The 72,089-nt window shown below is 35.8% G+C and overlaps 1 protein-coding gene across 1 annotated transcript; it reads right to left on the reverse strand.

Annotated features, from left to right (window-relative positions):
• Positions 1-8,416: 8,416 nt before the first annotated feature.
• LOC110095625 (serine/threonine protein phosphatase 2A 55 kDa regulatory subunit B beta isoform-like) lies at positions 8,417-60,218 on the reverse strand. The gene is made up of 7 exons (XM_020821274.2): positions 59,864-60,218; positions 56,325-56,428; positions 56,148-56,243; positions 55,947-56,066; positions 43,017-43,220; positions 13,843-13,934; positions 8,417-8,698 (listed from the first exon to the last, which is right to left on the reverse strand). Exons 1-7 carry the CDS (start codon positions 59,982-59,984, stop codon positions 8,695-8,697), a joined length of 741 nt encoding a protein of 246 aa, XP_020676933.2. The 5' UTR covers positions 59,985-60,218; the 3' UTR covers positions 8,417-8,694.
• Between the last annotated feature and the right edge of the window lie 11,871 nt (positions 60,219-72,089).

A 72,089-nucleotide genomic window follows, 5' to 3' on the forward strand; every position in this document is an offset into this window, starting at 1 on the left:
TTTACTCAGATGGTTGTTCAACTGTCTCTATAAAAAATATTCAAGAAGTGCAACAATCATATATATAGTATTTAAATTGGATTAATTAAATCAAGTATGGTAAGAAATCTGAATTGGAACTATTTGATTATGGAGTCATCTTCTATAAGGATAGGTTGTAGGTTCCTAGTTCTAGAGATCAAAGATAAGAGAATTTTACATCAAGCACACTGTTCAGGTTATACTATTCATCTGAGGAGTAACAAAATATATAGTGATCTAGAATATATATTCTAGTGGCTAGAATTAAATAAAGTAATGATAAATTTTATTTTAAAGTGTGAAGCTTATTAATTTGTGAAAACTAAACTTAGTGACTGGGAGGTCTTCTATAACCATTACCTATCCTAGAGTGAAAATGGGAAGAAGTGATGGTGGATTTTACTATAGGATTCCCTAAATCATGACAAGAACATGATGTTATCTAGGTTGTGGTAGAACATCTGATAAATTTTATAATTTTCTTCAAATTCAAAAAGCTAGTTTAGTGGAGATATTGGCATAGTTATATGTGCGAGGGATTGTCTCAAAAGTGATAATCTATTATATTGGTGATAGATTTATCTCTAAGTTGTGAAAAGACATTCAATAGACCTAAGCACTAAACTATATTTTTATAAGACTTTTTATCTTTACAGTGACAGACGGTCTAAGAATATTATTCAAATATTAAAGATCTTCGGAGGTTATGTGTTGAGGACTTTGGTGATAGCTCGAAGGATCACATTTCTTTGATTGAATTTGTTAACAATAATAATTTTTATTCAAGCATAGGTATAGCCCTTTATGAAGCTTTGTGTGATAGGAAGTGTAGAACCCCAGTGACTTGTATAGGAGTGGGTGAAAGGAGTTAAAGTGGGATAGCTTTAGTTGATATTGCTACTAAAAATATCTGTCTGATCAAAGATAGATTAAAAGTGATGCAAGATTGATAAAAAATGTATTATGATGTAAAGTATAACATTAAAAATGTATTATGATGTAAAGTATAACATTATATATATATATATATATATATATATATATGAAGATCAAACAAATAAAATGAATAAACATGTTTAGAAAGGAAAGAAAGGTGAGTCTAATGTATATTGGATGATTTGAAATAATTTAAAGGATCTGAAAGTCTGCTTATCGGTTATAATTGCTAGTGCATATGTTTGATATTCATAATATATTCCATGCGTCATTTATAAGGAAATGTTATTTGATTATGAGGGTCATGTATTAGTATATGAGATTAAGGTACCTCTGAATCTAAGTTACAAAGAGGAACCAACAAAAATTGAACATATAATGTTAGAAAATTAAAGAATAAATAAATTCTAATGGTCAAGGTGCAATGGAAGAACATGATAAAATGAGAAGCCACTTGGTAGAAGAAGTATAAGATACGATAATTGTACCCTAATTTATTTTTGTGACCTGACTCTTAAAATATAGATGATGATATTTTTCTTAGGAGGGAAGAATTATAATATCCAGTGAAGAAGTATGCGGTTGTACCTATTCTAACATAGCCTGGTAAGGTAACCCACTGAAATTTTTATATTTGCACCTCTTGCATATGTTTTTGAGTTTTTTATATATATATGAATGTCTAAATCTATTTTGATGTGAGTCCCAAGGGTCGATGTGCATAAATGAAAATTTTAAATTTTTTCTATGAGAGCACCACTACGCCTGAGTGGCTGAACTACAACATATACCCCGCCAATTTTTGCTAAAAGGGTTGAATGTTGCGGTGCTTGGGGTCGATGTTGTGGTGTCATGCTTTCTAGTGGAGAACTATGCAGTGCTATAGGGTCAAACATCATGACTTCTTGTTCAAATTTTACAAAAATATCAATTTTTGTGTGCTAGAAACAAAAACAGAGAGGGCTAGAGTAAGAAAGTTCAATTTTGGGGACTCTGATCCATTTTTTATTGTTGGCTTAGTTTTAAAAGTTGTTTGAATCAAGGTAGGTTATATTCATCCTTTCTTAGTTAAAAAAAGATGAAAGTTTTAGGTTTTTTCTAATTTAATTTATAATTTGTAGCCTAAACCTGAGAATAATTTAGTACTTGCAAAACTTTTATTGTGTAATTTGTTGTATGTTGTAGATACAAATATTCTACATATTTAGTTTTTTTTTTTGAAAAACTTTGTCTGATAAATTAAAAAGTGTACTATTTTTATCTAATTAGAAAATAATATGATCTCAAAAATTAATATTGTACTGCAACTAAAGCTTCAAAACAGTGTTATGAACAATTCTTAGTAATTTGATAAAATTTTGAAACTGTAAAATTTTTCTTTGATAATTGAATATGTTGGATACAAGTAAAGCATTATGTGAACTAGAAAATTTTATTTATTTATATTTCAATTATTATAATACATTGATATATACACTTATATGTTTAAATGTGTGATTCTATTAAGTTCTAATGTTGGTGAAAGTTCTATTGCAAGGGATGCATAGGGAGTTATAAGGTCAAAATTTTTGAATATCTAGTATGTGTTAAGCATTTGGAGTCATAAGAGTTTCTTTTTTCTTATATGCTAAGATAGGGAGTCATAAAGGGCATTAATTGTGATATTTCTGGTGTGAGGTATAAGAGCCTGAGAAATATTTGTCATGTTCCACTTTATCTACATTGTTATTTAAATTTTTGATACCTAAAAGCATTATTCTATTCAAAACAATGAATTTATACTAACCATTTAAAAAGTTTAATTAAGTGCATAATGAATTATTTGTTAAAAATTTAGATTAGTGGGTGAGGCCTATTGAGCTATGTTAGCTCACTCATAATATTCATTTTTTTAAGGTTAAGGAAAGGTGAAAGTGACAATTAAGTGACTCTAGTACCAGGTTATCAACTATCTGAGTCTATAAAGGTATTTTTTATTTTTGTTTTTCTATATTTATGACTTTTCTTTAGTTGCTCTATTTCAGTCTATAGCTATATACTATAGTGTGTAGTTGTTATTTATATATTTTGTTGATGAATGAAAAAGAAATTGGACGAGTTTACTTTTCTGCTTACTTGAAGTTAATTAGAAGCTTTGTGATCTATTAAACTCAAATAAATCAAAAAAGTCCCAAAAACTCTAATCTTAAACTCAATATGTGAACATTCAATATGATATGACATGTCTTGTCTGTGGGTTATATTAGGTTGGATTGTAATACTACCTCTCTCAATCAAGAATGTCTTTAATATATAAATGGCCATAAAAAAAGGGAATGTCAAAATTTGATAAGAAATTTGTTCTGAGTCACATGGAAGCAATCATGGTGACACCAAACCGGGTTAGCACAATGGAATTCTTCTTCATCAGAATTGGGTAGCTCTAACTGACGTCATAGTTTATAATTAAGATTTTGTATTTTCAAAGGTGGTACTTGGACATCATTGCGTTGTATGAACACCCATAGAAACTATAGAAGTTGTTAGTATGGTCACCATCATTGGACATCAATGAATTGGGTTTATATCTCCATTTGCTCAAATGAGCGGTTCTTTTCATAGAACTTCAACTAAAAGCATCATAAACTTGGCTGAATGTTATACTAGTTTGCATAAGACATTTACTTGGGCTACACATAAAGCTTCTATCCTCTAATCCTCGTCGAGAGTTATGACATGGTTTCCTTTGAAAGTTTGTGAAGGTTGTTAAACCTTTATGAACTTGCCCGAGGATAACCAAGAGGGCGTGAATTAGTTATTTAAAAATTTTCTTAATGGAAAAAGAAAATTTTTTGAAATCTTTTTGGATATTTTTAAACAAATGATTTAAGCGGAAGCAACACTGATTTCTCAATAACAAAAATCAGAGGTTTTAACCTCAGAACAAATTACAGAATAATATAACAATTAAATACATAAAAGTAAATAAAAGAGCACACCATATTTATAGTGGTTCAGTCAACTTGACCTAAGTCCACTCCCTAGAAACCTTCGCTCTAGGTATTGTACTAAAAGTAGTGTATGTCTTTTTGACCCCATAACAAGGTGGAGAAGCCCTTATAAAATCATTCCCTTGACCTGGTGAGGTAGAGTGCCTTTAATCCTTTTACGCCCTCCTAGAGTAGGTAGAGAATCTAGAAATCCTTTTACTCCCTCCTAGAGTAGGCAGAGAACCTTGGAATCTTTTTCACCCTCTTGGTGAAGGCATAAAACTTAAATTTGATGCTGATGAAGATCTCCCCAATAGCCACCAAGGAACCAGAATATCAACTTGAAGAAGATGGTGAAAATCTTACTTAGAGCAACCTTTTTGAATCCCTCATAACTTCCCCTCACAAGGGTCTCTCTCTTTCTCTCTCTCTCTCTCTCCCAATCTCTCTCCCTCTTCCTTCTCTAAGCTCTCTCTTAGAGCAACTCCATATCAAAAGATTGTCTCAAGGCATAATACAAGAGCTTAAATAGAGAGCCTTAAAAGAAGCCCTAATTTATAATTCTACTCTTCTAATCGTCTAGTATGATCCTTAGATCATCTTGTATGATTAGTATGAAATAGCCATTTCAGCTAGTACGATCAGCATTGCCCTGTATGATCAGCTCAAGTATTTATACATATTGTTCAGTATAATTCTATGATCATCCGAGATGATTAGTTGAAGATATTGTATTAACTATCCATCATATTATAAGATGATAGGTGACAATTTAAATATCGTCTTTCACATCCCTCGGGACATCTAGTATGATCACTTGTATATATAGATGAAAATTATGGTTTTCACATTGGATGATAGGGGATCATTCCATGATATTTAAAATATTGTCCAATACGATCATTGTAGATCATCCTATATGATATGATTGAGCAATCTACTCATAATTATTCCCCTAATCATAGGATTAATTTAGGCATGATTATCATAAATCATACAATATGATGCATATAGTCCTATATGATTTAAACATAATTCAAAGTTTAAAATGTTGAGTCTAGAAATTAGGTTGTTAAGCCTAAGTGAATGTCCTAAGGCTACCAAGAGGGGGGTAAATTGATAGTTTAAAAAACAAAGTTAAAATTTAAGACCCCTTTTTGAAAATTATTGAACCGAAATAAAATCTCTTTTAAATTTTGTAGAAAAAGGTTTTTCAACCACAGAGTTTTTAAAACTGAAATAGAAAGTGCGGAAATGTAAAAAAAAAATAGTAAAGTAGATGACACCAGATTTATAGTGGTTCGGTCTATAACCAGACCTACATCCACTCCCCAGAGGCACCCTCTGAGTATTGCACTAATACCAATAGTGACTCTCCTTTTGCACCCACAGCAAGGCGGAGAAACCTTTACAACACACTCTTTTCACCACTCCCCAGTGCGGTAGAGAACCGTCCATCCTTTTACACAATCCCCAGTGTTGGCAGAGAACCGTCCATCCTTTCACATAATCCCCAGTGTTGGCAGAGAACCGTCCGTCCTTTCACACTCTCCTAGTGTGGGCAGAAAACCCTTCCGTCCTTTCACACTCTCCTAGTGTGGGCAGAGAACCCTTCGGCTGTTCACACTCTCCAACTGTCGGCAGAGAACCGGACCTCTTTGACAGATCTTCTCACAAGAATCTAGAAGGAAGAAAGAAAAAGAGTGAAGAAATCCAATTTCACAAGTAGAGACTCTTACCTTAGCAATCCAAGTGAAGCCTTCTCGCTCCAATGGTAGGAATCCTCCTTTGAATGCTCTCTTCCACTCTCTCCTTGGCTATTCTCTCAAGAGGCACGAAGATCAAATGACAAAAAGATTGGGTGGCAGTCTAATTTGGACTATTTATACAAAAGATAAGAAAAACCGCCCAAAAACTGCAAGTATTCAATTCTGTACGCAGTGGATCGTCCTGTACGATCGTGGATCGTCCTGGACGATTTTACTTAAACGATCTGAAACGACCCAATTTGTATATGTGTACGAACTGACTTCGTACAGCTGATCGTCCTGTACGAACTTGGTTCGTCCAGTACGAACGGTTATTACAAGGTCGGTTCTAGAAACTGCTGAAAACTGTTCTAAGTCGGTTTATCGTTTGAACGAAAATGTGATCGTCTGGACGAAAATTTTCCAGAGAGCAGATCGTCCTGGACGATTATTTATTTCGTCTGGACGAAAATCTTCCAGAGCACTGGTCGCCTCGTACGATGGTAAAATTCGTCTGGACGAAAATTTTGCAGTGAACCCATCGCCTGGGACGATGATTTGTTTTCGTTCGGACGAAAAAATTTCCAGAGAGCTGATCGTCCTGTACGATATTTATTTTCGTCTGGACGAAAATTTTCCAGAGCACTGGTCGCCTCGTACGATGGTAAAATTCGTCTGGACGAAAAGTTTACAGTGAACCCATCGCCTGGGACGATAATAAATTTCGTCCTGGACGAATAGGACTTAGAAAAATTTTTCAAAGCAAGTTCCTATTCGTTCCAAGTGCTCTATAGGAGATAACTGACAGATCGTCCAGTACGATAAATATCGTCCTGTACGATCAGTATAGAATTTCAAGATCTCCTTATTTGTGTGTGTGAGATTTTATTCACTCAATTACAATCACTCCCTTTCAAAATTAATTCAAAGAAAAGACAAACATCAATTAAACAAAATATCTCATGTTGAATTTGAATTGAAGTTTTCGTAGTCTGGAGTCTGATTTTCCTGAAATGTTAGTACACACAAGAGCAAGTGCAAATCTTCTGAAATTGTTAGGAGATAACTATACATTTGAACAATAATGTTTGGAATCATCAAAACTACATAAGTTGCATAAATATAACTCATTCAAATAGCAACTATTCAAACAATAAGAAGGAACGTAGTCGACAGGCGACGGAGGTCGGAAGGATCGTTGTCTAGCGATAGAGGCTAAAAAGATCATAGTAGGTGGGAGATGGAGAATAGAAGGACCTCTGACCGACAGAAGTCCAACATCGGGCAGAAATCTGATGCAGGCAGAAGTCTTGTATCGGGTAGAAGTCTGACGAAAGTTTGGTGACTGGTAAAAGTCTAATGAGGGTAAACGTCTGGCGTCAGGTAGAAGTCTGGCAACGGACAGATGTCCAGTGCCAAATAGAAGTCCGACGACTGGTAAAAGTCCAGAGACGGGTGGAAGTCCGACTTCAGGTCGAAGTCCAACAATGGAAAAAACTCTGGCGACGGGCAGAAATTCGATGTCGGGTACAAGTACAAAAATGGACAAAAATCTGACGATGGGTGAAAGTTTTGTGTCGGGTAGAAGTCCGACAAAAGTGCTGCGTTGGGCAGATATCTGGAGACGGGCAAAAGTTTTTCATCAAGTAGAATTCTAATGAAAGTTCAGCGACGGGTAGAAGTTCAGAGATGATTTGATGTCCGGTGATGGGCGGATGTCCAGCGTTAGGTCAAAATCCAACGACAAGTTGAAGTCCGTCGTTTGGTGGAATTCCGGTGATGGATAAAAGTCTAGTGACTGGTGAAAGTTCGTCGTCGAGTAGAAATATGGCGACGGATGGAAGTTTGACTTTAGGTAAAAATCTAGCGACCGACCAAAGACTGGAGTTAGTTGGTGGCTGGGAGAAAATCCGGCGTCAGTTGGTGGTCAGGAAAAAAATTGACTTTCATCAGTAGATGGGTGAAAGTTTAGTGTCAGTAGATGGCCAGGTTGAAGTCTAGTGGTGATCGAGGAGGAGTCTGGTGGAAATAAGACTCTTCCTTCTCTTCCCTCTCTTCTTGCTTGGGTCCCTTCTTTCCTCCCCCTTGCTTGGGTCCCCTTCTCATGAGAAATAAAGTGTTGATTTATAGTTTTCTGGGAGTGGCATGACCAGTAAATAGGAGGAAAATCAATTGTAAATTGGGAGTTATTTGAATAGACAGCCGATGTTGAATCCCTCTTTCATGGACCGTTTACCAGACATTTGACTGTCTTAATTTGAATTAAGACGATCGTCCTGGCCGATACATGTATCGTCTAGGCCGATCTCAATGACGGCTGCTTTAATGAGGATGCCCTAATAAGGGTTTCTGATTTTTGACATATCATCCCGGCCGATTTTACCAAAAATAGAAATCTTATAGGGAACAACAGGAAATCTTCCAAGTTTCAAATCATCAGATCCCACACCAAATACAACAGACTCAAGAAAGGAAAAAAATTACAAACTGACACAGACCTAGTCTACCCAATCTTGAGCTGGTTCCAAATTGCAGTTTGATCGTGTGGACCTGAAACGTTAGCACATAAGGCAATCGTAGAGAAATAAGGAATGTTTGCTATCATCAAAATCATAAACCATAGATCCGCAACATTAATAGTAAGCAAATAAACAATAACAGTGCTTGATGCATGTCACGACCTGGCCCGGCTAGCCCGAAAATAACGGGGCGGGAACAGTCAGCCGTACGGATAACACATAATACATAAACAAATTCATTTAAAACTTTAATGTCAGTACATAAACATCATCCAATTATATGAAAGAGCCACTAATAACATCAAACTGAAGTGTATCAAACTGTTTCTTCCAACACAACAACTAAAACATAAAATCACAAATTACATAAACTCCAATAATTGTTCATACACAAGTACATACTACTGAACTCAAACTCAAACTCAACAGAAAACATCAAAAGAACCTTTCTTCATGAGGTCCTCTACGACGGTATGTGTACGGTCGTCTCGTAGCCATCACTTATCTCTTCAAAAACATTTTCAAACGTAGAATGAGCCAACGCTCAGCAGGTGAAAAACATTTATCTCAAATTTATGAAATATTTTTTTCTTAACTTATTATTAAGCATGAAATGGAAAAAGGATCAGTATAAACATTGATGTCTGCATTTATAAAATAGTTTCAATAATCGTTCTTAAGATATTTTTCTTATTTCATAACATTCTTTCTTTTTTTTCTTTTTCCATAAAATTTCCTTTTCCTTAAATCATTTCATTAAATGCATAACTTTCAAAGTCATAATATGATAATCACCCATCCCAGAAGTGCCTGATTTTATACTGATCAGGTACACAGTCAAATTTTGACTATTTCCTTTACCATTGGCTCTACGAGCCTCCTTTACCATTAGCTCTACGAGCCTCCTTTACCATTTTTGACACTTCTAGATCAACATGCACATGCACTTTAATATAATACTTTCATCAAAGGGTTTGAAAATTAATCAATGCCTCACATGATTTTCACTAATTTATCGAGTAAAAGAAAACTTGCATCTCTTATGTCTTAAATCATTTACTTAATGTGAATATTTTAAATAAAATATCATGAATATAAGCAAATATTGAAAAACTAAGGTCATAATAACAAATTCAAGAGCATAAGTTTGTAACATTTTAAAAGTGCAAAACTATTTAATTAAAATTTCATAAGTTCAATTTAAATGCAATTCATCTATATTGCAAGCAGCGAATAAACACCACAACGTTGTACGACGCTGTCTAACCACTTGCATTTACCTTAATCCACACCTAAAAGACAGTTACAATTAAACTAAGCCTACTTCGTAATTATTTTCAATAATTAACATAATTAATTTATATTTTCGGAATTATTTAAAATCTAAAATTTTGAAATCCCTAAATTATGAATTTGCATCATGACATTAAACTAAACTTTTTCCTAAACCATAATTAATAATTAGGTTAATTATTTTCAGATTAAATATTTTAAGAAATTATGAAAAAAAAAATATTTTCATTAAAAACTCATTTTTTATGTTTTAAAAACATTTTAAATACTCTTAGGAATAACTTTTCTTAACACTGACGTTGCCAGGTCCCAAGTCCTGGATGAGAAAAGTGGAGGGTTGCGTTAGGTGCTCGACAGCCAGCATAAAACTTGTCGAACAATAATGACATGAATCCTTTAAGAAATTGTGTTAATGCTAGGGCGTCCCCTGGAAGCGACGCGCTGTCAGTGACAAGTGTGCAAGGGCAGCTGCACCGGCGCCCGGGTGTAGTGTTAAATAGGCAAGGGTTCCCACATCAAGGACGGATGTGGGCAAAGAAGCTAATCCATGAAACTAAAATTAGGATAAGAACTTGGAATATAGGTTCCCTTACAGGAAAATTAATGGAATTAATAGATATTATGATTCATAAGAAGTTAAATATTTTGTGCATTCAGGAAACTAAATGGGTTGGAGAGAAGGCTAAGGAAATTGATAGTTTAGGATTTAAACTTTGGTATTCGGGTATGAGTCGTACTAGAAATGGTGTAGGTGTTATTATAGATAAGAGTTTAAAGGATAATGTTATAAAAATTAATAGGATTGGAAATAGAATTATAGCTTTAAAGATTGTTGTCGATGATAAGATTGTTGATATTATAAGTGTTTATGCTCCTCAAGTAGGCTTGGATATGAGTTCTAAATTAAATTTTTGGAATGACTTAGAAGAATTAATACAAAAAATACCTCTTGAAGAAAGAGTTTTTATTGGAGGAGATTTAAATGGACATGTTGGTAGAGAGGTAGATGATTTTAAAAGCATTCATGGTGGCCATGGATTTAGAACGAAGAATGAAGGTGGCAAGACCATATTGGATTTTTGTTTAGCTTATGATTTTTCAATTGCTAATAGTTTATTTAAGAAAAGGAATGAGCATCTCATCACTTATAAAAATGGATATAGTACAACCCAAATTGACTATTATCTTATTAGAAAATTAAATCGTTTAGATTGTAAAGATTGTAAAGTTATTAAGAGTGAAAATTTAGGTATCCAACATCGATTATTAGTTTTGGACTTTAAGATAAATGGATATATAATAAAAAATAAAGTAAAACGATTTTCTAGGATTAAATGGGGGCATTTAAAGAATATTAACAAATATATTTTTGAGAATAAGATTTTAGATCTTAAGATTTTGTCTGTGCATGAGGATGCTAATGCTATATGGGAAAAAGTGGCTAGTGATATTAAGAATATTGCAAAAGATGTCCTTGGAGTATCAAAAGGAAAAGCTCTTAATAGTAAAAAATAGTTTGTGGTGGAATCCAAATGTGTAAGAAAAGATTAAAAATAAGAAATTTTGTTATAAAAATTGGTTTAATTTTAAAAATTCTGATAATTGAGAAATATATAAAATGGCTCGTAAGGATGCTAAGAAAGCAATATGCGATGCAAAAATATTAGCTTTTAGTGATTTATATAATACATTAGATACTAAAGATGGAGAAAGATATATGTATAAGTTAGCCAAACAAATAGATAGTAGTAAGGATTTAGTTCAAGTGAAGTATATTAAGCATGAAGATCAAAAAATACTTTTCTTAGAAGATGATATTCAACAAAGGTGGATGAGATATTTTACTAAACTTTTTAATGAAGATTGTGAAAATAAGATTGACTATAGCGATCTTAGTACCCTAAATTAAAATAAAGATTTCTTTTTTTATCGCCGTATTAGTAAAATTGAAGTTAGAGATGCTTTAAAAAAAATGAAGAGTGAAAAAGCTGTTGGACCTGATGATATTTCAATAGAGGTGTGGAAATGCTTAGGAGATGAAGGAATTTCATGGCTTACTAAACTTTTTAATACTATTTTGAAGACTAAAAAGATGCCAGATGAGTGGAGAATGAGTGTGTTAATTCCTATTTTTAAGAATAAAGGTGATGCACAAGATTGTGAGAATTATAGAGGTATTAAGTTAATGTGTCATACTTTAAAACTATCGGAACGAGTTATGGAGCATAGGCTGCGGCATGATATTGATGTTTCTCAAAATCAATTTGGATTCATGCCGAGTAGGTCGACTATGGAAGCCATACATTTATTAAGAGGTTTGATGGAGAAATATAGAGAAAATAAGAAGGATCTGCATATGATATTTATTTATTTAGAAAAAGCATATGATAAAGTTCCAAGAGAAGTGCTATGGAGAGTTCTTGAAAAGAAAGGTGTCGATAATGTTTATATTCAAATCATTAAAGATATATATGCAAAAGCTATGACTTGTGTTCAAACACAAGGTGGATTGACCAAGTATTTCCCTATTTCGGTTGGGTTACATCAAGGATCAGCCTTAAGCCCATATCTTTTTGCTTTAGTCATGGATGTTCTCACTATACATTTGCAAGAGGATGTACCTTGGTGTATGCTTTTTGCTGATGATATTCTTCTTGTTGATAAGACTAGAGAGGGAGTTTAAGGTAAACTTGAATTATGGAGGTCAACCTTAGAGTCTAAAGGTTTTCGCTTGAGTAGATCTAAAACGGAATATATGGAGTGTAATTTTAATGGTAATAGACCTAGTGAGGGAATTGTGACTTTGGGCGATCAAGTCATTAATAAGAGTATACGTTTTAGATATCTTGAATCTATTGTTCAGAGTGATGGTGAAATAGATGGGGATATTATCAGCAGAATTCAAGTTGGATGGTTGAAGTGGAGGAATGCATCGGACTTGTTATGTGATAGAAATGTACCCCTCAAACTTAAGGGAAAATTCTATAAGATGGTAGTGAGGCCTGCAATGCTTTATGGTGCCGAATGTTGGTCATTAAAAGAGAAGCATAATACTAAGTTAAGTGTGGCAGAGATGAGGATGCTAGGTGGATGAGTGGCTTTACCCTTAGAGATAGGATACGAAATGAGCATATACGTGAAAGGGTTGGAGTAGCTCCAGTAGAAGATAAGATTAGAGAGAGTCGTCTTAGATGGTTTGGTCACATAAAACGGCGGCCTTCCTATGACCCGGTTAGGAGAGTAAAGGTATTAGATTTGACTTATGTTAAGAAAGGTAGGGGTAGACCTAAAAAGACTTGGTTAGAAAATATTAGGAATGACCTTTCTTTATTAGATCTAAACGAGAATTTGACTTTTAATATGACAAAATGGAGAAAAAGGATTACCCCACGTAGTGAGATAAAGGCTTGATGTTGTTGTTGTTGTTAGATTTAAGTAAATCAAATACAAAGCAATTACATTGGGTATTCAGAATATCCCAGAATATCTATTTTTAACATGTTTGGAATTTACTCAAATTGGGAGAATTTCAATTCCAGGGAAAATCACGGACTGGATCAGTTTAACAAAATTTGTTAAACTCAATCTCGTAATGAAATGGAGAAGAGCACAAAAGAGATGATCACAGCATATTAAAAAATGCAGCATAAACAAATGAGCAAAAGACTTGGACGCATGAACTTGCAGAGGACCTGAAACATGCGCTTGGTTGCAGCAGAATACAAAAGATCCTAGCTACCAAAAATCACAAGAGGAGACCACTGAATAGAAGCGGCATAAGCCATTGAATAGTGAGTTGGAATTGGTTAATAGGAACTTTGAAAGGAACAGATTATGAAAAAAAATTTGAAGCAGGAAAAGAGTAGCATCTCTGCATCACATTGCATATACTATATAGCTTCTAGAAATAATAGGAGTTTGGCATTTTACCATAGTCTACTTCATAAAATTAGATTCTCCGTATGAAACATTGTAGACAATATTCAGGTGATATTTTAGTGGATGCTAAAAAACTACACAATACTCCTTGAAGATTTCTTTAATATCATCACCACTCTCATAGCATGTAATTGTGTACCCGCAGACTGAACCTTTAATTAAATTCATTCATAAAAGTCCATTGAGATAAAACATTTAGCTGCTCACCTTTAAGTTGAACCATCAACAGATGGCTAACATGGAACTAGATATAGCACACGATTTTAGTATAGAGAAAAACAATGCTGATACGAGATTCCCAATTGTTCCAAAAAAGATTAAAAAACATGTAAAAAAACTTTAACTGAAAAATCACAACTAACATGGCAGATATAATATGGAAAATATAGCATCTAAGTCATAACAGCACAGACAAACCTGTTATTTGAAATAGAATTTATGTGATAATCATGAGCATGAGCATATACTCTTCGACACCTTGCAACAAGGCTCATTTCTTGGCCGGTAACCTGCAGAAATACGGATTAAGCTCACATTCCTAGCAAAGATAACGCAAGCTGGGGAAATGTTTCACAATAAATGCAAATAAAAGAAATAAAATGGTGTGAGGGTTCATGCTGACAACATGCATTAGGTTTTTGGCTGCATAAATCTTAAGTTATTAATAATACTCCACAGCACATTTAATTAGTTATTTTGTTCTTAAGTTCCCACAATGAGGCATGGCAGTGATACATGGATGTCCTGGAAATATATCAGTGATCTGGTGTTGTCAAAAAATAGCTTTTGATTTGGAGTGGTTTGATGAGAGACCACAAGTTTTATTTTCGCCGCAAAACATCTACGCATGATGAAGTGCAAAGATGCGCACCGCCAAAAAGTATTTCAATACAATAAAACGCATAAATCGTTGCACTTTGCATACTCTGTGCTTCAGTGTACGGAGCATATTTGATGCTCACAACTCATAAGCACAAGTTGGTTGTGGAGTAATTTTATTAATATCGGCACAACAAATCAAGATACAAGTTGATCTACTATTCGAGAGATAGATAACTCTCCACAAATCCTAAGCGCCGCTAGAAACAACACCAAAGAAAATTACTGCAAAACACAAAATCACCTAATGAAAATAAAAGAACCTAATTAGTCTTAAATAAACATTCCTAATTCTCTCCCAAATTTGAATTCAAATCAACCTCTTTCCCTAAATAAACCTTCATACGTAAGAACCGGAATTTCAGGTACAGTTTAATAATAAAGTATTATAAAAATTAATGTGTTAGTTTAAATAATTATTTGATTAATTTAACTAAAAATCTGAATGGATGTGTGTAATGGAAGCTTTTGGAAAATGTATTATGATAAGAGGGCGGTTAGAGACTTTTTGGGGCCCACATTTGGATAAATCATATTCTTCTTCTCCTATTCTTGTGTTTGCTGGGCAAGGAGGCGGAGAGCAGAAAGAGTACGCTAGGGGCATTGCTGGAGATCAGAGAAAACTGCATGCAACAGAGAAATAGTAGTGGACTTGGGCGGCTAGTACAGGAAATGAAATTGAACCGTTGCCAAGGAGGGTGTGCGGCTGGAAGGAGTTGGCTAGGGCAGATTTCCTTCAGCATTACAAGAGCAAATAAGGAGGCATTCAGCACAATATTAAAGTGAAGGTTCGGTTGCTGGAAGAAAGGAATTCAACATTATTACTTGGAAGAGATATTGGTAGAAACAGATTCAGATTCTTTGGTTATAGGGAAGTGCTTATGGGAAGATACATTTAGGGAACAATAGGGTTATGAAGAGTTTGGAAGAAGGATCTAAAAGAAGAATAGATCTAGTTAGAGAAAAGGAATTTTGGAAAGGACTTATAATGCAGAGAGGAGAATCTGAAATTGTTTATCAAAGGAGAAAGTTGCGGGGTGTAGGTTTGGAGGAAACTTTTCGTCAAAAATGTAAGTAATGCCAAATTAATGTTTAAAGAAAGTTATGTGTTATGATGAATTTATTTTCTTTAAAATGTTTTTTCTAAGCTTTTGAATATGATCTACTACTTATACCTTTTACTATCATATAAGTTTACATAAGGTTTGGTTACATCATTCAAATGGTTATATGTAAGAATGCTTGGAAGAATGTAAAGTTCTTTGAAAATTTATGCATATTACTTATACACAAGATATGTCATGAATGATAACGAAGACTGATATGATATGAATTATGAAAGAATGTTGAATATTAAATTAATGTAAAGTTTGGCAATGAATAATGTATGTCTTATTATTGTAGTTGGGATAAAAGGATTCCCATATCAGAACTACATGATAAGTGGGGCAAAAGGGACCCCAAAGAATTATGAAACATGCATAGCAGATGGGGGAAAAAGGACCCCAAAAGAGGCATAAGGGACCTCTATGAAATTCAATGGCGATAATGCCAGGTTTACCTGGGCTCCATTGAATAATATTATGAAAATATAGCCAAATCTTTCACATAAAATTTATATTCAACAAAGATTCCAAAGATAGCAAAGCATACTATTGATCATGACTTGTAATGTTTCAATAATAATTTCAATGTTGTAATTATTCATGTTATACTATTTTAATTGCTAATTAATTCAGCATTACTTGATGGCTTCCATTTCTCATTCAAATTCTGTTATAAGTGAACGCCTCTTAGACTCGAATCTCTCGTCACATGATTGCAGTTGTTCTTGAATCTTTAAAAGCTCAAACTGTAGAGGACCTGAATAATCTTCATGATGAGGCATCTATTTTGTTGTTAGAAGATTGTCCACTGGATTACTTGGCTGTTTTTGATTTTCCATATTTAAACACTTAAAACAAAGACTCAAAAAGAGAAACCTAAGCAGACACAAACCTAGGCTCTGATGCCAAATTGATGCAAGCAAAAAATTAGGAAATCCCCTAATTTTTTTGCAAGCAAAATATTAAACTTCCTAGGATAATAAAAGAGACACAAATATACCCAAAAGGATACAAAATACAACAAATAAACCTAAACAACTTCACTTTTATAAAATAAAAGAGGACTTACAAACTTTGACGCTTACAAATGACTCAAACAAATTTATATAATAAAAAACCTAAACTTGCATTTTTCCATCGCTTTGAGAAGAAGGATATAAGTGGAAGGGAATTTGCGGATAGAAGAAGTAGATTAGAAGCCGAGACGAAGATAGGAGGATAAGCTCGTAAGCATTCCCAAGAAGAAGAGGAAGAAAATGAACAAGCTCTCAAGCTCTTCCAAGAAAAACCCTCCGATTTTGCTGTCCAAAAATCACAGTATAACAACCCCTTTTTTCACAAAAACACTACATTTTTATAGGAGAGAAAGGGGAGACAAACAGCCACATATTCCTTAATTAAACCAATTAATTAAGGGGAAGAGGAATGCCAAAAGACACCACAAACAGCCCCCAAAATCTGTACAGAAAACAGGCCAAAAGACACCACAAAACAGCCCACAGCCCACAAATTCTGCACAGAAAACAGGAATTTAAGGGGAAGAAGAAGGGCCAAAAGACACCACAAAAGCCCACATAATCAGCACAGAAAATAGGGAGAAAAAGCCACGGGAAACCCAGCCAACAAGCCACGGGAAAGCAACCAGAGAGGGACCCGAGGAGCCAACACAGGAAACAGGGCAAGGAATTCACGGGAAACAACCAGGGAGAAATCCCAAGAGCCAGCCAGCTTTTATTCTCAAATAAGAAACCAAAGATACACAAGAAGGGGGAGAGACTGCTTTTAAAAAAATTGTATTTATTTAGATTTGAATAAAATGCTTACACGCAGACTTCAAAAATGTGTTTGACACTGACCAATAAAGTATTTTAAACGATCAATAATTCACTGAGAATTGATTGATTTTTTACTCGAATTTAACTTTGATTAAAGCTAATGAGCATACCTAAATTGAATCAAGCTAAACTTTAGCTAGAATTGGCTCAGCTTGAGATCTAATTTGATCAGTTCAACATCAAATCAAGGTGTATGATTTGCTTGCATTTCACGCTTCAAACCTACAAACCATATTTGTCATTCAGGAAAAATGAGTGAAATGAATTTACCCTCATATCAATGATATGCAAGTACATGCATGCTTATTTAGCCAACTATTCATACAATGATAACACACCCAAGCAAATCGAACATTCTCATGCTCACGTGTTACACAAACCTATTATTATACCTGTTTGCTTACTTAGAATACCACAAATAAAATTTGAAATTTATAAATATCTTTTTTAAAAATTGTAAATAGAAGTGTAGTTAATGTGTGTAATAATGTCGCCAGGTTTTTTCTCTTTTATTGAAAATTGAATACAGAAGATGCCATGTGTTAACATCTAGTCTAAAACCTTTCAACTTTATGTAAATATCTAAGAGAATAGGAATACATGAGTTGTAGGTAATGTGATGAAGCGGAGGAGTGCAAAAAGTGTAGGGAGGTGCGCATAAGAGATAGAGAGGCAAAGTGGCTTTACTAGAGAAGACTTGGGTTTCTTTTGCATTCACGCAAGGCAGTAGATTACACTTGGAGCTCTTGGCACTAGTGTTAGACTCCTACTCAATGCTCTTTTAATGATAGATGAGTTGAAGACTTGAAGTTGATGGCGGCAAAATATGCCTTTTACATTGATACTTAAGGTATTTAAAGAGGCTACTAGAACTTCAGGACATGAAGATGATGTTAAATTTTGAAGATTTGGATGTTTCTCCTCCCAAAAAGACATTGCTCATTCCACCATATTGTCAATAACAAATTGGTAAGAGCCCAACAATACTGCCATTTCATTGGCAACGTGGTACTAGTTATTTGGCTGAAAGGGTAGAATAATTGCTGACTGTTTGATTGTGGAAGGAATAGCTGTCAAGCTTTGTCTCTATAAAGGTGCAACAGAAGAGGCTGCACGCCAATCATTGGACAGTTGTCAATGATCTTGTATTTCCTAGCTCACGAACTGAAAGAATTATTGGAGGGATGCCATCACATAGTTCACTAGCTTTAAAAAGGCTATCAAAAGCTAGTTGAGTACAATCCAAATGTGGTCATCACAAGATAGCTGAGTGTAATCTGCTAGAAGGAAGTTAGGAGCACGCTCCTAGCCCCACATTCTCAAGCACCAACTGTGGAAGAGAATTGATCTCTGCACCCCCATCAATTTATCACTAAGGGGTGTCAAGCTAAAACTTATAAGGTTGACTAATGAGGCAGAGGCCTTTTGTAACTGTTCTGTTTGATGTACTCTACGGTTAACATGCGAACTCGGCTGAACAGATCTTGAATTAGAGGGGATAAATCTAGGCCCGCGATGTTTATAACTCATGGTTTTAAAAAGCATTTGAGGCATACGCCTTGAGACGCGCATCAATTCGAGGACGGCTTGGACGCCTCAAGGCTTAAGCCTCGTCGATTCAGACGAGGGTTTAGATTTTCTTTCTTGATGTAATCCCCGAAATGCTCAAAATAAATGTAAGCATACACTTTTAGTTTCGGATATTTTATCTATTATATGAATAACTGATTACTATCTCGGTTAAAATTAACTAGAAAAAAAAAAGAAATCTTGTTAATCATATTTTAAAGAAATGCTATAATTTTATTTCAACATTTCTATTTCATTATTTTATTCTTATTGCACCCACAGCACTTAACTTTGCATGCATTGGACTGACTAAGAAGGTGGGAAATCATGTGGCTGGGAAATGATAGAAGGCTATTAGTGGAGCCTTAGTGCATAATATTGTATTAAGGCAATTCCTAAAGCATGAAACCTCAGCCCCTTTGTTCATTTCTCCCCTCCCCATTCATGTGTGAGAGGCAGCTGTTGTGCAGGCCTTGGATTAGCTGAGGGTTAAAGGAGCTGGATTGTTGGGTGGAGCTAAATTCTGCAATGTGTTGCTTGAATTTGGAACTAGGGAAGGAAAATAGCTGAAGGACTGTTGTGATTGATATGGAACGGCTGTAATTTGATGTAATAACTGGAAAGCAGTTGAATGGTGCAGTTTTCCTTCATTCCTCTCAATCATAAGTACCAAAGAAAGCAAAAGAAAGAAGTTTGATTGAATGAAGAAGAGCGCAATTGAAGTGGTATACAAAAGGAGAAAGAATCGGAATACTTTAGGTGAACAAGTTTATCCTAATTTAGGTGAACAAGTTTATCCCACTGTTCTGAAAGACGAGGTGAGATACCAAAACGAGACTATAAGAATTAGTAAATATTATATTATTACACTTCATCTTTATTATGTTTATGACCGCATTTATTTCAGTTTACCTTAGTTTGTTTTGTAAGAACATGGACGAACATGTATGAAATTGTTTATGCAGAGAGTAATCTTTATCAATGTTAAAGATTTCATAAACATAAAATAATAAATGCTTATAAACTAATGAATGACTAAAGGGCAACAAAAGAGTAGCTAAAGCGCAGCAAAAGGGCAGCTGAAACGCCGCAAAAGGGCAACTAAAGGGCAACTAAATGGCAGCTAAATGACAGCTAAAGCGCAGTTAAAGGGCAGTTAAAGAGCAACTAAAAGGCAGCTAAAGGGCAGTTAAAGCGTAGCTATGTCATCAAAGTATAAGTCATTAGGGCTAAAAAGGATGACTATAGGAAAAATGAAATAAGTTATATATGGGGATAGGCCCGCACAAGTAAAGGCGAAAGACCCACCAAGGTAAGCCTATACTCTCAATTCTAGAAGTTGGGAAAATTGAACTCAACCCTGAATGAGAGAACAATTTTCATTCTAAAAATTGGGAAGTTGTACCCAACCTTGAATTTGAACGATGAAAATTTGCAAAAGCTTATAGTCATCATATGACTTGTTTAAATGTGTTGAATAGTTTTGACGAGATGTTATTACTAATTTTTATACATTAATTGTGTATTTCATTGAGCTTAGCTCATCAGCAGTGGTTGTACTGCTGGTAAGGGAAAGGAGCTTGCAGGGCAATAGGCGGGAGGGAAGTGTCCATTCCTTTTGGTGTAAATATGTTTTGGTGTACAAAGAGATCTTAAACGAGATCTAAATGTGTTGACCTGTATACGACAGCCGAAATGAAATAAAAAAAAAAATTCGCGTACCTATTCGGACGTGCGGCCACGATCATAGCACTCGTCGACGTAGCCTCACGCACGTCCTCCGCACGACCCCGCTGCCTCGTTAAAAAACGGAAGAAATGAGAGAGCTCGGGCTCTCTCACTCTTGCTGCCTCCCCCCTTCTCTTTCTCTCATTCTTGCTCTCCCTCTGTCTCTCTCGCTCTCTCTTCCTCCAGACGGATCGGAAGTTACAGCAGTTTGATCGGAAGCAACGAGTGGAGCTCGCTAGCCGCAAGGGAAACTTTCTCCCTCTCCGCCTCGATCCTCGAGCCGACACCGCCGACATTCCCCGACGACTTCCTCAAGGTATAAGTTCCTAACTTAAATCCCGTCCTCGACGTGCTCGATGCACTGGTGGACCTCTTATACGCACTCTTGTAACACGGTGGGGGGAAATCCAGTGCAACAGGTGCGACGAGGCGAGTAAGCCCTATACGCGCTCTTGTTGCGTGGTGGAGACGGTCCTCAACCTCGACGTCGGCGCCAACGACTGCTACGCAAAGGTATGATGTTCCAAATCCCATTCTCGGCGTATGCGGCGGACCGGAGAATCACCTATACGCGCTCTTGTGGCACGGTAGGAGGGAGTCCGGTGCGACGCATACGGCGATATGGGTAAGCCCTATACACGCTCTTATAACGTGGTGGGGAGGGTCACTACTGTTCTGGTACGGGTACTGCAAAAGGCCCCATACACGCTCTTGTAGTATGGTGGGATGAAATTTGTATGGCCGCGGTGTCTAAGGACACCTACCATACACGCTCGAGTAGCGTGGTGGGAAGGCCCAGCTCCCCTACATTTCCCCCAAACGGGGGATATGCCGGAGTGCTGCCGAAATTTTCACTGAAGTGCACAAGACCTGAACAACAAGAAGACATCATTTGAGCAGCAATACGAAGGACAACAGAGGACTCGTACTTGAACTGAAAGCATAGAACATGGATCAAATGAACAGTGGACTTGTGGACCTAAATCTGAACAAAATTTAAATGATTTTTAAATGTCAAACCCAAATGAAATAAAATCAAACTAGAACCAAATCAGATCAAATTGAGTATTCAATTGAACTTGCAAAGACTGCAAAAGACCCTGGACAATCACTTGATCTTGCACTCTGAACTCAAAACTAGAACAAGTTGTGGACAACAAGAACTTATGCATTTGGACTTGAACTGTACAAAGCCAAATGAAATTTGGATTTGCAAGCATTAGATTCAAATATTGATGAACTCAACATGACAGTAGAAGACTTGAATGAATGTGGAAGACTCATACTGGTGTTTGAATTCAAGTCTGAATGAAACTGAACTCGAACTCGAACATATGTAAAGAACTTAAGCTTAAATCATATATAAGGAGATTTGAACAATAAAGACCCTGAATTTTCAAGCACAACAAAGGATTCAAGGAGCTTGAGATTGAGTAGGATGCAAAGAGCTGAACTCATAACAACATACAAGACTCAAGCATGAATTGAACCTTGAACTCGAATCTGATGGAACACATAAGACTAGGCTTTGGATGAATGAACAAACCGAGTCTAAATGCACAGTTCTCTAAGCTAACAACAAGTTGCAAGTGGAAGATGGAATCCCGATGCACGCGAAAGATGAATGTAACGAACTCCTACAACAATCCCCACATATGACTGTTGATTGAAGATGGCAACACTGTCAATCGATAATGATGATTTAGTCTCCTACAAACAAGTACAAACAAGACCCACCTGAGATTCGTGAAAGGTGGATATGATACTTGTGCAAATGACTCTCCTACGAACACCTCCGGGAGGTCGTAGAAAATACAACGGGTCCCCGTAAATATGTACAAGCCACTTGTGGATAACAACAGTGGATATATTGTAGGTACAACGAACCACTGTGGGCACAAGTACAGATATCACCTACGACAGCGGTGATTAAGAGATTCTTGAGTACGTCGAGCACGAAGATAGCATGATGTACGAAAAAGGACTTCTCCTGGCAAAATGAAATAAGGGATTTGAACAAATTAGAACTAAACTTCCTGCTATTCCAAAACATCTTATTAGTCCTATATTTATAAAGAAAATAGTTCTGGCATCTACAAACATTGGAAATAATAACTCTACTACACTAAAGACCCCGAAAGGGATTCTTCTCAAGGCAGTGGTCACGAACCACAAGAAAGATCTCCTTGGTAAATGAAAAAAGGGGAGCCAACAACAAGATAATGAGATGCCTCAGAACATCCAGATAACATCGCCACCGGATCCGCAACATTAGTACTAACGGACATAAGGCGTGTATAAGCTCTCAAATGAAATGTTATGTACTTAAATGGTGATTACTTGCACAACTACGATTATTTTAAAGTACCCCTGCACGTGCACTATAAATTGTATACACATAGGTACACTAAAAGGGGAAAATATCATCAAAACCCACATGAGCCCTTGCGAGCATGTTATAGATACACACGTGACGCCTAGGGATGCTGCGTGGGTTGACAAATGAATTTAAGTTCGAATCCGATCCTTCTATATGAATCATTAGAAGTTGACAGGGTTCGAACCTTCAAACAAAATACACGGTTATAGCGACCGGTGTATTTGTTTAAATACATTCATGTTAGGCCTTAAAGGCCTTTAACAAAGAAAATTCACTAATAAATGCACAAGGCCTACGAAACCCAATCCTCCAAGGCAGATAAATAGGAGTAGACAGGATTTGAATCATCAAATAAATATATGGTCATGAATTTGATCGGAATATTTATTTTATATGTTCATATCAGGCCTTAAAGGCCTTTCAGGCCTTAAAGGCCTTTATCAAAGAAAATTCACAAAACAAAAGCATGAAGCCTACAAAACCCGATCCCCTATCAACAAGTTGATAGGATCGACAAGGTTCAATCGAATGGAAATGACCCCAAACACCCCGATGATGGCCGTGTTGAATGATGATCTCAACCGGAGGGGTTAATTTCAAGCATTTTCAAATGCCTCCCACAAGTCCGCTCAAAATCCAAAAATTTTAAAGATCATCCATAATCCAGAAATCCAAAGATATTTAAAACTAAAATAAATCCATCAATAACTTAAAGCAAAAACCATCCACCCTCCGCAACAGTTTGTTGTGGTGGACAAATTAAAAACTACTTCAGCTCACAAAGAGCCAAATTCCTAGTTGAAAATATCACAAGGATCCATTCTCAAACAATCTCCTGCCAGTAAGGACGTGGTACGTGTCCTCTAACCGGCAGTTTTGCCGCCAAATGGCACCGCATGTTAAACGGTTATGACCCGGGGCCCTCTGAACCGAGTGGTTTTGCCGCCAAAAAGCACCACAGATAGCGGTTATGGCCAGCACCAATACGCTCCTTATTGGCATCAAATCCTTGAGATATGAATCAATAGGATATAATTGATATGACACAAAGCCCTCTGTTAGCTAAGGTGGATTCAAATTTGTCCCCTTAGACAAATATCCATCACAGGTCTACAAGGTCCCATTGGACGAAGCAACCCATGGCTGCCGACAAGGATCCTTCTGTCAAGTTGGGTCGACTACCTCCTCTGACTAAGTAGACTAGGGACCACGATGGCCCGGGATGACGAAATCATGAGATCCAGATCGGGCCCATCATCCATTCCCCCATCATCCGCTTTAAGTGCGAGATGGTGCAATTTCTATTTTAAATATCAAACTTTCCAAACCTTTTTCAAATTCCCAAAGCCAAATCCAATTCTCAAATTCCAAACTCATTGCTGCTACTATATGATAGATAACATATATCTGATTGACGACTAGCCTTAATCGAAAGTCTCTCTCGTGATCAGGAGAGGTAATTAACTATAGGAGCTTGCGCCTATAGGAAACCAGAACTCAAATCACAAAGTCCTCACAAAATGAGGGCGAAATCTCTGGTTAGTGTCTTATCTACAAACTCATCTGCCTTCCAAAATTTACCTCGGAACTTAGTTCGTTAAAACTCCCTCGCCGAATAAATAGAAAAGCGGGCGGAGGCCGGGGCTGAATTTTCGGAGCCCACAGATTTCTGGCGACTCCACTGGGGAATGATTTCCCTTTCCATCTCTGGCTAGTCATTTATATATTACAGTAGCAGCAATCAAATCCATATGATTTAAAATTTTAAATTCCCTAAAACTAATCTTTTAAGTAAGATTTATTGGAAATTCAATCAGCAGGGTTTTAATTCTATGCTAATTTTCTTGCTTTTGTTATTTGTTCTGCGTTATTTCTATTTTGTGAAAGTGTGGGGTGATGTATCAAATTCTGATCATTAACTCCTGCCTTTCATTTGTGCAGAATGGAAATGCATGACACCCCGATGACCGTCCAACTGGGACGAGGAGCCAGAATTCAACTGGCAAATGCTGTCATAGAGACTGTAAATACTGGAGCCACCATCCACTTTGGTGGGCTCGAATTCTCAGCAGCTACTGTAAGGGCTGCAGCCGTCCCTGTGTACAGCGTAAACTCTGAAGAACCTTCTGGAAGGTCCTATTCTGCAAGGACTGCTGCTAGAGGTGCTACTCAAGGAAGAGTTTCTGTCTTTGAAAGATTATCCCAGTCTGAGACCCTTATTGCAAAGAGGATTATTGATGGAAGAAAAATTTTCGTGGTGACTGCAAACACCACAACCCTGCCCAGAGAACCTGTTGCACCTGGGAGGTATGACATTGAGGCTTCCTCATCTGGAGGAAGGCTCAATAGAAGGCAGAGGAGGAAGAGAAATGCAGAGCTACGTGCTTAGCAGTTACCCATACCAGTCCATCCATCCAACTTGTCAGCACAAGAACCAGAAGTCAATATTCCCACTCAAAATAAGTTCTCCAACCTGAAGTGGGTAAAAAGAAAGAGCTCTTCTGGTGAGCTCAAGAAATCTTTCTGGGAGCGTCGACCTGAAGCTCCAACCCCTCAGAAGATAAGAGAGCCCGAACGTCTATCTGCCCGGGTACACCGTGTACTGAAGACAGTCAAGGAGAAAGGCTTAATGAAAAAGAAGTTCAAGAGGCCGCTGATTGTTGAGGCCCGAAGAACTCCTCCAAGAGATAGATTACCATCTGCTGTGATAGTTAAAAGAAGGGATTACCGACAACAAGCGCCACGCGGTGAGCATCGGGGCGTGACACCTGAACCATATGTTCGGGGATCCGCCGCCGAAAGGTCCGGGTGGAAAGGCAAACAAGTTTGGAGGCCGAAGCCTCGAAAAGAAAAGTTCTTTTAAGAAAGAGATAAGTCAAGCGTGACATCCGGAACAGTCTACCGGAGATCCGCCCCTGCTAATAGAACTCATCAGAGATGGGTCTAAAAGAATGCCCATAATGACAATTCTAGTGACGGACAACAACCTGGAGAGTCTTCCAGGAGACCCCGTCATTCTCCTACTTCAACCAAAGAGGAAGTTTATTTCGATCGTAGTCCACGGATCGAAGAAGTAATCATTTCAAGCCAAGAAACTGAAATTCAGTGGCAACATCGCTCAGAAATTTGAGTACAAGAAGAAGATGAAGAAGACTATGATGATGAAGATACTATGGGGATCGAGGTGGTTCATATGGTGAGCCATATCGATGTTGAAGAAGATGATGGTGATGAAGATGACCAGCAATCACAGCCATGCGTACATGTTTATCGACGTCGCCATAGGGCTCAATCCATTGCCAGCCGAAGTACTCGCTCCTCAAAAGAAGGAGAGGACGAAGAAGAGGTCGGAGAAAACCCCTTCGCTGGCGAAGACATCAAGCTCGCTGAAATGAGGAATCATATGAGGCGACAGATGCGAAAGAAAGATAGAAAAATCTCTCAACTAAACGATAAAATGACTGAGATGATGACTCAGATGACCGCGATGATGGAGATGATGCAGAAGACGACTTCTGTGGGTCCTGCACAGGCTCAGCCCATCAATCAAGCTGCTAATCCTCAAAATCTCCAAGCACCGCAAGCCTCAGGAGTGAAAGGTGCACCTGAAGGTGGCGATAAGAATGATGATCCAACCCACCAGCATACTCCGCAAAACGTGGCAGATACCTCTGAACCTGCAACTGCTGCGCAGTTAGAAGGCTTAATCAGTGAAAAAATTAAAGTCATTATAGCTGCTGAACAAGCAGAGAAGTTGGTAGGTAAAGGTCGCCCGTACCCAGTAGAGTACGACCAGGTGTCATATCCAAAAGAATATTCTATGCCAAAATTTAACATTTTTTATGAAAATAAAAATCCAAGACAGCGCCTAGCGCAGTTTAAAGCTACCTGTGGGAATACAGGAGGTAATGATACTTTGTTATTCCGACAATTCGTCAACAGCTTGAGTGGAACTGCTTTCGAATGGTACCCCGAGCTGCCGAATGATTCTTTAAAGACCTTCGCGGAGTTGGAGGCCTTGTTCGTAAAAAGATTTGCCAGTGCAACGGAAAAGACTACTATCGCTGACCTAGCCCTAAATAAAAGGAGGAAGGATGAGTCAGTAACAAAATACATAACACGCAGGCGCAATCTCAGCATGAAGTGCGAGCAGCAACTAGAGGAAGAACATGCAGTTCAACTACTGATGGGAAACATTGATGACAAAATGCAACCCTTCTTATGCATGACTTCAATCACGACCTTCCAAGATCTGTTGGATAGGGTGACAAGTTTAAAAAGTTAAACTTGTCAAAATCTGAAAGCCTCCCTAACAGACCCAAAAAGGTTAAGGCACCTGATGCTAGGAGAAATGATGTTTACTCTGCATTCCCTCCCATACCTGATAAAGGTAAACGGACAGTGTATAATGTGGATAAAGGAAAGCAGCCAATGCAATATGAAGAAAAACCAAAACAGGTTTACAATCCAAATCCTCAGCCAAAAATAGTTTTTGGAGGAAATGATAAACCTCGAGCCTTTCTCGGTGGAGGAGAGCGCCAGAGGCAACCCACGGGAATTGGTGATAGAACGTTCCCCTCCCTCAAGGATAAAATGAATAAAGAATATTCGTTCAAGAGGGAGAGTGTCGCTAAACTATTCCGTCAAGCACTCAAGAACGGTCTGGAGTTGCCAGAATGCAAAAGACCTAAAGAGTCCAAACACAGTAGCAACCCAAACTACTGCCCATATCACTGGGTAGTTAGCCATCTAATTGAAGATTGTTATGTCTTCAAAGATTGGTTGGAAAAGATGTACAATAGGGGAGAATTAACATTATCAGATAAATTGTTAGTTCGTCCCAGAAAGGAATCCATCCGGGTAGTTACGTCATCTTCTGTACTCCCGCCTAAAGAAACAACAACAAAAGAATATGTTCAAAAGGAGCAATGGGAAACCGTGGTCTCCAAAAAGACAACCAAAATGCTGAAACAGCTGGAAGGAGTTCCGGGTGTTAAGTGGAAGTCTCTTACTGAGCCAATACTGAACTTAAAGTGGTTGCCTGCGTCCCATGCATCCACCTCCAAACAATAACCTGGCCAAGTTAGCTCATCAAAGCCTGGCAAAGCAAAATCAAAGTCTTCAACTCAAAAGGCTATTGATAGTCTGGGTGAATATTATAAGACCGCTATGAAGCCTATCAAGCTCGATGATTTTATGAAAGAGTTCAAAATAGATGAAAAAAAAGAAGAAGCTGAGAATGAATCTCTTCCTATAGAGATATGCCGAGTCATCTTTACGACATCAAATATATCAGATAGGTAGAAATACACTGAAGAAGCGGCCCCTGAATCTTGTCTAATGGTGTCATTAATGGAATTCAGTTCAGATGATGTATGTTTTCCAAATGAGGAAGATTCAGATCCAAGCATAACATTACAAATGGAGCAGGTGAAGCTGGGAGATGATTCTGAATCCACAGGTGAATCTTTAGAAGTGACAATGGCTGACTCTGAAGAGAATGCTTCATCAGATAAGTCTGAAGCAAATGAGGTGGCCCAAGTGCAGTTGAGAAGTGGCAAGGTACTACCACCTCCACCAAAGAAAAGGGTTCCTAACAAAGATAAGGGAAAAGAGATAATTATCAATGAAGATATTATCCCCGAAGACTCCAAGAAGAAAGAAACTTCAGCTAAGGGGATAGATTATAATATCTTATCCCACTTGAGGAAGATCCCAGCACAACTCAGCATTTACGATGCCTTACTGATGTCTAAAGACCTTCGGGAGACTTTGATCCAAACTCTCAAGGACCCAGAAAGATATGAAGCGTATTTTGATAACGCAACTTGACTGAAGTCTTGCAAGCTCGGAATGAGCTGCTAATCACTTTTGCCGAGGACGATCTGATGCTTGGAATGGCAGATCACAACCGCCCTCTGTATGTTACGGCAGAGAGCGACGGTATGATGATCAGTCGAATTTTGATCGATCCCGGATCTTCCGTAAATCTCATGAGCCTTAAAGCACTGAAATCACTGTGCCTCGATGTGAAACATCTTGGACAAGACAAGTTGATGGTACACGGCTTCAACGAGAAAGGGCAGAAGACCCTTGGTTCGTTTATGCTCCCTCTTGTATTTGGGGAACTTCATACAGAAGTCAAATTCCATGTGATTGATGCGGACACTTCATTCAAGGCGCAACTAGGTCGTCCCTGGTATTCTCTAGAATAATAAGCAGCCTGCCAATCTCATATAGCGTACTCGTAGTCACACGTATCCTCCTACAACACTTTAAGGAAATCATTTCACATGAGGTGCATAAGATTGAAGAACTCTCCACTCTTTATCTGCCTCCTCTGAAGAAGGGGATTGCACCTGGAAATGTATTGTATTCTACGGGAGTACGCGAAGAAGAGAATAATGAATGGTGTTGTATGCTCCTCGAGTCTGAAGAATTATTTCCTAGAAGACTACTTAGGTTTAATAACAAAAGTATTCAAAAAATGCTACGAAACCAAATCAATATTACTATCACCAAACGACAGCTTCGTACAAGTTTGGGCCTCTGGTATGGAAGGAATCCACGTCCATTATGACGAAAGGATATAGATGCATATAAGGACATCGGATTCATCAAGCGAAAATACATCCGGAAGAGACTTGCCGAGTAGTCACTTGCGAAGAAATCAAATCTGATAATGATGAGGAGGAGATATATGAGGCCAATGCTTATGATGATCAACCCGTATAGGCGAAACCTGCACCAGAAGAACTAGAAGACGGTGGACAGGCCGCTACTATGGACGAGCTAAAAGAAGTCAACTTGGGAACTGAGTCGCCCAACCTTCATTAGCTCTCTTCTGCCAAAACATCAAGTAGAAGAAGTAAAGAAGCTCCTCTGTGAATTCAGGGACTGCTTTGCTTGGACATATACTGAGATGCCGGACTTATCTCCTGACGTAGCAGTTCAAAAATTAGCCATCAAACCTGATGCAACATCTATCAAACAAGCTCCAAGAAGAATGAGATTCGAGATTGAAGAGCAGGTGATTGCGGAGACGAAGAAGCTCATAGAAGCAGGCTTCATCCGAGAAGAAAAATATGTCGATTGGATCGCAAATATCGTTCCTGTGAAGAAGAAGAATGGTCAGATTCGTATCTGCATCGACTTTCGTGACCTCAATAAGGCGTGCCCGAAAGATGACTTTCCGCTCCCAGTATCAGAGCTTCTAATTGACAATATATCCAACTACGACGGATCGTTAGGTTACAATCAAATAAAAATGGCGCCTAAAGAGGAAAAACATACATCATTCAGAACACCGATAGGCATATTCTGCTATACAGTCATGCCCTTTGGCCTGAAGAATGCTGGTGCCACTTATCAACGGGCGATGACTCGTATATTTGATGATTTGATTCATCAAAAGGTCGAATGCTATGTAGATGACTTGGTCATTAAAAGCACGGACCGAAAAGACCACATTAATGACCTGAGAATTGTGTTCTATAGGATCAGAAAGTACGAACTGAAGATGAACCCTCTCAAGTGTGCATTTGGGGTATCCTCAGAGAAATTTCTGGGATACGTTGTTCGACATCAAGGAATTGAAGTCGATCCCAATAAGATCAAGACAATCATGAAGATGCCACCTCCAAAGAACCTTCGACAACTCCGCTCCTTACAAGGGCAATTGGCTTTCATTCGACGGTTTATATCGAATTTGTCGGGTAGGTGCCAGCCATTTTCAAAGCTGAAGAAGAAAGATGTCCATTTCAAATGGGATGAAGAGTGCCAAGAAGCATTTGACAGTATCAAAAGATATCTGATGAATCCTCTTATTCTCGCGGCGCCAATCCCCGGGAAGCCTCTTATACTGTACACGACAGCACTAGAAGAGTCCCTCGGAGCACTATTGGCCCAGCATAATGAAGAAGGCAAGGATAATGTAGTCTACTACATCAGCAGGAGGTTGATAGGAGCAGATATCCGCTACTCTCCAATTGAGAAGCATTGCTTGGCACTGATTTTCGTAGTTCAGAAGCTCCGCCATTATATGTTGTCTCACAAAATCACCTTGATATCAAAAATCGATCCGCTAAAGTTCTTGATGACAAGACAAGCGTTGACAGGTCGTTTGGCAAGATAGGCAGTGATACTCCTGCAGTTTGATATCACATGTCCCGCAGAAGGCAGTAAAAGGGCAGGTGTTGGTAGATTTTCTTGCTGCACATCCTATTCCTGCGAAATTGCCACTCAACGATGATCTACCTGACAAGCAGATCATGAATGTTGAGGAGGAGATTCTACGAGTATGAGAAATGTACTTCGATGGAGCATCATCAATTAAGCGTGCTCGGCCTCCAAATCTAGAGAAAGCTCAAGCTGGAATCGGTCTCATCTTCGTAGCACACGAAGGAGGCATAGTGAGATTTTCATTCAGTCTGACTGAACCCTGGACCAATAGTGAGGCTGAATATGAAGCCTTAATAGCTGGATTGGAGATTGCAATCGATGTTAGAATCCGAAATCTTCAAATCTTCGGTGATTCTCAACTTATTGTGAATCAAGTATTGGGAGTTTACAAAACCACCATGTTCGAGTTGGCCTGTTATAATCAACGAGTCCTTGAGCTTATGAAGCAAATTCCAGTTGCCAAACTAACTCAAGTTTCCCGATGCCAAAATGGTAAAGCTGATTCCCTTGCCAAACTGGCTAAAGAAATGACAAATATGGATGATGAATGGCCCATCATAATTATGATGCACAATCGTCGGATCCTAGAGCCAACATTGTTACAATTCCCGCAGGCAGAGGGAATACCAAATTCAAGCTAGCAGGATGCAATCTCGGTTGATCCTCAATTTCCCTAACCAGTTGATTCTGAAGATCAATCTGAAGGACAACAAGTTCCTAAGAGAAGGCGCAAAGCTAGTCAAGTTTCAGAGTCATGGTGGCATTGCCTAGATATCGAAGAAGATGATGACTGGAGGCAGCCTTTCATTGATTATTTCAAAGAAAGTAAACTACCAACGGACAAGTCGTTAGCTGCTCAAGTCAGGAAGAGAGCGCTACGATATTCGTTTGTCAACAACACATTGTATCGGCGTGCTTTCGATCAAATGTGGCTAAGATGCCTAGGGATTCGAGAAGTTGATAAAGTGATGACAGAAGTTCATGAAAGACTTTGTGGAACACACCAATCAGGTCCTAAGATGGCTGTTAAAATCAAAAGAATGGGTTACTATTAGCCGACTATGGTCAGAGATTGTATCAATCATGCTAAGAGGTGCCATGAGTGTCAGATTCACGGTGCACCCTACAATAGCGTCCTGGCCATTTGAATGTTGGGGTACTGATGTTATCGGGCCGATAGATCCGTCGTCGTCAGCGGGACACCGCTTTATATTGGCAGCAACCGACTACTTCTCGAAGTGGGCAGAAGCAGCTCCATTTAAAGAAGTTACGTCCGAGCACGTGATCAACTTCTTCACCTACAATGTTGTTTACAGATTCGGTGTGCTACGCCGTATAATCTCAGACAATGGTACTGCATTCAAAAGTACAAAAATCTACAAGTTCGTTGATCGGCACAAAATTGATTGGCGGTATTCCTCTATATACTATCCAAGAGCAAATGGCCTGACAGAAGCCTTCAACAAGACATTAGTAAAATTACTAAAGAAGATTCCCATCAAGAACAAAAGAGAGTGGCATACGAAAATGGCAGAGGCGTTGTAGGCGTATCGTACAACCTACAAAACGTCAACCAAAGCCACTCCTTACACTCTAATTTCGGAGTTGAAGCTGTACTGCCACTAGAAGTTGAACTTCCATCCCTTCGAGTTGCTATCCAGAATGAGCTGCCTCAAGAACAAAATGCTCGGCTAAGGATGGAAGAGCTCGATGCACTCGATGAACTCAGGTTGCAAGCTCAGCAGAACCTGAAAAATCTATCGAGCAAGAATGACAAAGCCCTTTGATCGAATTGTGCGTCTTCAATCATTTCAAGAAGGTGAATTGGTTCTGGTGCAGAGAAGGCCAATAATCTCACACAGAAAAATTCGTGGCAAATTCATATCCAACTGGGAAGGACCTTTCGTCATCGAGGTGTATCAGGGGTGAGCTTATCAACTCATCGATCTGAATGGTCAGAGGCCTATGCCGCCGATCAATGGCCGATACCTGAAGAAATATTATGCATGAAATTGCCCCATAAATTGTTGTGCTTAACGTGTCATGTTTTCATACATTATTGTTAACACGTATATTCTATATTTTGAAATTCTCTTATGTTATGAGAATACATTTCAAAATCCCCCCATCAGACTGTGAGCATTTTAAATATTTGTTCGGGTCGACATCGCGCCGCGTGCCGAGATCCCCAAACAAATATTTAAAATCTCAAGATTCAAATTTATTCTGCTCCAAAATGTCCCTGCGAAACGGGGCATTTTCAATATTTATTCGGGTCGACATCGTGCTGCATGCCGAGATCCCCAAATAAATATTTAAAATTATCAATATAAATGTTCTTTTGTGCTAAAGAATACAAATACTTATTTTCTTAAGTATATGCAGGTGATCTCTCAAAGATCGAGAAAACACATTCTCCAACAAACCAAGGTTCAAAAGTCAAGAAAGAGACTTTTATGGCTACACACTCCTACGAAATTTAGCCAGAAAAGCTTGAAGTCTTTCGACAGCCTGAAGCTTAAGGTACGAATGGGTGTAAAAGGTCGGATCCAACACGCCCAAATATGGCCGGATCGCTAGTAGCTTCGTCTACTCAACAAGTCATAAGAAAGGCCGTAGTAGCGGAACCCGCACTTCGTCAACCCGTCAGTAGGGACTATAGGAAGAACGAAGACCAATTTGACTCAACCAGTTCAAGTGATCGTAGTATACCAAATTCTCCTAAGTGACTGGAGGATCAAAGTTTCAATAGGAGGATGAGTCTCGAGCAACTACTGAATGTTTGTAGGCTCTAAAATCTACAACCACAAAGGATGACTTCATATCTATTAACTTCAGCAAAATCAGCATTGGGAAGCGCAATTCCTATAGCTCAAGTCTGAAGGCTGAATGAGTGTAAGAGATCCGATCCAACAAGCCTAAATATGACCGGATCGCTGGAAGCTCCATCTACTCAACAATCCATAAGAAAGGCCGCAGTAGACGAACCTCCATCTCAGTAACCAGAGGACGAAGAGCTGTCAAATCCCAGCTCTCCCGATCTGATGAACTCAAGTGACTCAGATTAAAGTCTCCTCAAGTGGTTAAGGATTAAGATACTACCTACATTCGGTACTATCAACTGAATCCAAAACCTGTGAATCCTTCAACAAATCCATAAAGCACAAAGCAATGATCGAATGAATTCTTCTTCAACAAGTCCGTCAAAGCACAGAGCAAAGGACCAAAGAAAATTATCCCAAAGTTCACACAAAGCTTAAGGCTGAACTAAGTGGATTCTGTCATCAACAAGTCCGCTATGCACAAAGCTTTAGACCGATGACTTTTCGCCATTGACCTAATACAAACCTAAAGGGTTTAGGTAACCGGCATCTACCCCTTCGTCAAGCTCGCCAAAGCTAGAAGCAAAGAGCAGAAGGAATACAAAATTTCTGACAAGTCAGTAAAGACAAATCAGACAACCCTTCACCAAGTCCGCAGCACAAAGCACAGGACAGAAGGATCAAAATCTCATGACTTTAGCCAAAGTTGCAGAATGAGAACCCTGGATAACATCTACGAATGTCCCTGCAAGACTGGGGCATTTTAAATATTTATTTGGGTCGACATCGCACTGCATGCCAAGATCCTCAAATAAATATTTAAAATTTCATCAAGATACAGCCATATATTAAAAAATATTGAGCATATACGAAAAGGCTTCAAACTAAAGTGATCGTGGTAATTAAAGAGAACAAATGGTGGTGATACTATCCATTAGTGTCAATCTATAAAGTCAATATATCAACCATCTATGGATACATCTAAGATCTATGGAGAAAAGAAGCATTGTGTGACATCCGAACAAAATTTTGGACTTCCACTAAAAGAAAATCTTAGTGTGACATCCAATCAAATTTTTGGAGATCCACTAAGTGAAAGCTCTAGTGTGACATCTAGAACAAATATCTAGAGATTCATAGGGTCAATTAGCATACAACAAACGTGTTTCGCTCTAGGCACATACCACATTTGTTAGGGGGGCATTTGTTGACCTGTATACGGCAGCCGAAAGGAAATAAAAAAAAAATTCGCGTACCTATTCGGACGTGCGGCCACGATCCTAGTACTCGTCGATGTCGCCTCACGCACGTCCTCCGCATGACCCCTCTGCCTCGTTAAAAAACTGAAGAAATGAGAGAGCTCGGGCTCTCTCACTCTTTGCCTCTCCCGTTCTCTTTCTCTCATTCTCGCTCTCCCTCTGTCTCTCTCGCTCTCTCTTCTTCCAGACGGATCGGAAGTTACAGCAGTTTGATCGGAAGCAACGAGTGGAGCTCGCTAGCCGCAAGGGAAACTTTCACCCTCTCCGCCTCCTTCGTGACTCCTTCGTGTCTGGTTCGACTTCACACCTCCGACTTTCCCTCCCCATTGGATCGGAAGTTAGACATTTTGATCGAAAGCAACAACGTGAGCTCGCCTGACCGTGAAGGCAATTTTCATCCTTTCGTGCGCTTCCCTGCCTCCTCCGACGACGTTCCTTTTTTTGTCGGATCGAAGTTGCGACATTTTGAACGGAGCAACAACGGGAGCTCGCTTGCTGTATAGGTAACTTTCTCCCTTACGCGATCTTCTTCGACCAAATCCCTTAAAGCCGCCGAATAGAGAGAGTGGAGAGGGAGATATTATTTAATTTTAATTATATTAATTAATTACTATTAATTATAATTATTTTTAATTATAATTAATTATTAATTATAATAATTATGATTAATTATAATTAAATTATTAATTATATTTAACTTTTAATTATCATTAATTATTATTAATTATAATTAGGCATAACTAATTATAATTAATAGATTAATTATAATTGAATAGTTAAATATCATTAATTTTAATTAATTATTTACTTATTATTTAATTATATTTTTTATAATTAAGTAATATTAATTATAATTAAATATAATTGATAGATTAGTTATAATTAAATGATTAATTAATTATCATTAATTGTAAATGCTCCTCTTGCCTCGATCCTCGAGCCGACACCGCCGACAGTCCCCGACGACTTCCTCAAGGTATAAGTTACTAACTTAAATCCCGTCCTCGACGTGCTCGATGCCCTGGTGGACCTCTTATACGCGCTCTTGTAACACAGTGGGGGGAAATCCAGTGCAACAGGTGCGACAAGGCGAGTAAGCCATATACGCGCTCTTGTAGCGTGGTGGGGACGATCCTCGACCTCGACGTCGGCTCCAACGACTGCTACGCAAAGGTATGATGTTCCAAATCTCATTCTCGGCGTATGCGGCGGACCGGAGAACCACCTATACGCGCTCTTGTAGCACGGTAGGAGGGAGTCTGGTGCGACGCATACAGCGATATTGGTAAGCCCTATACACACTCTTGTAGCGTAGTGGGGAGGGTAACTACTGTTCTGGTACGGGTACTGCTGAAGGCCCCATACACGCTTTTGTAGCGTGGTGGGATGAAATTTATACGGCCGCGGTGTCTAAGGACACCTACCATACACGCTCGAGTAGCGTGGTGGGAAGGCCCAGCTCCCCTACATTTCCCCCAAACGGGGGATATGCCGAAGTGCTGCCGAAATTTTCACTGAAGGGCACAAGACCTGAACAACAAGAAGACATCATTTGAGCAGCAATACGAAGGACAACAGAGGAGTCGTACTTGAACTGAAAGCATAGAACTTGGACTCAAATGACCAGTGGACTTGTGGACCAAAATCTGAACAAAATTTAAATGATTTTTAAATGTCAAACCCAATGAAATAAAATCAAACTAAAACCAAATTCAAATCAAATTGAGTATTCAATTGAACTTACAGGACTGCAAAAGACCCTGGACAATCACTTGATCTTGCACTCTAAACTCAAAATTAGAACAAGTTGTGGACAACAAGAACTTATGCATTTAGACTTGAACTGTACGAAGCCAAATGAAATTTGGATTTGCAATCATTAGATTCAAATATTGATGAACTCAACATGACAGTAGAAGACTTGAATGAATGTGAAAGACTCATACTGAGTTTGAATTCAAGTCTGAATGAAACTGAACTCAAATTCGAACATATGTAAAGAACTCAAGCTTAAATCATATACAAGGAGATTTAAACAATAAAGAACCTGAATTTTCAAGCACAACAAAGGATTCAAGGAGCTTGAGATTGAGTAGGATGCAAAGAGCTGAACCCATAACAACATACAAGACTCAAGCATGAATTGAACCTTGAACTCAAGTCTGATGGAACACATAAGACTAGGCTTTGGATGAATGAACAAACCAAAGTCTAAATGCACAGTTCTCTAAGCTAACAACAAGTTGCAAGTGGAAGATAGAATCCCGATGCACAAGAAAGATGAATGTAACGAACTCCTACGACAATCCCGACATATGCCTGTTGATTGAAGATGGCAACACTGTCAATCGATAATGATGATTTAGTCTCCTACAAACAAGTACAATCAAGACCCACCTGAGATTGGTGAAAGGTGGATATGATACTGGTGCAAATGACTCTCCTACGAACACCTCCGGGAGGTCCTAGAAAATACAACAGGTCCCTGTAAATATGTACAAGCCACTTGTGGATAACAACAGTGGATATATTATAGGTACAACGAACCACTGTGGACACAAGTACAGATATCACCTACGACAGCGGTGATTAAGAGATTCTTGAGTACATCGGGCACGAAGATAGCATGATGTACGAAAAAGGACTTCTCCTGGCAGAATGAAAAAAGGGATTTGAACAAATTAGAACTAAACTTCCTACTATTCCAAAACATCTTATTAGTCCTATACTTATAAAGAAAATAGTTCTGGTATCTACAAACACTGAAAATAATAACTCTACTACACTAAAGACCCCGAAAGGGATTCTTCTTAAGGCAGTGGTCATGAACCTCAAGAAAGATCTCCCCGGTGAATGAAAAAAGGGGAGCCAACAACAAGATAATGAGATGCCTCAGAACATCCAGATAACATCGCCACCGGATCCGCAACATTCGTACTAACGGATAGAAGACATGTATAAGATCTCAAATGAAATGTTATGTACTCAAATGGTGATTACCTGCACAACTACAATTATTTTAAAGTACCCCTGCACGTGCACTATAAATTGTATACACATAGTTACACTAAAAGGGGAAAATATCATCAAAACCCACATGGGCCCCGGCGAGCATGTTATAGATACACAAATGACGCCTAGGGATGTTGCGCGGGTTGACAAGTGAATTCAAGTTCGAACCCGATCCTTCTATATGGATCAATAGAAGTCGACAGAGTTTGAACCTTCAAACAAAATACACGGTTGTAGCGACCGGTGTATTTGTTTAAATACATTATGTTAGGCCTTAAAGGTCTTTAACAAAAAAAATTCACTAATAAAGGCACAAAGCCTACGAAACCCGATCCTCCTAGGCAGATAAATAGGAGTAGACAGGATTCGAATCATAAAATAAATATGTGGTCATGAATTTGACCGGAATATTTATTTTATACATTCATATTAGGCCTTCAAGGCCTTTATCAAAGAAAATTCACAAACAAAGGCATGAAGCTTACGAAACCCGATCCCCTATCAGCAAGTTGATAGGGTCGACAAGGTTCAATCAAATGGAAATGATCACAAACACCCCGATGATGGCCGTGTTGAACGATGATCTCAACTGGAGGGGTTAATTTCAAGCATTTTCAAATGCCTCCCAAAAGTGCACTCAAAATCCAAAAATTCTAAAGATCATCTATAATCCAGAAATCCAAAGATATTTAAAACTGAAATAAATCCATCAATAACTTAAAGAAAAATCCATCCACCCTCCGCAACAGTTTGTTGTGGTGGATAAATTAAAAACTACTTCAGTTCACAAAGAGTCAAATGCCTAGTCGAAAATATCACTAGGATCCATTCTCAAACAATCTCCTGCCAGTAAAGACGTGGTACGTGTCCTCTGACCGGCAGTTTTGCCATCAAATGGCACCGCAGTATAAATGGTTATGACCCGGGACCCTCTGAACCGAGTGATTTTGCCGCCAAATAGCACCATAGATAGCGGTTATGGACAACGCCAATACGCTCCTTATTGGCATCAAATCTTTGAGATATGAATCAATAGGATATGACTGATAGGGCAAAAATCCCTCTGTTAGCTAAGGTGGATTCAAATTTGTCCCCTTAGACAAATATCCATCCCAGGTCATAATGTCCCCTTGGACGAAGCAACCCATGGCTGCCGACAAGGATCCTTCTGTCAGGTTGGGTCGACTACCTCCTCTGACTAAGTAGACCAGGAACCACGATGGCCCGGGACGACGGAACCATGGGATCTTGATCGGGCCCATCATCCATTCCCCCACCATCCGCTTTAAGTACACGATGGTGAAATTTTTTTTTTAAATATCAAATTTCCAAACATTCAAACTTTCCAAATTCTCAAATTCTCCAACTATTTCCAAACCCATTGCTGCTACTATACACTTGATACTATATATCTATGGATATAATGTATCTGATTGACGACTAGCCTTAATCGAAAGTTCTCTCTCGTGATCGGGAGGGGTAATTAACTATAGGGGCTTGCGCCTATAGGAAACCAGAACTCAGATCATAAAGTCCTCGCAAAATGAGGGCGAAATCTCTGGGTAGTGTCTTATCTACAAACCCATCTGCCTTCCAAAATTTACCTCGGAACTTAGTTCGTTAAAACTCCCTCGCCGAATAAATAGAAAAGCGGGCGGAGGCCAGGGCCGAATTTTCGGAGCCCACAGAATGATATCTATATAGACTTTTGGATATGTAAGCAAATTTTAAAAGTTTTAGTAAAACTCTGCATTTACTTCAATTGTATTTGATGTTCATTAAGGGATATTACATGCTTCCCATTATTAATTATGGAATTTGATAGGTTGGCAAATTAGGAGAGTCTAAATATATTTCTTTTACTCACTTTATTCTGAAAGTAGTGGTTCGGAATTGGTGTTAGTAAGAAGGAACCAGTTTAGATTTCCCTTCTCTGTTAACTCCAGATTGACTGTTAGAGGGTAGGCCAAACTATGTGTCAGTTGAGGCTTAATGCCTTGAGGTAGTTTGGGGCGCTGCCTCGATTTAATTGATTTTATAAAGTTCCGCCAAGCCAAGCGCACCTATTAGATTTAGGGCTTCGTTAGTTTCGAAACCGTCGTTCCAACCTTCGTCAACTCGCCACAAAGGTAACAATCTGTTATGGCTTCATGTAAACTGCCTCTGCTTTGCCTGCTTCTGCTTTGCTTTTTTGTGTAAGGTCAAGTTCTTTGTGGCAGGTTGAGTTCTTTGTAGAGAGGTAATGATCTTTCTTCGCGAGACTGCTTTAATATTAAGCTCATTAAATTAATTAGCAGACACTAGACAATTGTATAAAGAATGGTAGAATGTCAACTTCACAAGTCATGTAATTTTGCTTTATCCTTCTCTTTCTATTCCCTGTAAAAGTTGGTATGCACCAACCTATTTGTCACTAACAAAAAGTCTGTTTAGCTAATTATCAGGCCAGATTTTGACTAGTAGTCAAACTACTCCTAAATTTATTTTCCATTTCCAAGGTCGAGCCTCTACAAGTTCTTTTGGAGCAAGTGGGAATAAATATTAGACTATGGAGGAATCCATTCTCATTTATATGATATTTCATATCATTGATTATTCAAAGTAGAATAGATTATTAGCATCAAGTTCCTGTTTGGAGGCTCAAAATGCATCTTTATTTGGGAAATTAATCTAAGTGGAAATTAAAAAAAAAAAATGTAATCTCATGTGGCAGTTTGTTATGCTGAAAGATAAATGAAAAAAAGTTGATGGTTTTTCAATGAGACAAAGATCAAAAGTTTTCAGCGGAACAGCTGAAAATGAAAATCTTCTCTCCATACTTTTGACTTAATTTGAGTGGAAACTTAGCATTTATTTTTAGCGAGGGTATGCCTCGGCCATATTTGGAATATCATAGTGTTAAGAAATTAACATTTCAATTGTAGTATTCCGGAAATGCTAATGATCTGCGCATATAATTTTTCTATGGACTTTTTTTTTTTTTTTTTTTGTAAAACATATATGTTTACTTTACAGGCAAGCTTGTGGAGGATCCCTTACTGAAGAAGTTCAGAATTTCATTTTAGAGGTGTGTGTTGAAAATTCCATATGTTTCGAAAATTATTTTTGCATGTTAAGAATTTGGTCTACTTCTAAGCTTTATTTTTTTCCTCTTATGAGAGGATAGAAGTCTATCCCAAATATTTTATAAATTAAAAGTAGTGCGCAAGGCGAGTTACAAATAAGTAGATGCATGACTAGTTATAAGAACAAAATAATTATAGATAGAATTTTATATAGAGAGCTAGTGAATAGTTAATTTAAATGTCACATGCTTGACTTGAAATTCTGAACAATGCTATTACAGGTCACATGCTTGACTCGAAATTCTGAACAATGCTGCAGGAACTAGGGAGCCTATTGCTTGAGCTAGAATTTTTTGTGATATGCTTTGAAGTTTCCCTTGAATTTCTTCATATTGCTGTTAGAGAAGATTTTGAAGATGAATTTGACATAAAGTATGAGGAATCTTCTGAATACTGTCCAAAGTGACGATGAGACTGCTTTCAGTCTTAATTCTAGGGACATGTTTAAGTTTTGAGTATTTAATTTGAATATTTTGTTTTAGTAACATTTACTTTAAAACAAGACATTATGTTTATAGTTTACTGAATATTTTGTCATTTTTATGAGTTATTTATAATTTTTAGTACTTTATTTTTTCATTTTATTGCTTACTCCTTGCCTCGCTTAGAAAAAAGACTTGATTCCCAATTTCGCATTTTTAACCTTGGTATAACTAGCACATTATCCATGAAGTGCTTAAACATTTTAAAAGCATCAGATTTAGAAGGGTCACCTCGTTAAAAGCATCTATGTGATAGGAAACACTTGTAGATCTCAAGTATTTCCTATCAATCTTCAGAAAACAGTGAGAATTGTCCACAAAAATCCACACAAAACCACAAAAAAAATAGATAATTTGTATTATTTGATGAAAGGGAAACAGAAAATACCAGGATACAATTGATCCTCTATTCGAGAGAAGGATCGATCTCTCCCATTCTCTAGACGCCGCTAGAGCTCAAAGAAAACCTAAGAGATCTCAAATTTCCGCCAAATTCAAGATGTCCTAACCCCAGGAAAACAAAGTATTTAATGCATACAAATCAAAAAGAAACCCCTAAACAATCCCTACATTCAAATTTCCCTCCCAAATCCCTCAAAAACCCTTCTTAAAATGCTTTGTTAGCTCCCGCAATTCGTGCAACTAGAGCAAGAGGCGGAGATGTTCCGCCTCGTTCGCGCCTGGGCCGGTCCCGCGTGGACCGGCTAGACCAGTCTAACACTATGCTTCTTACTTTGCACATAAACCAATCATTCCGGATAAATTATTATGTTCACTTTTATTTTATTTTAAGTTTATGCATTCATATAGCTTGATCATTGTTAGCTTGCACATTTAGCAGGATCTGGTCACATATTAAAACTAAGGGAATATTTGTACGATAGCAATATCTAAATAAACAAGTTTTTACTCTACAGAAGGTAATATTAACCTAGGGTGACACAAATGATCAAAGTTGACCAGCTAGAAATAAGTTAGGATACACAGACGCCATGTAACTACAAAAGCTAAAAACAGTATAAAATTATCAGCAATAATTAAAAATGGATCTGATGTTATAATTATGTATATTTCGATGGACCATGTTCAAGAATCATAGCTATTAAACAGCTTATTTATAAGATAAAATGTTACGATACATGCGTATTTAAGAACACTGCTACCTTATATAATACAATGCATGAATTCATTAAGCTGGATTGAACACAAATACCATGGGAAGGCGCAAGGAAGGAAATCCTGCAGAAGAAAATTCGTAGTCATTGCTCTGATATTTGTAAGGACTATCTGCGTACCCACCATTTGTAAGAGATACTTTTGGACTAGCTGTACACGAACAAGCAAAGTTGTCATTTCTGGCAGCCTGCGAATGATCCAAATTCATCACGGATAGTCTCTTGACTTTCTTTTCTTGCACCTACAGCAAAAGAAAACTAAAACAATCGATCATAAATGCTTAGACAGAACTGAAAATAAAGAGCACTAATTCTACCTGCAAATCTACAAGGATCCATGCATGAGAGATAAAAAGCATGCAGTCATTCAGCAAGATATTTAACTAGTCAAGGATAAAAAGTATAAAGCTCCGCTGCACTAAATGAAATAAAATAGCAAACGTAGTTCGTGCAGTCATTCAACAAGATATTTCACTAGTCATGGATATGTGTATAAAGCTTGGATGCTCTGAATGAAATAAAATAGCATAGTTCATGCAGTCATTCAGCAAGATATTTAAATAGCCATGGATAAAAACAGAAAACTCCCATGCACTGAATGAACTAAAATTAACAAACATAGTTATTTCTTCAAATTGTTGTAGCATAAAATAATCCAAGGTTTAAAATTACACAATTGGGTATTGAGGCGTTTTTCATTCGTGAGGTGGACCATAAGTCTCAAGGCGTTTTGATGCGTAAAATTCAAAATCCAAAAATTGTGTTAAGTGAAAATTAAGGTTAAAAGAGTCTTTTTGTATAATATCAAAATAATATGTTAAATAATGATATAATAACTTTCTATGAACTATGAAATAACAAATTGGAATACATATGAAACTAAAAATTACACAAGACGTAAGTGACAAGTGATAAATTGCAAGAAACATAATTGAAATCTAATGTTACAAGTGCAAAAAAACATAAAATATAGGAATTACGTAAAAGTATCATAAGTTCAAATCTAAATTCCTTCTTTCTCAGTTCCCTATTCATCCACGTTTAATTCTTAAAATAAAGCTGACATAATTGACAACTCAAAAATCATCTACAATGTTATTACTAAGGGAGTCTTTGTTTGAGTCGTCGTCATAACAAATTGATCTTTCCCTTACCTCATCCTGTTAAGCTTAATGCCTCTCAATATATTTCTTCTTCATTTATTTCAATCATTTTTCCCTTTTATAATATTTTTCATCAATATAAAGATGAGAATAATAATCCAAAATTTTTAGAGGAGGTGGTGGTGGTGTGCAATTCAAGTGATTTCCCGGTGGTGGCTACGGCAAAGGCGATGGGCTGGAGGTCAAGGCGGTTGAGAGAAAGTTGATGCAACTTGGAGTGCATGAAGGCATGATTTGTTCGAGACTTTAGTTTAGGATTTAGGTGAGTTCTAATATATATATATATATATATATATATATTGGGTGAGTCGTACGCCTTACGCTAGTAAGGCAAGGTGCACCTCAAAGCGGGCCTCAGCCAAGCTGAGGCACAAGCCTCATAAAAAAGTCGAGAGTAAGGCTCGAGACGTTTTTAATGGAGTTGCGCTAAGGCGAGCCTCATATTGCACAATTTTAAACAATGAAATCATTATAAAAAACTACTTAAATATCAAAAGGTTCTAAAATAATAGAAAAAAGCAAAATTTTCTCATTAAAAGTATCATGGCTTCTAAAACACACATCATACCAAAGAAATGCAGTGTAGCATAATGGTTAAGCATTAACATTGAACATTTATAACTGCAGCAATGCACGAGCTTAAACAATTATTTATACTGTCTGAAACTAAAAGAAAGCCTAAGCGCAGAGACAGAATTGTTAGGATAGATACCTAATTTTGAGACAATAGGAAAAAACATATTACATGATTATAGAAACCAAAAAATTTCATAGATTTAGCTAGTAAGAGCACCAAGCATCAACAGTCAAAACACACTTCCTTTTTTGAATTCCTCTCTCTCATGCACACTCCTTTCCTCCTTCCATCTTATATATATATATATATATATATATTATATTTTATAAATATATAAATTTAAATATAACTATATTATATATTATTGATAATCCACAATAGTGTCCTTAATCTGTATGTGGCTAGTTTAATTGCAAAATATCACATTTCTTCGACTATACAAAATTGATCCCAAATAGCCTCTAAGGGACTATATTGGGATCAGTTATATATATAAGTCCCACAATAGCCTCTTGTAAGTGGGCAACTTAAACTAGAATAACACATTTCTCCAACATACTATCTCCACTTTACAGAATTGAACCCAAATAGTCCCTTAGGGATTGAATTGGGATCAATTTTGCATAAGCAGGAACACATCAGCGGATTATTAGGATCAGATATGTATCACAATTTTATCAATTTCTATTAGAGGGGCCATTTGAGATTAATTTTGTATAGCCGAGCAACTAAGTTGAAGAAATGTGATATTCGGGACTAAACTGGCCACATAAGAATAGTGGAGTAACTATTTTAAGATTTTTTTTTTGTGTATATCAAAGTTTAAAATTGTGCAATCAAATATTGTTGTTTTTTTTTTTCATAAAGCAAGGTGTAAGCCTTGAGGTTTTGATGTGTAGGCCTCTAAATAAAATTTGAGACTAATTCTCCTTATGACTAAACAATAAGTAACAAAATAAAATTTTAGCTCAAATTTCTCCAAATATGGCGTTTAAAATTAATCCAAAAGTGATAAAGTAACATTGTAAAAAGTCATATCATCAGTCAATAATAGGAAAAAAAGTCTAAAATAAACAAGTAAACATAAAGGAAGTCTAGGGGCTATTTGGTTGGCTGAAAAAAAAATTATAGTGTAAATGAAATACTTTGGAATTATTTGGATGAGAGTAAATTAAATGCAAGTGATTATTTTTTTGGCATGAAGTGAAATGAATGCAATATAAAGCCCAAAGATAGCCGACAATGGGCATTAGGCAATGGTGATAGTGGCGACGGTGGCTAGCGATCACAATCGGATGATAGCGGTTGTGGTGGCAATGATGGCCAGCATTGGAAGACGGCAGCAACGTCGACGACAGTGACTGCGGTGGCCTATGACGAGAGGTGGTGGCTAGTAGCACAACGATGGTTGGCGTTGGAAGACAATGACAGTGATTGGTGGCGGCGGCAACAATGGCCGGTGACTGGCAGCAAGCAGCGGTGACCAGCAATAGTGGCCAATGACAACCAACAGCAAGCGGTGGAGGCTGATGGCTATAAGATAGCTTGCTTGCAGTGAAAAAAGTTTCACTCAAAACTGGTCGAGTTTACTTTTCATCAAAAAATAAACTAGAACACTTTACACTGCAAAAGTAATACTTTACAATGCGCTCCTTTTTCATTCAACCAAACACCAATATTTTTAAAACCCCTGCAAAACTAATACTTTATACCCACAGTACTTCCAACAATATAGCCTCTAAAATAAATATATATATTCATGAATTCAAAATTCTCTCCCATTTCTATCACTCAAAGAGTCTTCATTAGAATCAACATCATAGTTGATTGCTTTCTCACCTCCTTTATCCTCACTTGAATCAACATCTTCCCAATCCTCTTCATTATCTTCAATCTCAAACGTCTTTCTCTTCCATAATTAATAAAATCCAATAAGAATATTATTTAAAATATGACTATTGATCTTTTGTAGATATTACATAAAGTTTTATACTACCATTTTTATTACTTATCAACTTTTGCTGTTCTTGCTTCCTCCATAAAAAATCAACAACTAGGACTTTTTTCAATCTAGGAGGAGAACACATATTCTACACCCAATCAAAATTTCATGTAATGACCTTCAACTAAAAGATCAAAACCATCCAATCTTTTAAGTATCATTAAAACAAGTGCTATGCAAGAATTCAAGAATTATTAAAAAAAAAACGGATTAATCATATCCAAGAAAATTTTTGCAATTGATGATTCCGATTGAATTATAAAAAAATTGTGATTTCTAAGTGCAAAGACTTTTAAATGGTTTGAAATCAAATATATGGGTTCTTGATGATATATATATTCAATGATTTTGATTTGTGAAATACATTAGTAACCTAGACTTTAAAAATAGCTTCTATATCTTCTTTGATATTTTTTGTATTTTTAAAAACCCAGATGAATGATTAAATCATCACCAACACTATGAAACTTGTTCTACACATAGTTCGTATCATGAAAATCACAATAAACAACGTGATGCTGAGTTTGAGGAATAGACAAAGTGGTAGATGCAAAAAAAAAAATGAAAGGAGAAGTTTAATTCACTTAAGAAAAGATAATTCTCCCATGCAAACACATGCAGGCTTGGTTATGCACATTAAACGAATATTCAAACTAAAATGGGAATTGTAAGTCTGTAAATAGAAACATAAAAATATGAAGATTAGATCATAATCAAACAAAAACATCTGTGGCTATGTCATAATATCAGGACCAACAAGCCATGTTACATGAGAAATATAATCATCAAAAAACTAATCAGTTACAGACTTAATAAAAGTAAATGGAAAAACATAGAACAAATGTTATAAAGCAAAAGAAGTAATTATTAGGAATACAACAATTGGTGTGGTGTTATCTCAAGAAGGTAAACTCATTGCCTTCTTCAGCGAGAAACTATGTCTGGCTTGGCAAAGATGGACAGTTTAAGAGCAGGAATTTTATGCAATTATAAGTGCACTTAAATAATGGGAATACTATCTACTACACTAGGATTTTATCCTTTGCAGTGATAACAAGGCGCTCCAATACATAAACAATCAAAAGACTATTAACAGGATGCATGCCCGATGGATAACATTTTTACACAAATTTTCATTTGTCTTAAAACACAAATCTGGTAGCTAGAATCATGTAGTTGATGCTCTTAGTCGCAAAATTGTTCTTCTTACGCAGCTGCCTTAAGGAGCTGTATATTATGGACACTGGCTTCAATGACATTTGGAAACAATGTTTCACAGACAAATCTGTGGACGAATACACTACAAGAAAATGGGTCAATAGCAACCAAAAAATTAGAAACAAAAAAAAATTTGGTCGCTAAAGATATCTTTTAGTGACCAAAAGTAAGTGTGGCCTCTAAATAATAAGGAATATAGATATTAGCCACCAAAAAGGAAAATTGACTACTAATTTTGTCACTAAAAGTCTAGAGATTTGTTTTTCACAAATATATACATGTCATTTTAGTGACTAATTATTCTTTTTAATAGTGTACATAATACATTTTTAAAATATCATTAACATTTTATTGTTGACCTCAATATTCGAGGTCAATTTCCCCGGAATTAATCTCTATCACCTAGGTCTTCGTAGCCTAGTGTAGATGTCGTCTTTAGGATTTTTCTTAGGTGAATACCCAACACCATAGCATCAACTCAACCTTTTGACTCGACCTAAATCATCAAAAATTCAAATAAAATTGACTCGGTGCAAATTTGATTTAACAAATGACAGCTTCGATTAAATCTAAATTCAACTCGTTTCAAACCTATTAAAATCAAATAAACATTAATTTGGATGAAAAATTGATTAAATCAACCTTTTCAAATCAATAAAATAAAATCGAAATAAATATTCATTAAACTTGATATTAAGTGAATTTAATTTGATTAAATCGATTATAATCACAATTAGAATAATCAACTCAAATTGTTTTTAAATCAATCCATAGATCGCAGTCATCGATTTAGTCATCAATTTGAATCGAGGAGTTTTAGATTCGGTTAGAGCCGATTCAGACTCCCACAATCTCTCGCTCCCTTGTATTCGCGAAAGCAGCCCCGTCTCCTGGGTTGTTCCCGAAAAACCTCCTGGCTTCGCCTCCTCCCAGTTCGCAAGGCTCCCTGCTCTCTCTCGGTTCGCAATAATTACACAGGCAGAACCGTCTCCCTCCAGTTTTGCAACACCCCCCTCCTCTCGATCTCATTCTCTTGGATTCGCAAGAACCATCTCATCGGTTGGCAAGGGGCTCCAGGCGGAAACCGCCTGGTTTGCACGTCTTCCCCAGCCCGTCTACCTTTGCTTTGCACGACCCCAAGGTCGGCCGCACCTCTCTCTCGCCGGTCTCCGACGTCTCTCGATCCACCAACCCTAGGACTGAGCCCCAGCCCGTCTCCCACTCTCGGTTTCGCTCCAAGGGAGCCAACTCGAAGCCGATCTTGCTCCCCGACTGGCTCTTGCCCTAGGTCGCCGTTTCCAACAGCCGATCTCCACTCTCCCACAGGATTGAAACAGAACCGAAACCCCTAGGAAGTTGTAGCCTTGCTCTCTTTTTCCTCTAGTTGACAAGGAACTTCATTGCTATAAAAGTAATGATCTCCCTCTCTTTGCTTTATTTTTACTCAAGATATGAGAAATAGATGATCATAGGGATGTCATGGCTTGCTTAATAATTACTGCGTGTAGTGATAAAGCATATTGTGCTGAAACTTACTTATAGATCTCTCATTCTAAGGGGCAACATGTTGTCTGATTTGATTTCTTTGAGTTTGGGCTTGAAAAGTTCATTATTTGGTTAACGCCTTCATATACCTGTAGTCTAAAATTTTATATTTGTTTAGTTTGCATTGGCAGTTTGGGCTTGAAATTGAGTGCTCCAAGGTATTGAATTTGTCAGAAACTTCTGCATATTGCATTGTGCAAAAGTAAGAGCAATAGAGAAATGCAAGATAGCATACTCTCATGCAAGAAATTTATTGTTATTCCAAAATGAATCACATGTTTAATTATCACAAATGCCAGCAAATAGCTTATGGCTTGAATATGTGATCATAATAGAGGAGGAATGTACATTTGATTCAAAAATTCCTGAAGAGAATAGATCTATCAACACTTTGGCATTTACAAGTAATCGAATAGATGAAACATATCAAGCAAAAAGGAAATCATTATGAAATTCTTACTTTTTTTAAATTCAATTTGATGCTAATGTAGTTATTAGTATGATTTGAATGTGGAGAATTCCTATTACGATTGGTGTTGTATCAACAGACTTACTGAAGTTCCTAGATGGTGAAGCTCAAACACTAGTATGCTAATGTTACCAATTTATGTTCCTCAATCTTTGATTACGCATACAAACAAAGCCACTATGTACATTATTGACTGTGTCATTGACCCTTTGGCATTATTAGCTTCTCTACAGATACAATTTTTTGGTACAATAGTATTTTGCTTATTTAAATTCGTAAAGAAATTGTTTGTACACCTTGGTTTTGATTTGCATAAACAAAAGCTCAGAAGTGAGCTTGAAGTTGTTCTGCTAGTTTATGATGACTTTTGTGCCGAGCTTAAAAATGATGGGAAGATGTATAGATTGTAAGGTTTTGTTTGAACTTTGTTCTTCATTCAACTCAAGTTTTAGTTTAGATACAAATTTTTCAGTTTATATTTACAAATTCTGCTAAATGAGGCCATTGGAGAATGTATATATACATTTTTTTTAGTATGTCACCTTCTCTTTTTGTTGAATTTTGTATGCATAACAAAGAAATAAAGCATGTTGTTGATCTGTAAGTGCTTCTGTGTTTCAGCTCTTTATGTTTGCTCATCCTAAGGACTAATGGAAGGTACTAAAGATGTCTTATTTGATAGTATTTCTTATTACTGCTTATGTACTTTGTTATAATGAAGTCAATTTGAGGCATTTGGTAAAGTAAAAAAATAGAGTTGTATGAGGAAGTTTTGCTCAATGCTAGCTAAGATAAGGGATCACATCTTCAGCACCCGTGTGCATCAAACAGCTGTGAACAACACTTCAGAATCCTAACAGCATTCTTTACTGCTGGAATAGATTGTGGTTTGATAATAGCTGGTTTCTACTATGTGTGCTTCTCCTGTAGTGATGGCTCCATTAATGGCTTCTATTACGATCCAAAAAGCAGGTAAATTCCATCACCTAAATGAAGCATCTTTAAGAGTGTTTGATGAAACTATCTTATTTGTTCACGATGATTTTCTTTGATATTGTTTGTGATGTTTTGTGACAGATTTGTCTCGCCCATAAAGTTTCCTTATTTGAAAAACTACAATATTTATGCATCTAACTTGATAATTCCTTTCTGCAAGTCAAATCTGGAAGCTGACATTTTGGAAGCCGTTGAAGAGGAAACAGAGCTAAACTTGTTGCATCCTTCTTGTGAGCTGTTCCTAGAAAATGAAGACCTTATGGATAGCATTCCTTTTAGTAGCAGCTTCTCTAAGATTTTCTATTATATAGATAGGATGGAGTGCTTTTCTCTTCCGAATGCACAAGCTTTGTTAAATGTGATTATAGATTGATGTTGTCATTTACCTTTGATACAGCTGATTTTGTAATTTTATATTTATTTGCATAAAAGTTAATGAAAGATTTTTTGTTAACTAGATGTTATCATTTTGTAAACATTAAGATTTTAGGATTAATGATTTCTGAGATCGCATTTTTTATATTAATTGATGGATGTTTTTATAAAAGCATATGAATGAATATAATTTTCATTTTATCCTAACAAATTCTTGACAATTATACTGAGATTGAATATAATTTTTTTGGATTCTATGCTTTTTATTATTGTTACCTCATGCTAATAAAATGTGTTATTTCTCTATTATGAAATTTATCTAACTAATTGCAATATAAAGGAGTGATGGATTGATCTTAATTGTTATAACCAAGGAATAATAATTGGATAATAATTTTTTTTACTAAATATCATAACTTTTATATCCATAACCATATATCAAAACTTCATGAAATTAATGGGGCATGTGATTTATTAGGTTGATTATTTTGCGACTAATTTTTATTTTGGTCGCTAAAGAGAAAATGTAATTAATAAAATTAATTATTAAAATTACTAAATAGCATCTAAATAAATATTCATTAGCGTCCAAAAAAATGGTCGCTAATATGTCCAATTTTAGCAACCAATATTAATTAGGGGTCGCTAATTTAGCAACCAAAAAAAAATTGGTCGCTAAAAGCCTCAGCGACGAGGCAACTGCGACAAATCAGCGATCCAAATAATTTTTTTGTCGCTATTTTCTTTAGCGTCCAAATTAACATTTTTAGCGACCAATTTTGTTGGTCACTAGTTACCTATTTTCTTGTAGTTTCCCTACGCTATGGCTTTTTATTTCGCAATAATCTCCTCTATATTCCCATGTCATCCTTGCGGCAACACCTAATCCATGAAGCACATTGTAGAGGTTTAGCTGCTCATGCAGGTCGCGAGAAGACACTGCAGCTCTTGAACTTGTGTTTCTTTTGGCCCCGTCTACGTCATTATGCCATCAAACTTGTCAATCGCTGCTCCATCTATCAAAATTATAAGAGAGGAGCTCAAAACACTGGACTTTACATGCCATTGTCTATCCGAGACTTTATTTGGGAAGAGGCTTACCAAGAACCAGGCGTGGTAATGATTCAATCATGGTGGTCATCGACAAATCCTCTAATATGGCGCACTTCATATCATATAAGAAAACATCTAACACTCTTCACATTGCCAATATTTTCTTCCACAAAATTGTTCATGTGTACGGCTTGCCTCGGAGTCTAACATTTAATAGAGATGTAAAGTTTATTAGTCACTTTTGGCACGAGCTTAGAACATTTGGGCACTGATTTAAGTTTGAGCTCAGCCTATCACCCCCAATCAGATGGCCAAACTGAGGTTGTTAACTGCACCCTAGGAAACATACTTCGATGTCTAGTCCAAGAGCACCCCAAGCAATGGGAAGAAATGCTAAGTAAAGAGGAATTTGCTTACAATGCAATGACAAATTGTTCCACTGGTAAGTCCCTTTTTAGTATTGTCTACACTAAATCACCTAACTTGGCATTGGACATTACTGTTTTATCCAAATGCAAGTCAGCAGCTGTTACCACCATCACCAACCAATATACGCAAATTCTTACCGACCTGCGTTAACAACTAATCAATTACAATCAACGCTACAAGGTTGCCATAGATGCCCAATCGACAGAAACTATTTAATGTTGGCAATCTTGTTATGGTCAGACTTCATCGTGAACGTTTTCCCCAAGGTATATATTCGAAGCTCACATGTCGTAAAATCAACCATGTGCCTATCATTGCCAAAATCAATGAAAATGCCTACATTGTTGCCTTACCATCAGACTGCCACACGTCTCCTACATTCAATGCCTACAAGTTTGCCATAGATGCCCAAACGACAGAAACTATTTAATGTTGGCAATCTTGTTATGGTCAGACTTCATCGTGAATGTTTTCCTCAAGGTATATATTCGAAGCTCACATGTCGTAAAATCAACCCTGTGCCTATCATTGCCAAAATCAATGAAAATGCCTACATTGTTGCCTTACCATCAGACTCCACCATGTTCCTACAATTCAATGGTAGCTAATATTTGGCCATTTCAACACCCCCCCCCCCCCCCCACCCCTAATGGTGTTGCTATTTCAATATGCTAATCGGAGTCGAGCTCGTCAGCTGCTGAGGAGGACTGATGCAGAGCTAGGTTGAGCAAAGCACATTCAAGCACAGGACATATTACCCACCCCCACATTATTTCTTGCTATACTGCTACTATATCTATTATTATAGTACCATTGCTACCCTTTTTATTGCTATTACAGTAATAGCATTATCTAGTATTAAAGAAAATAGAAAATATATATATTAGTGAGGAAAAAGAGAGGGCAGTCTTTTGATATACAAATTACAGAAACACTGTTTTATAGAAATCTTTTCTCTGTTGCTTGTCACCTGTCGTTCTTCATTCCAGCGATTACATTAAAGACTAACAACTAAAACGTAGAAAAGATAGAATAAGAAATCATCAAAATAATAATCCAAGTCTCACAGCACTATAATGAAAAAGTTTCAACAATAAAGAGCTAGTTAACACTTGCACCATGCTTGATGATCCACATCTAATCAGCACTCAACCATAAAGAGGAAACAAAAAAGTCAAAGAAATATTATTCATGATTTTTTTCCCTACATGTCTTATTTATAATCATACAACCCTTATTCAAATAACAATGTATAATACCCCAAATTTTCAAAAATGTAAGCATGAATTTTTTCTCAAAAATTTGCCTCATTTTCATCAAACATATGGAAAACGTCAAACTGAAATTTTGAGCATTTTGATATACATAAGCAATAGCCAAACACAGTATCTCTTTGAGAGACTCCGTCATATTGTAACTTTCGAAAATATCTTTTAAATTACTGATTAAATTTGAAAATCCCTTAAGATAAAACATCCCATCAATTGTGGCAATATAATTATGAACCTCATAATAGTCATCGTGTAATACTAGATCCATAACTATCCATAACTTATCTATTTTTACTTAAATTGCATTTAGTTGTTAGTTTTTTTTTTTTTAAATCCAATTATTATGTTCCACTTCTGGCTGGCATGATTATGCAACCTTGAGCTATAATACCAAATCCAACACAGGAATTTTTACGATTTAAAGCTTCTAACATGATCATAAGATGAGAAGCACAAAAACACTCAAGCAATAACCCAAATCATAGCCCACAAACTTTTAATTTAAACAAATCTCTTTAGAAAAAATAGAAATACAAAAAAACATTATCATAAATGATATTTCATTAATTTCTCAAATCAAAATATAGCAAAATTTCAAGATAAAAAAAAACCACAAAACTATAAAAAATCACACTGCAATTAAAAATCCATATTATATAAGCTCTGACCAAATCTAATTACAAAAAACAGACTAATAACTAAAATATAAAATGAAAGAAATCACCAAACATAACAAACAAGGCCTCATGTTAGTACAAGGAAATAACTTTCCCCGAAATTTGATATACATTCAACCAACACTAGCACAAAGAGGACACACAATACCAAGAAAATGTTATAAATAGACTATTTTTACATGTTCCTAAATATATTATATAAAAACACAAAATTCTTCTTCAAATGACAACGAAAATAAACAGCAAATATTCAGTCATAAATGATTTGCACTAATGCTGCTTACGAGTGGCATGGCATAAGGATTGTGAATAGGAGCTCGTAGAGGATTGATAAAAGGCATACATCAAGAAGCCACTAATCATGCTTTGCAACAATACCAACGAACAGAATTAACAGGATTATTCAGCCTAGCAATATGATGAAAAGTCAAAGGCCATCTTGAAGGCCCAAATTACAAACAAGCAATAAACATACATAAATCACAATGAACAAACAAAAACCAGCAGAAATCCAACTAAAGGTCTAAATAGCTAAACAAAGAATTAGTAACCTAAATAACTAAACAGAGAAGCCACAGCCAAAATAATTAAACAAAGAACCAGCATTTAGATAAAAATAGAACAAATAAAGAAAGCAAAGATGAAAAATATAGATATCAAATCGAATCAGAAGGAAGAAAGCCTAGAACATTAGATAAAACAACCTATTCTCGCAGGGATCACCACAGGCTAGGTTAATACTACAAAAACTAAAACTTAAATTCTGACAAATCAAAGACACTACTATCATAGAATCAACAAATTAAAATAAAAACTCAAATTATTGATTTGCATTTATGAGTTGAATAACGGGCCGTGTATTGATGACAATGTAGAGTAGCTCTCTCAGACGCCAACTATGAAGTAATTTTGCTTGTGCTGAGCAAACCAAAAAAAAATCTTTTTTTACAAATGGTAATGGACAAATTTCTCTGTAATTTTATCGGCTATAAGTATGTAGCCACGAAGGGCAAAAGCATATGCCCTCAAAGTTATTAATGGAAGACTACATCTAGTTTCACTCTGCAAAAAAACCATGAAAAAAAAAAAAGACAAAAAAAAAATGCTAGTGCCCATACAAAAGTAAATATGAATTACATCAATAGTAGAGAAGAATTATTTAACAAGTTGAAAATCTTTTTACTAAAACCTACCTTCCAGAATTTGATTGTTTTGTCATTAGTCGATAAAATAAAAAGAGCACCATTTGCGATCTGACACCATCGAATCTTGTTGATTTTCTCTTCTATTTCCAAGCTTTTGAGGTAGTCAAACTGATTGCAAAAACACAGCACAAATCAAAAGAGATAATATGCCAATAAACCCTATTTAGTGGGCTTGAGCAAGATGAATACCTCAGGTTCATGACTTTGAAATTCTGTTTTGTAACGAAATTCAGGATGCCCACAAATAGTATAATCCAACTTCTCAAGATCTCTTCGAGAACTATTCTGCATGGTGGATAAAAATAACAAAGTTAGAAATTCATAGCTAATGGAGAAAAATCAGTAACAAAGAGGAAAACTATATACCTCCTTAACATCAGTTCTTTCAAATAAAACTACACGCCCTCCTTTGTCTCCAGTAGCCAGATAGTCCCCAGATTTATCAAATTGAATTGCAGAAATAAAGTCAACTGCATGAGTAACAATTTACTAAAGAAATGTCAACTCCAAATAGAACACAAACAGGAACATGTTGTAGCAACATAAATGCAACACGCATCACATCAACATCATTGGTCTTATAATAAATATTTGAAGTCAGCTTTTACAATTCATCAATTTTTATTATAGCATGAGGCAAATCATAGAAGAATTAAGTTAATGTGTCATACATTTTGGGAGAGGGAGAGTGAGTAATTGAGTATAGGTTCTGACATGATACTAATGTTTCTAAAAATAAGTTTGGATTCACGCAAGATAGATCTACAATGAAAGCTATACATTTCCTAAGAGGTTTGATGGGGAAGTATAAAGAGAGAGTAAGGAGGATCTACATATGATATTTATTGATTTAGAAAAAGCATATGATAAAGTTCTAAGAAAATTGCTTTGGAGAGTTCTAGAAAAGAAGTTAATAATGCATATATTTAAGTCATTAAAGATATGTATACATGAGCTATTACTAATATTCAAACACAAAATGGTTTAACCAAGTATTTTCCTATTTTAGTAGAATTACATAAAGGATCAGCTTTAAGCCCATATATTTTTGTTTTATTCATGGATGTTCTTGCTAGACATTTGCAAGATCTAAAACCAAATACATGGGGTGTAATTTTAGTAGTAATAGATATAAAGGTGAAATTGTGACATTGCGTGTCCGAGTCATTAAAAAGAGTGCATGTTTTAGATTTTTTGGGTCCATTGTTCAAAGTGATGGTGAAATAGATGGGGATATTATTAGTAGAATTCAAGTTGGATGGTTGAAGTAGAGAAATGAATTAGGCATGTGTGATTGAAAAGTACCCCTCCTACTTAATAGTAAAATTTTATAAGATGGTGTTGATACCTAAAATGTTCTATGGCACAAAATATTAGCCATTAAAATTAAAAGAGAAGCATAAAATTAAGTTAAGGATTGCAGAGATGAGGATGCTTAGGTGGATGAGTGGCTTTACACTTAGAAATAGAATGCGAAATGAATATATACATGAAAAGGTCAAAGTAACTACATTGAAAGATAAGATTAGAGAGAGCTTCCTTAGATGATTTTTTTCACATAAAATGTCGACCTTCTGATGACCCTATTAGGATAGTAGATGTATTAAATTCAACCTATATTAAGAAAAGTAGTGGTAGACCTAAAAAGGCTAAGTTAGAGAGTATTAAAAATGACCTTTTTAATTAGATTTAAATGAGAATTTAACTCTTAATAGACACAATGGAGAAAAAAGATTTATGCAGCTGACTTCAAAGTGGAATAAAAGCTTGTTGTTGTTGCATGAGGTGATGGATCTATTCTTTAAAAATCATTTTAAACAATTTCTATCCATATTAAGTTAGGTATGCCCCTTCTCCTCAATTCTTTAAAACTAACTTAATTTATCTATCTAATTAGTGCATTTTCTATCCTTCTTCATACATGTCCAAACCACCGAAATATATTTTCAAATGCATTATTTTCAAAAGATATTGCCACAATCATCCAACCAATTTAATTATTAGTTCATTTATCCATCATATTTTTTCACATATCCACCTTAACAATTTTATTTCCATCACTCTAAACTTAACCATCAATGATTTTTTTTTACCACATTACTTGGATCCGGTGGAATAAGCAAAAAAGAGTATAAAGTCAATTATGGATGAAACAAATAATTCCATAAATCAAAGACAACTTGAAGCCTTTCACATCTAATTGGTTGGACCTCTTCTGCTAAATAGAAACTTTTGAAATAACATGAAATTAAACTCATCATAATATGCATGAGTGTCGCCGAAGAAACTAAAAAATCAAGGCACCATAATCAACCCATCCTACCTACTCAAATAAAAAGATACCTTAACCCACCTTTTTCATCAAAGTTAATCCATATATCTCTATGCTTAGTAGCAGGGTGTTGCATAGCAGATCTGATATGAAAATTATCACATTAGAATGCTAAACCCATAAATGTCAGGTCTGGTCCACCAATTAGGATCCCTCCATTATGATCTAAAAGTTACAAAAACATCCTCTCTAAAATGCAAAGCTAAGGTTGTACGCATCAACCCTTCACAAACCTTACATTGGTAAGTTTCCTTGTGCCTTGGATGCATATTTTTAGAGGAATTTGATCAAGAAACAACCCAAATGACAGCAAGCCCAATTTTTTTATTATGCAACTCAATGTTGGATGTATGTCATGTAGTTCGGGTCTCACCAAAAGAAAATAGAGGGATTTTTAAAATCATATAGATTGATTGCATTTTTTAAATAATATATAAATTGCATCAAATTTAATGAAAATCAGGTTCATCCAATAATTAAACTAACCCATTTCAGCTACTAACATAGTCCTCTATGATCCTGCAGAAGAAGTATGAATATGTGCATAAAACAAAAGTTAAGCAATATACTTATTACACCGCCAAAAGTATAAGTGTTAACAGCCCATTTAGTGGGGATAATGTAGTCGTTTACCCTTCAAAACAAAATTGGCATTGGCGAGACAAAACCTTAGGAAAGTCTTAAAAAACATGACCTGGTTCAACGCACAACTGTTTTCTTTGTCTCAAGCAAGCAGAATGCATGCAAAATCATCACTACGCTAAATGTAAGGTCATCTTTGTGAGCAGAAGTTACAGAATATAACAAAGTAGAATTTACAGAATATGCACATGTTACTTAACAAACAAATGTAAGGTCATCATATCATTTTGTATCGGAAAACGTAATTTTTTTTTTTTAGCCAACGGAAAAAGTAATTTAGGATGGAAGGCAAAATATTTTTAGGGTTATTGATTTATAGGTCAGTGTAACAGAGAAAGATGCGATATATCGATCCAAACCATTTAGCCTCAGATGGAGAAATAATTAATGAAGCAAAACTATTTACAGAATAAGTCATGAAAGGAGCTCCATCAAGGAAAAGATGCAATATCGACTCTCTGATATAAAGGATGAAACCTATTTAAGTATCAGCATAGGTTCATAGTTTGAAAGGTGACAAGTGTATCCAGTGGGACGAAGCAATTGAAGCTTGCTTAGCAATAATCAAGGTGATCCGGAATAAACTTCATTAGCATAACAAGCAAGAAAAGAACACAAATCGACAATAAATGCAGAAACCGCACACGCACCAACTACAACAAATTACAAGATCACGAGAACACATACATTTACCAAGCTCCCTCCCTTATTCAGGTTAACATGCGAACCAATCGCCGGAAATTTGATGGCATTATCTCGAGCAATTTATCTACAGATACTCACGCAAACCACAGCGAGTAAGTCCGTGGAATGCCCGTTCGATCTAACTACCGGACTACTAGATTAAACATAGACAACAACCGAAATCCTCTCAGTTCGAACGCAAACGAACAGATCTAGAACAAATTACAAGAGCAGCGGAGGGGCATACCATCCTGGACTCCCTCTCCGGCGATCCTCTCGCCAAACACCTGCGAGAATTTCCATTCGAGTGGAGGCAGCAAAGAGGAGGGCGTCGCGTCAAAAGCCTCGCTTCCAACCTTACCGTTCATTATCCGGCCGATTTCCTCGTGAAAACGTCGGCCTAGAAAATTGGCAGGCGTATCGACAACTGACACCACCCTCTCCCAGAGGAGAGCAGATTACTCGATCGCAGCTTTCGAGATCAGACGATGCGAAGACTCCCCCGGCCGGCAGCAGAGCCGGCCTCTGCTCTCACCATGCAAGTGGCAGTGTAAGGGTACGGGCAAGTGGGGAGTTGAAAGAGAATTGAAAGTTCATTTTTCGCTCTAACAACAAATTAAGGATTAAGTCGGCACGTCTTTTACTTTGCTTTTTTTTTTTCTTTTTAACTTTGCATTTTTGCAACTCGTGCATCATGAACAGATTGTAAGTCTCAATTGGGGCAGAATTGCATTTAAAATTAGTTATGAATTTATTATTCAAAATAATATTTTGAAAATTATTATGAGTATTATTATTATTTTAATAGTATTAATTTTTAAAAGTTATCAAACTTTAATAATTGTAATTATAAAAACTTTTAACCATCATAATAATTAAAAAATAATAATAAATTTAATCAATAAAAGTATCACACCAATCTATAAAATAAATTTATGAAAATCATAAATGTAACATGTTTTGCACATAATGAATATAGCAATAGAATGAGAATATATCTGATGTCATAATTAATTTGGATAACACACATAAGGAGCCCCATAGAGAAGAAAGGATGTTGATTGAATAATTAATCTCTATATTGAAAGGAAAATCGTGATAGTTTCAATCTCACTCTGATACCATGCAATGGGATATAAAACTTCATAGAGGAATTTTCATGTTTGGAAAACTAGGCTAACCTTTGAATTGTTGATTGAAGGCTTGTTCATGGTACGGTGGGTGGCTAAAGATGTGTGGAACACCCTTAGAAGATTGGAAGATAATTATATGGTGTTTAGTCCATGAAAAGAGGATCAACAAATTGTGGAGGTCAATGTTAGAATATGTCCCACATGAAAGGATGCATTGTTTAGAATTTATGTGAAGAATTATATTGTTATATGAAAGGATGCATTGTTTAGATATAGGTTTTATTTGTGGTGGTTTTTTCTGCTTCTTAAAATAACTTTTTAGTATAAAAATTTATTTTTTGCACTAATAGGATTCTTTAAGAAGAAGTAAGAAAGTCATCCCAAATGAAGCCTCAATGTGAATAGATGCAATATTTTGATTTAATGTGAAGATGTGTGCTTATTTTTATGGGAAGCACGATAATTGCTTTTATACACACACGCGAATTAAGGAGTTGTCCTCTCTCTATCTACATTTTTTTAATTCCGATTTTTCGAGATACTCTAGTGATGAAAAGAAAGGAGGTTAAGTGAGAGAAATAAATTTTTGCAAGCTTTTCTTCAAGAATTTTTCATTATGGTTGATTCTAGTATGTATTATAGAAATGTTTATTTTCACGTAAAGATAATTATGTTGTTTTTGTGATAGTAAAAGACTTAATTTTTCTAATGTATATTAAACATGTGGTATCAGAGTGAGGTTGAAACTATCATGATATTCCTTTCAATATAGAGATTAATTCTATTAACTTTTCTTTATTCGATCTTATTATTTATTTTATGTTCAATATTTTTTCGTTCATATTGTTTAAAAAAAATTGCTATTTGATAATTAGATTTAATGAAATCTTGATGAATAATTTTGTAACTAATTTTATTGGAATATCATGATTTCGTATGGATATTGATTATGTAACTTATATCGGATTATTAATTATCTTTATGTATGCATGGGCTGAACTATTATGAACTAGATTTTACATGTAACTGAGTTATTGTCTTTAATGATAATATATATATATATATATATTATAATGATATAATATATATATATATAATTTATTCATTTATTTTGTGATATTATTTATCTGGTTTGAACTTCAACAAAATTTTGCTGGCTTATTTATAAATCAATATATTTATTTTATGGTTAGCATGTTTTCACCAAAGTTATCTTGCTTGAAAAATTATAATATTGAATTGAATTATGACTTTGCAAAATTATTATGAAAAGATTATTTGATTATTATGGTTTTACCCAAAGGTGCGCCATCTTTTAAGTAGCCATTAAATTAATTTGGTTAATTGACATAATTTAAGTGAGATTGGAATGGATGCCAAAAGGTGACAAACCAATCAAACTTTAAAAAACAATCAATTATACCTAGATTAATGGAAATCATTATTAAATTTGAATATCATTAATATATTGCATTAGTTAATCCAAATATTGAATACAATATTGCAATAAAAGTAATTTTCTCAAAGCATTAATGTTGTGATGATTTTATTGCAGTGTCAGTTCCTATTTTGCTTCATTCACTTGTGTCTTTTTCTATGATATTTTGTGGAACTAATTTCTCTATCTGGAAAGAATTAATTCAGTTTTACCTTGGTGTTCCGCATATTAACATAGCACTGCGAATTGATATACTGACTATTATTACTGAAACAAGCAATTTAGAGCAGCAAGCTTTGTTTAAGTCATGGGAAAGAACAAACAGATTAAGCATTTAATAATCTTGGGAAAGAACAAACAGATTAAGCATTTATGCGAATGTGTATTGTGAATAATATTAAATCAATGCTTCCTTAAAATAGAAATTGCAAAGGATTATTTCAAGGCTTTGGAATATCAATTTCGTTCAGCAGATAAGTCCCTTGGAGGGAAACTAATGGTTGTGCTTAACACCATGAAATTTAATGGTAGCCGTGGAATGAATGAGCATGTCCTTGAAAGGCCCAATCTAGCTATTAGACTAATATCTCTGGGTACGATTGTTGATGAAACTTTCCTTGTTTAGTTCATTATGAATTCCTTGCCTACTTAGTATTGGCCATTTCAAATTCACTATAACACTATTAAGGAAATGCGGAATATGAATTAACTGGCAAGTATGTTAGTTCAAGAAGAGGCAAGGCTAAGAAAACAAGGACAAAATTCAGTTAATGTTACGAGCCTTGGAATAAAAAGTAAAGGAAAGAAATCGAAGAAGATTTTTAAGAAAGATCCAGTGAAAGTTGCAAGACATTCTCATGTCAGTGAGACCCACAAAAAGAAACATAATGGATCGAAATATTATTTCGGTAATGGCTATGAGCATTTACAAAAAAATTGCTCAAAACATAAAGTTTGGCTCGAGAAGAAGGCTAAGCTTTTGGCTTATGTATGTTTTGAATCAAATATGATAGAAGTTCCTTCTAATAAATGGATTGACTCTAGTTTTACTATTCGTGTTCAAATTCAATGCAGGGATACCTTTCAATTCAAAATATAAAGGAAAATGAGCATTTAATAATCTTGGGAAATGAAACTCAAGTACTAGTTGTTGGTTTGGAACTTCACATTTATTTTTAGAATTAGTTCACAATTTAGATCTATTTGATATTTTCTATGTTCCTTTTATTTCCAAAAATTTAATTTCTCTATCAAGACTTAATTATGATGGTTATGCTTTATATTTTGAATATAAGGGTTTCCATTTGTTAAGGAATGACTCATTTTTTAGTTCTGGCATTTTATCTGAGGGGTTATATTGATTTAATCTTAACAAAACTTTTGCAAAAATACTTATCACTTTGTATCATGAAGTTGGAACTAAACGTAGTAGAGTTAGTGAGAATTCTTCTTCTTATGGTATAAAAGACTGGGTTGTTGCAGTCCGGGAGCCCAAGCATATGATTTAATGATAACAAACATTATTAGAGTTTATCTATTTTCTTCTATATATTACTATTGCATATGTTTTCTGTGTGTACTAATATTTCAGGTACAACATACACTAAGCAAAGCTAAATGATCGAGGCTTAAGACTAGGTAGTATATGATCAATTTTTACAAAAATCTACATTTTTATCTTTCTTAAGTCAATATATTTTAAAAGGTGTATGTTAGCATAGCGATCATGCACAGACGTACATATGGGGGAAGTTTTTTTTTATTTTTTTTTTTTGAGAAAATGCATAAATTGCATTAGAATAAAAAGTAGATAGCCTAATACAAACTAGTAAAAAGAACTAAATGATCCTTTTTTTAACAATAAAAAGGACCTTATTAAAATGTAATTTGTTTATTTGAACTTATTGTAATTGTAATGAAATCCACTAACTTCTATTTTGAAACTGTTGAGATGCAGAGGATACCAAAATATAAGACAACCCGAAGGTTGATTAGTATCCCAGAGTTTTCATCCAATTAGAGAATAAGAATTAGTAAAGATCTCATAAACAATTACTCAAAGTTTAAAAAAATCAAATTAAACTAGGAAAGAGGAAATACAATCTAAAAATAAAATTACATTTCAATAATAAATTCCAAAAGTTTGGTATAGTTATACCAAACTTTAAGATCATATTCTCTATCTTCAATAATAACTCCGATTTGTAGCTATTCACGGAAGACTCCTTCATATTAGTGAGCTAAGAGGGAAGAAGAACCTTTCCCACCGTTCTTCTCTTCGTGTTCAGCCATCTTTCTTCTAGGTAAATCTTTCACCGGTCTCAATGCTTGAAGTTCTTTGAATAAAACATGCTTTGAGCCGGAGGAATCATTCTTAAAATTTTTTTATCTTTTTTAAGAATGGTCTTTTTAAAATTCAAACTAATAGCTGATGGAGAAGAAGAAGAATCAAGGAGTGTAGTATGAGTGTAATTACCAATTACACTAGCATCAGCCGCCAAAGTAGTTGTGGTAAAATCTGTTTTATGAGTTCCCTGAATTACTCCATCATGAGTAGAATCGGTTGAAAAAAATTAACCCTCTTTTTGAATTAGGAAACAAAAATAAAACTTTAATGAATTTTTCTAGAAAATATTTTTCAACCATAGTTTTAAAAGTAAAAAACACAAAAATAAAAAGCAGCAGAAAAATTAAGACAAAATTTATAGTGGTTCGGTCAAAACCAGACCTACATCCACTCCCCGGAGGCACCCTCCGAGTATTGCACTAATACCACTAGTGACTCTCCTTAGAAAGGTGGAGAAGCCTTTACAAAACTCTCTTCCATCACTACCCAGTGCGGTAGAGAACCATCGTCCTTTTACACTCTTCTTAGTGTTGGGAGAGAACCCTTCATCCTTTCACACTCTCCTAGTGTGGGCAGAGAACCCTTCGTCCTTTCACCCTCTCCTAATGTGGGCAGAGAACCCATCGTCCTTTCACACTCTCCTAGTGTGGGCAGAGAACCCTTCAGTTGTTTACACTCTCTTAGTGTATACAGAGAACCCTTCATCCTTTCACACTCTTCTAGTGTGGGCAGAGAACCCGTCGTCCTTTCACACTCTCCTAGTGTGGGCAGAGAACCCTTCGTCTGTTCACACTCTCCTAGTGTGGGCAGAGAACCCTTCAGCTCTTCATACTCTCTAATTGTCGGCAGAGAAATGGATCTCTTTGACATATCATCTTCGCAAGAAATCTAGAAGGAAGAAAGAAAAGTGTGAAATAAACACCAATCAAAAGTAATGATTCTTACCTTTGAACACCAAGTGAAGCCTTAATGCTCCAGTAGTAAGAATCATCCTTTGAACACTCTCTTACACTCTCTCCTTGACTATTCTTTCAATATGCACGAAGATCAATAGGCAAAAAGATCAAGTGGCCGTTTAGATTGGACTATTTATAGGAAAGACACAAAAAAATAGTCCAACAATTGCAAATATTCAAGTCAATACTCATTGGATCATCCCGTACGATCGTGGATCATCCTGAACGATTTTACTTAAATACGTTGGAAATGAACCAAATGTATATGGGCACGAAATGACTTCGTATACACACTTCATCCCGTACGAACTAGGTTCATCCGGTACGAACGGTTATTCCATAGGTCGGTTCCCAAAAACTACAGAACATCACTAAAATTTTAGAGTCGGTTCACTTCATCCTGGGACGAATATGGGTTCAACTGGATGAAATTTTTCCAGAGAGCAAATCATCCCGGGACGAATACACTTCATCCTGGATGAAAATACTCTAGAGAGCAACTCGTCCTGGAATGAATACACTTCGTTCTAAATAAAAATTTTCCAGAGAATATTTCATCATGGACGATCAGAACTTAGAAAAATTTTCTCCAACTCCTGTTTGTTCTATTGCTCATAAGAGGAGATAACTGACCTGATCGTTATGTATGAACTATGTTATCCCGTATGATCAGTACAAATTTCTCAAGATCTCCTAAAGTGTGTGTGTGTGTATTCACTCAATTACAATCACTCCCTCTCAAACTTAATTTAAAGAAAAATACAAGTTTTAAATACACAAAGTATCTCATGCTGAATTTGATTTGAAGTCTTTGTAGTCTGGAGTTTGATTTTCCTGAAATGTTAGTACGCACAAGAGCAAAAATAACTCTTCCATAAAGTGTTAGGAGATAACTATACATAAAACAATAATATTTGAAATCATCAAAACTATATAAGTTTCAAGAATGTAAAACATGCAAATAACAACTCTCTTAACAGAAGCTAGCTAAATGTAGGTTGGGATCCATAACAAGAGCTCCCACAAACTAGGAATTTCAAACCATCTGAATTATTATGGGGTTTAGTTCAAAATTATTGACCTGAATAGTATGTCTATTGATCCTCTGATTGATTCCTTCTACTGTAGGGTTAACATACTATCTAAGAGGTTTAGGATGGTTTGGATCTTGTACTAGTTCATTCATATCTAAAATCTTTTTATTTTTTAGACTTTTTGTAAGGGTGACCCTTTCTATCTTTGATTTAGATAATAAGGGTTCCTTACTATATCTACTAAGCATGCAACAATGATGAAATAAAATAAAGTATAAAAACTAAATAATTAATAAAATAAAACATTTTCTTCTTCAAAATTTTAAAAAATAACAAATATAAAGGTATAAGTAGGTCTAAATATGAAACTAGTTTAACAACGAAGTTTAAAATTATAATGCACACATTACTTCCTCAGAAATGGTACCAAATACCTTATGTGGTGGGTTGTGGTCAGTGTGAGCTGCACATAGAGCAAGAGTATAATATGAATATGTTTAAGTTTTCTTTGTTATAAAAATAATAAAATCTTACTTAGATATATAAGTATACTGGCTAATCAAGTAATAAAGTGATAGAGAAGAGTGTCAATCCTGCAAGAAAGTATTGTACTTAATTGTAATTAAATTACTATTGTCTAATATTGATGCATAATTTGTCTATTGAATGTCAAGCAGTTGTTTTTTTTTTGCCACTTAACGGAGACTTACAGAAAAAATAGATACCAGTGTAAATAGAATGTTTTGGACTAATGTAAAATAATATAGTTTTCATAATGAGACTCTTTATTTTAGATGCGAATCAGAGCATTTGCATCCCTAGATCTCTAATAAGCTTATAGGGTTGAAAGAAAGGATTATGGCCTTTCTATAATTATAATATCTATATAGATAAACTTTGATTTTTTTTTTTTCATAATTTTAATTTGCTTTCGCATTAAGTGGATTACGGTGCTATCTTTTTGTTTAAATTTTTTTAATAACCAATTCATTCCCCCTATTGGCTAGCCACAGGCTGGTTTCTTTAGGTTTAACAAACTAGATGAACTTTCAAGGCTATGTGTAAAGGGATTCCACATAGTTGCTCCAAGCCAGCTTATGTCTTATTTCCTATGGGTTTCTTTCTTGGATTCTTAGGTAGCTCTTGGAAAAAGAACTTCAACCCAAAGATCATCAAGGTTCTTTGCCTTTACCTTGTGGATGAAAATAGATTGTGAGGTTCTCTACTTTCACCAAGAGGGTGAAAAAGGATTGCAAGGTTCTCTTCCTTCACAAGGATGGTAAAAAAAGTGGTCTAGGTTCTCTTTTGCATCAGGTTGATGAAAAGATTATAATGGTTTCGTTGCCTAGCTATGGGGGCTAAAGGTTCATTGCCCCGCTTGGCTAGCCTGAGGTTGGTTTTTTTAGGTTTAACAACCTACATGAACTTTCAAGGTTGTGTGTAAAGGGATTCCACATGGTTGCTCTAGGCAAGCTTCTGTCTTATTTCCTCTGGATGTCTTACTTGGTTTCTTAGGTAGCTCTAGTGAAAAGAACTTCAGCCCAAATATCGTCAAGGTTCTTCGTTTTCACCTTTAGGATGAAAATAGATTGTGAGATTCTCTACTTTCACCGGGAGGGTGAAAAAGTATTGCAAGGTTCTCTTCCTTCACAAGGATGGTAAAAAAAAGTGGTCAAGGTTCTCTTCCTCATCGAGTTGGTGAAAAGATTATAAGGGTTTCTCTGCTTAGATGTAAGGGCTAATGGAGAAACACTAAAGTTTTAGTGTATTACCCAATGGAAGACTCCAGGCAGTGGACATAAGTTTATATTTGATGGAATCACTACAAAATTCTAGTGTGTTCATTCTAATTTTTACTTTATGCATTTTACACTTGTGCGATTTTTTTCCTAAAAATTGTATGTTGAAAAAAATTGTGTTTGATGATATATTGATTTGAGTAACTCATCATCACCATTATTTTATTTTTATTTTGTTAATTTGCTTCTACATCGGCTGATAACATTATTTGCTTTAAGTTATTGAAAAATCTGAAAAAAATTATTTTGTGTAAAGGTTAATATGCACTATGCTATTCAAGCTTATACGTCTTAACATTAGAGTGTAATCTTTTTATGTTGCACCTTGGCATATTCCATTTATTTCTTGATATGAAATATCTTATTTTTATTTTAGAATATAATAATATATGAGGTATTTTGTGTAAATGTTTTAATCTTAAGTGGCTCCTACTTCCTTTCTCTCCAATGTTCCATTTTTGTACAAATTCCACATCATGTATTCTTTACCTTTCACTTCTCATTTAGCCTTATGATGCAGGATTCGTGTAAGTATGCTTGTTATGGCTTTAATTAAGCTTATTCTTTGATATATTAGGATGTAAAGAAAGGTTTATGGCCTTCTTATAATTGTTTTATCTCCATAAAGCCTAGAACACTAAACACCCTATGTGTAGGCATGCAAGAGTTCCATTCCTATACTCCTAATTATTCTAATATTCCTTTATAAAGGCTATATATCAAACTACATTTTAATTCTGCACAAGATTGCTGCATAGATTAAATTAAGAGTGAGAAATATTGAAAATGACCATTAAAAATTTAAAGCACAAGTGTCAAAATTAGTTATTACATAGATTTTCATAACATTAGTCCAAAACTATGAGTTTAGCTGGCCATATAATACAAATAAAATAACATAATTTCCATTACTTACGCAAGAAAGATAGTGCAAATAGATAAGAGTATTAAGATATCACTTGGAATGAAAGATCCCAAACTAAGCTGGCAAGTGAATAATTCCCAAAGTGAATTTCTCCTTACATTTTTTCTCTCCACACTTCTTTCCTTTCTTAATGTTTGCTTTCTCACTGCAATGTTAGTCAACCACTCTAAAGTATGTACCTTACTCTCTCCTGGCCTCTCATTTAAGAAATCCATTCAAGAACTATAACACACATCACTTAAAATAGAAAAGCTATTTATACTTATTATAGATTTACTCAGGCACCATGACACTCGATATGGTTGCACCTTGGCATTATAATATGAACTAGCACCTCAGCATTATTAAGTAGGCTCCACTATGGCATTGGAATGACCCAACATGTCTATATTTTGAACTGTAATGTCACTTGGCTAATTCAATTGGCCATTTATTTTGTCAACTGCTCTACCATGGTCCTATAAAAGTTGAGTGTTGTGGGGCTTGAATGTGTCATTATGGCCATTGTATGTATATATTAAATTAAGAATGAGATATATTTAAAATATCTATAAATTAATTCAAAGCACAAGAGTCTACATTAGGGTTTGGTGTGTGTATACATAATTATCCCAAAACTCATAGATTTAGTCAAATACGATTTTGTAACTGGGTTCCTAACTAAATCACAACATCTTTCAAAGGTGATTTTCTTTCTTTGAATTTATTATTTTGGTTAAAACCTTAGGGATATGAAGGACTAGGATTTACTACATGTTGCTGAGGACTATTCCAATTTCTCCATGATTAAATTGACCTGTATTCCACCGATAGTTACCACCAATGTTATTTTTTGATAAGCTAAAATTAGGGTAATTCCTTGAACTTAGATTATATATATATTAGAATAGGGATTATTTTATCTTCTAATCAAATTCACATTCTTAATCCCTAGTGCATTACTATCATCCATAGAATTTAAATCATATTCTTCTAATTGCATAGATGAATCTAACTCTAATTTTGTCTAATTTATTATAATTGTACCTACCCGAGCAATCAAAATAGATAAAGCATATGATTCATAAACACATGCTACTCTCTTAGGATTCCCCCTATTAAAAGGCCACTAAAAATTAGTTTTCGCCATTTTCTCAATTAATTTATAGGCATTTTCAAATGGCTTCAACATAAAAAATCTTTTAGTTGCTACATCTATAATAAACTAAAAGGATCCAACCAATCTATTATATAAAGTCTAGATAAATAACCAATCAGGTAAAGCATCATGGCCTGGGGGCATTTTTTACATATTTCCTTAAATCTCTCCTAAGTTTCATAAATTGAATCTTCTTCAAACTAGGCAAAAGATGTGATATCATTTTTAAGCTTGAAAATTTTTAAAGGTGGAAAATACTTAGCTAGGAATATTTGTGCCAACTCATTCTAAGTGGTTATAGAGCATGAGGGCAAGAAAGTCAACCATATCTTACCTTTATCCTTTAGAAAAAATTAGAATAATAACATCATCAACAACATAATTATACCTAAATATTATGTAGATTTCCAAGAAGCTGTTGAAACTCGTTCACTATGAATTAGGTTGTTAAACCTAAGTTTATGTCCCACGGCTAACCAAGAGGGGGGGGGTGTGAATTGGTAATAAAAAAAATTTAACCCTCTTTTTAAATTAGGAAATAAATTGTGTTTGATGATATATTGATTTGAGTAACTCATCATCACCATTATTTTATTTTTATTTTGTTAATTTGCTTCTACATCGGCTGATAACATTATTTGCTTTAAGTTATTGAAAAATCTGAAAAAAATTATTTTGTGTAAAGGTTAATATGCACTATGCTATTCAAGCTTATACGTCTTAACATTAGAGTGTAATCTTTTTATGTTGCACCTTGGCATATTCCATTTATTTCTTGATATGAAATATCTTATTTTTATTTTAGAATATAATAATATATGAGGTATTTTGTGTAAATGTTTTAATCTTAAGTGGCTCCTACTTCCTTTCTCTCCAATGTTCCATTTTTGTACAAATTCCACATCATGTATTCTTTACCTTTCACTTCTCATTTAGCCTTATGATGCAGGATTCGTGTAAGTATGCTTGTTATGGCTTTAATTAAGCTTATTCTTTGATATATTAGGATGTAAAGAAAGGTTTATGGCCTTCTTATAATTGTTTTATCTCCATAAAGCCTAGAACACTAAACACCCTATGTGTAGGCATGCAAGAGTTCCATTCCTATACTCCTAATTATTCTAATATTCCTTTATAAAGGCTATATATCAAACTACATTTTAATTCTGCACAAGATTGCTGCATAGATTAAATTAAGAGTGAGAAATATTGAAAATGACCATTAAAAATTTAAAGCACAAGTGTCAAAATTAGTTATTACATAGATTTTCATAACATTAGTCCAAAACTATGAGTTTAGCTGGCCATATAATACAAATAAAATAACATAATTTCCATTACTTACGCAAGAAAGATAGTGCAAATAGATAAGAGTATTAAGATATCACTTGGAATGAAAGATCCCAAACTAAGCTGGCAAGTGAATAATTCCCAAAGTGAATTTCTCCTTACATTTTTTCTCTCCACACTTCTTTCCTTTCTTAATGTTTGCTTTCTCACTGCAATGTTAGTCAACCACTCTAAAGTATGTACCTTACTCTCTCCTGGCCTCTCATTTAAGAAATCCATTCAAGAACTATAACACACATCACTTAAAATAGAAAAGCTATTTATACTTATTATAGATTTACTCAGGCACCATGACACTCGATATGGTTGCACCTTGGCATTATAATATGAACTAGCACCTCAGCATTATTAAG

This window comes from Dendrobium catenatum, unplaced genomic scaffold, assembly GCF_001605985.2.
Source record: "Dendrobium catenatum unplaced genomic scaffold, ASM160598v2 fragScaff_scaffold_40, whole genome shotgun sequence".
Taxonomy (NCBI): domain Eukaryota; kingdom Viridiplantae; phylum Streptophyta; class Magnoliopsida; order Asparagales; family Orchidaceae; genus Dendrobium; species Dendrobium catenatum.

Coding starts and splice junctions, on each gene's coding strand:
- LOC110095625 (XM_020821274.2), bottom strand. CDS start 59,984: ATGAACGGTAAGGTTGGAAGCGAGGCTTTTGACGCGACGCCCTCCTCT. Junction 56,429..59,863: donor CGGAGAGGGAGTCCAGGATG/GTATGCCCCTCC, acceptor TTACTCATGCAG/TTGACTTTATTTCTGCAATT. Junction 13,935..43,016: donor CTTCCTTGCGCCTTCCCATG/GTATTTGTGTTC, acceptor GTATTTCTGCAG/GTTACCGGCCAAGAAATGAG.